Genomic DNA, 61,445 nt, shown 5'->3' with positions numbered 1-61,445 from the left:
AGCACTGCAGCTGTGATTAGAGAAGAAAACAAAATAAAGAAGGCTAAAGTGGTCCCCAAGAGCTCCGTGAAAGAGAGAAAGTTAAGGGTCTTAGGAAGGCAGTTATCTTTGTTCTTGTTTGAGAATTGACCTTCTGGGCATTGGAAACAGTTGTCCATATCTGAAAATGGGACAAAGTTTGTATCAATTGCTCAATAATCAAAGATGACAAACTCAGCATAGAACTGTCTGATTAAATAAGAGTAAATGGGAATACTTTCTGAAAGTTTCTTCCTCTACACTGGTGCCATTGCTCTTTTGGTCTCAGAACATCCAGCTGGGATTAAGCAAGCTAGATCATTTCAGCATTCATCTTTCACACTCACACACACACACACACACACACACATTATCAGAGTAGACATTTCTTGTTGTATTTTCACTTATATAAAAATATTTTGATATTTCTTAGGTAAACCAATAACAAGACTCTGCAACCATACATGTGGGAGGTGTATACATTGAGAAATCAATGTATAACTACACTGGTGGTGTGAATCACTATGGATGAAGCACAAATCTCTGTCTTCCAGAGATTTCAACTACACCCATGATATGAATGTTCTGTATCAAGATGTACACCAAAACACATTGGAAATCCCTTCTAGAAAAGCATGGCAATGGTGATGAAATCTTGCAGTATACCAAACACATTATCTGGATTTGATATAAAATGTTATGGATCTATGTCAGAACTATACAATTGTCATTCACATTCTGTTTTAGGGAACTATATTGACAGCAGAAAAAGGGGATTCAATGTGCAATCCATCATTTAGGTCACTATGTCTTCTACCATTCTGGTCTGAAATCTTTCCATCCGGACATGGAGTGCAATCATAGCAACAAAATGGCTCCCCCTCCTTCTTTTTTCTTCTGTAGCCTGGATGACAGTGATCATTACATCTGGCAAGTGGCACCACCTATCCATTAAAAATGAAGAGAAATAAATTGATGTACCTTTAGAAACACACACACACACACACACACACACACACACACACACAAACAAAATGCTGCTGTTGAGAACATTGGGTACCATGCTAAATGAGATTTAAGTGATTCAAAAGCATCAAATGCCACAAGAATTTTGTACATTAATGGTAGGTAGATAGAAAGGGAAAAGGGGGGAAATTGATTTTGCATGTGTGGCTTTCGGACAAATTGATTCAAGCTCATCATCGGCCAGTTGCTGATTTCTTCACAAGCTGTTTCTTCTACCTTTCAGTAAGATTAGAAATGAGAATGCAGGACCAGTGAAAAGAACAGAGCAAGGATACAGGACACTAGAAAGAACCAGCTTACATTTTTGATATCAAATTCTGTTCTTAATTCTGTTTGGTTGTGTCTAAGAAAACTCCTAACATAGAACTAAGAATGGCCAGGATATCGCATCAGGACTTTATTATACAAAAAAAATCTGCTCACTAGGAAAATGACCCTTGGAAGTTGATGCCTTGTTCATTTTTTTCATTTTGTCAAGATAATACAGTAGGGCAGCAGTTTTACATTTACCTTCTCTTGCACTGACTTACATTTATTTATTGCAATGTTTTAAAATTTGGATTGGCCTTTATACTTTTTAAATAATGAGGTGTTAATATATATGGGCAATATATAACTGAATTAATAAGAGAGAAAATAATCATTTAGTCAACCACTCTGCTATATGATTTAGTCACCCATATATGTTACTGAGAATAATATCTTCTTATCAGTGTAAGAAGAATTATCAAGGCTCATTGTTGGTACTCTTCCCATTTAGCACTTGCTCTTACGTTTTCTGTATACGTATGAATAAGTAGACAGATAGATTGACTCTCCTACTGAATGGAATCACCTGGCATGGTTCTTTATTGTGCCTCTTACTAATTTAAGTTTTATCTTATTTCTATATTTGGATCCCACCTGGTTAAATATTCTGTGCCATGTGATAGCCTCTTCATTCACTGTGAATTTCTGATCCGGTAAAGCCTGTGGATCCATCCCTCCTACTTTCACTCGTAAAAACGATTTGTTTGGAAAAAGTACCCAGTTTACAATATCAAATCCAGATACTAATTCACCATTCTCATCAAATGACACTCTGTCACCAGCACTGTTGTTAAAGGAGATACTTCGCAAGAACGAGTGAAGCTGGAATGAAAAAAAGTGCAAGCCAAATTTTTTAAAAAGAGGGACTTTTGGCGAGGCAAGATAGTGAGTGCCATAGCCGCACTGAACTCCTAAGGACCACCAGCACCAACCAAGCTGCTTGTCTTGTCCCCACACCACCTTCACCATCACAGCAATGAAAAGGGAGCTCAAAATGACAAGTGAAGTGGCAGCGCAGAGCCTCACACACCCATACCCCGACAATCTTGATCCCACCAGGACCAAGAGAGCCCCAATGAAATTCCTGGACTGGAGGCCTCCAACTTACTGCTGCTGCCATCACCAACACCACTGCCAAGTGAGAATGGCAGGAGGGGACTGAGAAAGTCAGGGATGCTGTGAGGAAATGTGCAGCCTAGCCCAGGCCTGACACCAAGCCAATATCCTTGGTAACTGGCGCAAAAGAGCAGACTGGGGCCCAGTGAGGAACCACATTCTGGGGACCACACTGGGGAAAGACAAATGCGGCACGGGCCCTCCCCTGTCAGCGGAGATGTGCAGACAGGCACAACCCCCCCCCCCCACATATTTTATTTTAATTTTTAATTTAATTTCATTTATGATCAATATTTTCAAAACCCTTTGTAGAAGTGTAATGGCGGTGCCCATGTAGGAGACCTGTTATATACACAAACCCCTGTTTATTTACCGTATTTTTTGCACCATAACACTCACTTTTTTCCTCCTAAAAAGTAAGGGGAAATGTCTGTGCGTGTTATGGAGGGAATGCCTACGGGTGGCATGCCTACGGATTTTCCTCCTCTAAAAACTACGTGCGTGTTATGGTCGGGTGCGTGTTATAGAGCAAAAAATACGGTAATTGATCTCATTAAAGAATTTATATGATTACAACACAATAAAAAAGGGAAGATGCAATAGGCTATGAAATTAATGCCACTCAGTAGACTAGAATGTGGTCTAAACCTCCCTTATCAGTGAAAAGAAAAGAACTCACTATGAAACTCACTTACAGATGGTACCGAACACTACAGAAACTGGCCCTGATACACCCAGGAACCTCACAAAATGCTGAAGAGGCTACACTTCCACAGGCATACACCTCCACATGTGGTGGGAATGCCCCCAAACCCAACTCTTCTGGACAACAGTCATACAAGAAATACTGTATGCACCTGATCATAAAATGCACCTACGTTTTAGAGGAGGAAAGGAGGAAAGCCCCAGTTTTTTGAGGATCAGCTCAAAGTTGTTGAGCTTACTTTGCAAAGGGAAAAAAACCCTGTTTTTATAGGGTTAAACTCACAGTTTTGCAGCTTCTTTAGGAAAGGAAAAGGAGTTGTTTCTACAGTTTCCAGACATATAATCTAATCAGCCAATCACATGTCGCTGGGGAAACAAACAGCCTCTGTCTGCAGAACATTCAACCATGGAGGCCTGGGCAAGGGGGCAGGGCCAGAAAGGAAGCCAGGGATCGACCACACATTCACTCCATAAGACGCACAGATACTTCCCCTTACTTTTTAGGAGGGAAAAAGTGTGTCTTATCGAGCGAAAAATACGGTAAGCAAAATGACTAAACAGGTACTAGAAGTTACCCTCGAACGGGCCCTACTGAACATCTTCCAAAATAACAATTCCCACCAGTGCACCAATGGGACTAATGGGGAGGGGTATTGGGGTGCTATTTTAATTTTGATTAAATATATTGTGGCTTTTATGTTGATCTTTTCTGTGAACCTTGGTGTATAGGGAAGTATATATGCCTTCCTTGTCTTCTGATGTAAATGGAGAGGAAATAGTGAAATAACTATTTCTTTTTGCAAAATTATTCAATTTGTGCATATAATTGCAACTTGTAGAGTTAAACACATCCAGCATATTTAAGCAGTAAAATATTATACTTAACAACACCAAATCATTATATGTAAAGTCAAAAAAAATAACAAAACATAAAAAAGAAAGATACTTGTGTGGGACTATTATAAAAAGAAAAACCAATGCTCCAAATCCATAGTAGGCTAATACTTTATTAGGCGATCATGTTTTGCAACATTTTAGTTGGCCTAATGAATATGTTGCCCTAATATGGATTATACAATATAATAATTATGTGTCTCTATAATAGGGTAGAAAAGTTTGTTTGTTCCAAATAAATAAACCAGCAGTTTTTTCCTGTTCTCTTTTAACTCTGGAATTCTAGCCACCTTTTGTATTATTAATAAAAAATTACAAGGAGAAAAGAAGTCACGTGAGTGGGCAAAGTATTCAAAGAACACAGGACATTGTTAGCAGATATCTGCATACAGCTTTCAAAGAAATTAACTTTGGATGAGAAACACTACCTGCCAAGGTTGTACTTTTACTGGACTCACTCCACCTCTGTTTGGCATGGCTCTGTGTTTCCGCCTGGCTGAGTACATCTTATGTAAACTATGTCCTATGGCATGAACTGCATTGTAGATGGTGTAGCTTTGGCCAGTCATACTCATCTCAAAGAGTGTCCCAGGGAGGCTCTCCAAATTCTCTTCACCACTACAGGCATTATTATTATTATTTTCCATGCCATCCATAGAATCAGAATACAAGCAGTTGAATGCCTTCTCCCAGAAGAGCAAAATAAACCCATCTTCATTTTTTGATTTAGGACGAAGAGTCTGCAGGAATTTTCTGAACCCCCTCACTTCATTTAGGTGTATTGCAAAAGTGAAGGCACCATCAAAGACTTGCATATCCATCTCCATCTGTGTTGTGTCTGCTGAGAAATCCCATTGGGCTGTCATGATCCATACTTTCCCTACAGCTAATGGTAGGATATCCTCCAGTGCTACATATGCATATATTTTAAATAACAAAAAAGAGATAGTAATAGTTTCTGCATTTACAACCAACACTTGAACACTGGCATTTGATAGATAAATAGCTTCTTCCAAGATGGAATCAAAGGAAGTAAGTGTATCTGCTGCTTGAGAGGTGGCTGGAATTTTCCCCTTGAGGGCTATACAGATTCCATGGTTCAAAAGCATTGGAATCAAGGTCTGGAAAAACTTGTCTCCATTATCATCGTCCATTGTGAGGATCCCAACCCACGTCCATTGAAAATGCAGAAGAAGCTGAGCTATCCCTTCATACTGATATTCTTCATTGGGCACCATCCGGTAGAATGAAGGGAAATGGGTTTTAACATCAGTCACTGGAGCAATTACACAATAGGCAATCTAAGTAAAAAGACATGTAAATTTCAGTAAAATGTTAGGAAAGTCTTTTTTTCAAGAGTTCATTGGGTGAGTGGGGGGTGACATAAGATACTCCTGAAAAGTCATAATGGAGAAAGCAAATGCCTTCAAACTATATAGCAGGGACTTGCCACTGACCATCATTTCATAAGATATGATATTCTTTGTCATTGTCCCATACAGAACAACGAAATTGAAAAAATCTACATCAGACATTCAAAAACCAGCAAGCCTGCTATCCCAGTTATCCCAGCTATCCCAGCCTGGTTAGCCCCCTAAAAACTCTGATTCCCCATAATTAAATACAATATACTCCCATAGAGACTACCTTACACTGCGTTTAAAACCAAAATTGCATTTGAATAGAAACCAGGACCCTCTGTTATGAGGATCCCATTTCTTTGTTTCCTAGTATTTTATTGTATATTTTATTTAAATGAACAATGAAGACTTCATTAATTAGATCATTTAGTCAGTTGCTAGGTTTCTTATTCTATCTCTGACTACCCATTCTATGCCAGAGACACTGAAATGAGGTGTCACAATTGCCAGTGGGGGATGCTCTGCAGGACTGCAGGACATAACCTTGATTGGTGGCAATTCCATTTTTAGTTGTTTTGGGGAGGTAGGAAGGGTTACCACTTGAGGCTTCCCATGAAGAATGGGATTAATTATTCACTTTTCCTCTTGCATGAATAGGGGGCCAATTACACAGTTGTGTTAACTACACATTCATTGTTTGCTGACTGACACTTTCTTTCCAAAAAGAACAAAAGAGAAACTGAAAAGGCCAATAGTAGAAAGGTAAATATTATCTCTAATAATAGTAGTAGTAGTAGTAGTAGTAGTAGTAGTAGTAGTAGTAGTTATTTATATACCACACAGCTGGCTGGGTTTCCAATCCAAATATTTTACCTGTGGAATCTTGTAGATGCCTAAAAGTGTAGCCATGTAAAGGGAGATTTCAGAGTCGAGTCCTCCAATAACGGCCATCAGATTCTTCTGCTTATTGCATTTGAAGTTGGGGACTACAGTTTTATGACTGCAAAGAAGTTTCAGGGTGTTCTGATGAGTCATCCTTGCATTTGTATAACTGTCATAAATGTGGAAGCCAAGGCTGATATTTGGTAGAAGTTCAGGGTTCTCATTTATCTCCTTGACAGCAAATGCCAAGGACAAGATATGCTGGTAGCTCTTTGTCCTTGAACTGAAGAAAGCGTTAATTAAGGCAAACATATAGCTCTTCATCAACCATCAGTTTTTCAAACATTTGTTAGATTACATATATATATACACACACACACACATATATATATACACACACATATATATATATAAACATATATATATATATATAAACATAAATACACACACACACACACACACACACACACACACTCTTTATATGACTTTGCAGTATTGGAGGAATAATAAATAAATAAATATCATGACTTAAGATGCACAATAGTAGTGCTTAAACATTTGTTGCTCTGAACCATAGATCTTAAGATTCCAAAGGGAAAGCATTAATAAATCCAAAATCATATTAGTTGTATATAAACTGTAGAATATGCCAAAACGCACGCGAGAAGGTACAAAATATTGTATTCTCAGTCTGTTTTGATTAGAAACTACAATGCTCTTATACATTTTCTAAAGATTCAACTCAACTACCCCCAAACACACACACACACACACATACCATGGCTAAGCACCTATGGAAGATTTGTAATGCCACATAGGAATCCTGGCTTCGCATGAAACCAGAGTGGGGTAGGGAAACAAAGTTGAAGGCAGGTTGCACAACAGCAGTGGCCCTGGCAAGGCAGCAAGAAGGGAGAAACACTGCAAGGGGGAAAGCGGTGGTTCAAACACTGGTGGAAGTTTCAATAAAGCAGGGTTGGGAGGAACTGCAAGGGAAATTGCCAAAGACATGGGTTTGAGTACTATGGAATATATGGGAAGTCCACATTAGTTATGTCTCACACAAGAAGCAGCTGAGGAATGAAAGACAGAGAAGTCTGAGTGTAATGAGAAGGGAACACAGAATAACTATGTGGTGGTTTTAAAAGAAAGCAGAGGTTTCAGTAGAGCGGCAGTTTAAAACAATATATGAGGGCAGTGAAAAGGCAGCTTGGCAAAGTTCTGTTGCGTTAGCTTTTCAGTCTTAGCTTCTGTGTTCTACTCATATCTGCTATTTCTCCTGGCGAAAAGTGGTTGCTTTGATTTATTTATTTATTAAAAATCCCTCGGTGTCCCCCCCTCCCACATTTTGTTTTAAAACTACCACTTTTTTCTCAGCCTCACTTCACCTCCATTTACTCAAACTTCTTTAGCTGAAAAAAGCAGCTTCTCCTCCCCTCACACACAAACCTGGTTTTGAAGACGAAGGTGAGAATCAGTGCAAAGTAGGGCTACATTACAGAAGATAGAAGTGGCTTCAGAAATGCAACTGGAAAGAGGAAATGAGAAGGGGAAACCCTGTGTGTTAACATGGAGGAGATAGCCGGGGTTTGTTGAGTAGATCAAGCAGGTGTGAAGCCTTACTTCTTGATATATGTGTACAACATACCCAGAATTCATTAAGGACATTTTTAAACCACTTTTTTCAAGGAGTAATAGTTATGACCTGGCATGAAGTACGCAGAGAAAACATACTCCTTACATAAGTTTTAGTTCTTCCAGAAACGCGTTTGTGGGATGTACCCTGAATGATAGTTCATCAGATAAGAAGCCATACTGAGTAACAATAAATCCAATCGTTAGGTCCCCTGACTGATAATATTGATGTGGGAAGTGGGGGGAATCAACCATGGTATGCATAACAGCATGTGAGTCACAATCAGTCTGAGGGAGTCGCGGAAACAAGAGAAGCAGAGGCAAAAGAAACAACCCCGTCTTCTTGAGCCACATATTCATGCAGAATGCCCAGCATCAATCCAAAATAAACGTCCAGCCTGTTCAGTGGCTCTGGACCCTTTCTGAGGAAGGCAATCTCACACAGATCAGTCTGACAGCTCTCACCCTGCCTCTGCACCACCCAACACCCCAGCACTGAGTATTCAATATCTACTTTCAGAGTTTGTTAATTATTGTGATCAGAGAAAATCCACATGGGATTTGGCAATATGCATGAGGACAACTAATAATTTGTGATAATCAAAGTTTCCAAAGATGTCTCCTCAGTGTATTGCATTGTGCAAAACATTACTTGTGGCTGAACAATAGAATAAAGTATTCTTATTTTTAATCTAACTTAATAGATAAGCCTATCTGATTGTTATGACAGCTGGATAGTTTTAGGATACTGACCATAACTTATGTTTTACTGGAGTTTCTGGATCACTCTGCATTCTAGGGCAATATTCCACTCTATTTCAAGAACTGTTATGGCAATTTTAGGATAGCATAACCCAACTTTGAGGTCATTTGAGTGGATGAATTATTAGCTAAAGAGCAAAGAACATAAGAACAGCCTGCTGGATAGCAGGGACATGTAATCAACGGCACATGTAATCCAGCATCCTGTTCTGACAGTAGCCAACCACATGCCTGGAAGAAACAAGCCAGTAGGATTCAGTTGGAAGTGCACTCTCCCTTTCTGTAGCTTCCAGCAACTGATATTTAGAATCATTACTCACTCTGCCCATGAATGCAGAGCATAGCCATTTTGATTAGCAGCCATTGATAGTCTTATCCTCCAAAAATTGTCCAATTCTCTTTTAAAGGCATCCAAATTGCTGCCTCCTAAGGTTGTATGTTCCAAAGTTCTAGATCGTTAATCTAGAGTTAGATAATTTATGTTAAAAAGCACAGATCCCAGTACTCATCCTTGGGGGACACCATTTTTTTACTTCTGTCTATTTGGTGAACTCTCAATTTATTCCTACTATTTGCTCGCTGTAACTTAAGCAATTTGTAATCCACAAGAGGACCATTCTTCTTATTCCTTGAAGTGTCCTTGACTTCTTTACACAACAGTTAATTCAGAGAACTGCCCATATTCATAAGATAATATAAAATTATCCTGCTGGGTCAGGCCAATGGCCCTTCTAGTCCAGCGTCCTGTTCCCACCGTGGCCTCCCAGATGCCTGAAGGAAACTCACAAGTGGGACTCAAGCACAAGCCCAGCCCACACCCTGCATGGTTTCAAGCAACAGGAGGAAGACAGTGATAGCCAGTAACTTGAATGGCTCTAAAAGTGGATTAAACAACTTCATGGAGAATTAGGTGATCAAAATGGCCACTCGTCATGTCTATACACAGCCTCCAAGGTTGGAGGAAGTAAGGCTTCTCCAAACCAATTGCTGAAAAATGAAGGATGGATGAAAGCTCTGCAGAAGAGGAGACTGAGTGGAGATATGATAGCCATCCTTCAATATCTAAAGAGCTGTCACACAGAAGATGGAACAAGCTTGCTTTCTCCTACTCTGGAGGGTAGGACAAAAATCAATGGCTTCAAGTTAAAAGAAAGGAGATTGCAACTAAGCATTACGAAGAACTTTCTGATGGTAAGAGATGTTTGACAGTGGGACAGACTGTGGTAACTGTGAATGTGCTGCTCAAGAAAGCCACATTGAACCCAACTTTCTGTAAAAACTATCAGCCAGTCACCAATACACTATTCCTAGTTGTGATGCATTCCAGTGCCCCCTAAGCTTGGTGCCCAGTGTGGTGGATCCAGTAGTACTAACCTAAATCCACGTCTGAAGTCACACTCCAATAGCAATGGATCTCTTTGAACAGCAAAATCAGAGATAGAGCTGAAATTACTATTAAAGAACATTTTTAAATCAATCAATATAAAGAAATAAATGTCATTTAAAATGTGGTCCATATAGCTGAATGGATATGAGCATTATGCAGTATAGAAAGAAATAGAAAGAAATGAACTCAAAGAGAAGATACAAAAAATAATAATACAGCTGGATTGGAAAGTATGGAAAGACTGAGAAGAGGGAGAAAAAAGTAAGTGATAAATTACCTGAAATAATAGGATAGCTCAGTCAGGTAGAGCATGAGACTCTTTATCTCATGGTCATGGGTTTGAGCCTCATGTTGGGCAAAAGATTCCTACATTGCAGGAGTTCCACGTGGTCCCTTCCAGCTCTAAAATACTATGATTCTATGATGTGACAAAGTGACATGTGGAATATAGAATCAGCATGATGAGGAGAAACGAAAAACAACAACATGCCAAACCAAGTCAAACCAAAAATAACAAGCACATATAAAGTGTAATACATAGGAGAAAGACTATATACATCTAGGGAGTCCTAGGCTCATTGCCTGTAACTGATTACCACTTCTTCAATGTTAGTTATGAGTAGGGAAATCTTTGAATTCTTGGTTCACTTTGATTGATAAATAAATAAGACATAAATATCAAAAGTAAATATTAGCCTAGAACAAGAAATAGTGCTTAAGCATGTTTTGTTACAAAGTTTAGATCTTAACAGTTGAGTAGCAAAGCATTCATAAGTCCAAAGTTTGATCAGTGATATTTAAGCTGAATAGCCAGCAAGTATAAGGCCAATTTTTTTGATGGTAGGAAGCTGTTTTTATGAGAACGTACTAGGCTTTTCTACAGTTTCCTCAGATTATAGCATTATATCATACTGTTCTTCATGCCTTCCTTAGAATTAAATTTGTACAAGTTACTCAAAAGTAATTATGAATTTGCTTTGGACCTACATATGTGTTTACAACAGGGGGAAGGAACCTATGGTTCTCTAGATGTGGATAATTATGAATTATACCTTAAGGGCATGTTTCTCTTAGATGTAAAAAGAAAGTTCAGCAATGCTGTTTTTCTTGTGTTTTCCCTCTGAAGTTAGCTTATTGTGGTTTCTTATTAAGCTGGTTGTGAAAAAGCTATCATCCCGTTAAGTAGCTGTTAGCTCCATATGTAGGCAGAACATCCCATTGATAAGCTTAATAGAGATTAGGGTTGATAGCGTGTGGGTCTTCTGCAATGCAATTGCCATGTCTAAATAAACATAGCCTTGGATAGACCTTTACTCTATTCAGAGGATGAAAACTTGTGTTTCTTCCACCAAAGCAGTATGTGCATCTGAAAATCTACATCAAGGAGTTTATACTAAAGGGAACCTGACCCTCAGATAAAAATATATCATACCCTTTCATTCAATGGGGAAATGAACAATATGGTGGCAATAAAATTAAACCACAGGTGGAAAGATAGAATTGTGTGTGAAAAATGATGATGATGTTGACGATAACAATAACGTTAATTTAATTCAGAATTTTTATTGCAACTTGAGGTTATAACAGAAAATTCATGGTAGATCTGGGGAATTTGTTATTTATGATAATAACTGTGTGAAAATTTGAATTTGTCCTTGGAAATAGATTACCATAGACGAAGAAACATAAAACGTAAGCATGCCTGTAAATCAACTTTCTCCCCATATTTCTTCTAAACACAAATACAACTTAGCATCACTGTTAATGCCCCCAACAGGACGCGGGTGGCGCTGTGCCGATCGTATGGTCGGCGGTTCAAATCCCCACGGCAGGGTGAGCTCCCGTTGTTCGGTCCCAGCTCCTGCCCATCTAGCAGTTCGAAAGCACCCCTAAGTGCAAGTAGATAAATAGGTACCGCTTTATAGCGGGAAGGTAAACGGTGTGTGATGGCCTGGGAATCTGATTCAGAGGCTGAACCGGAGGAATCCCAGCCTGCACAGGAGTCCCCGCCTCCAGGGCCGGCTGAACTGGGGCAGGGCCTTGATTCTGAAGCGCCTGCACCTGTGCTGGATCCTCAGGAGCAGGCACCAGGTGAATCCACTCTGGCTCCGGAGGTGGTTGAGGACACAGTGCCTACAGGTGCACCTCTCCCAGCCCTGTCAGGGGAAGGTGAGTGTCCCCCTGGGTACAGTAACCCTACGGCCTCTCCTGAGCTGCAGAGGCTCAGGGCAGAGAGGCGGAGGGAACTGGTTTCTCCCAGGAGGAGTGCTCGCCTTAAGGCCAGGAGAGGCGGGTCTCCTGGGGGCCAGGACTGTCCCTGGCCTCAGAGAAGATAAAGGCCAGTCAGCCCAGTCCCAGGTTGTGGGAGCAACGTCGTTGAAGAGCTGTTTCAGCCAGCATCCAGTCCTGTTCCCCTAGAGTTCCTGTCCTTGCCCGGCTCCTCGCTGTGGACCCCGCTTCACCCGTGGAGGACTGTCTGACGACCCTAGACTCACGTCCTGGACCTCGCCCCACGGAAACCTCCCCCCTGGACCAGCACACGGTGTTTCCATGCGCTGCGCTGGTGTTGGCTCGCCAGAACAGCTTCGTCACGCTGGCCACGGGACCCGGAAGTGTCTTCGGACAGCGCTGGCTCTCGACCTCTTAAGCGAGATGAGCACGCAACTCCAGTCGGTCACGACTGGCCTGTACTGGCAGGGGTACCTTTACCTTTACCTTAAATGCCCACAACAACAGTTCTTACTTTATGTTTATGAAACTAGCACTTTGATATGCCTAGTACTGGATTTTTTTTCAAATGGGAGGAAATGACTTGTTGCTGTATTATATTAACATATTGTCCAGTAAACTTCTCATGACCATAAATAATTGATATTGCTCTTATTGGCCTTTTAATGCTTCATCTCTTTTCCACCTCCTGCTGTATAGCCTAGAGGAGAACTTCTTCAAAAATGACCACTCCCCGCATAAAAACGGGGGTGGATCTGGAGCGGCTCCATCAGCATAGGCTTGGCGTCGCCTTCTCTCAGGTGGGACACCTGGAGGTCTCCGCCTACCTCAGTCAGTTGTCCAATCCTGCCTGGGGGAAGCGTTGCCAAGGAGACCAGGCCAGGTAGGGGAGGGACTTATCTGCCCACACAATAGAGGGAGGATCTTACCTGGGAATAATCACTTGGCTCCAGAGCTTCTTCGGGAAGGATGTCGCTGGACTTCCTTGCTCCAAAGGTAGGCTTGGGGCCTTTGGCCTCCCCCCCATGACAGGGCTCCCAAAGGATGGCGGGGGGCGTAATAGATCCCAGAATACCCCTTTTAAATGGGGGCCCCCTTTCCCTGGCGGACCTGGCTGCCCCGGGGTGTTGGGTGGTGGCACGGGGGCCCTCTTGCTGCCCGCCGTGCCTGTGGGAGCTTGGGGGCCGCGGGGGGGGGGAGCGACGCTGCATGTGGCCGAACCCCTTCCCCCGCCAGGCGGCCCCAGGGCTAGCAGGTGGTGTCGGGGGGATTCCCGGGTCACCCCCCAGGGCCTCGTAGAACTTCTTCGAAAATGCTGACTTAGTATTTTGCACAAATTACAGACAATAGTTTGCAACAGACAATGGCTAATGAATAGAGTCAGATTCATAACAAAGGGCAATTAACCACTATTTTAAACTGTAATTCACAGTTTGTACACAACAAGATGTGTAAATCTGTTACAGTTTTATCCTGATATTTTTTACAAAAGCACTCAATGGAGAAGACTTGAAAAGTTGAAGAAGTTAGTACATATATTTGGTTTGAAAAAATGGCTCAATTTAATATCTTTGTATGCATAAATATCCAAACAATTAATTTCCTAGATATTCCTCCTTATTAACTGGTCCTTTGTGTTCAAGGAAGGCCTCAAGATAATTATGTAGCATTTGGGGGCAAAGATGCAACCTAGTAACCCAGCACTAGAGGACAAAATGGAGAAGATCTCCACAGCCACCATGTATTTTCCTTTTGTGCTTAAATAAGAAGGAACAAAAGACAACCAAACACTGCAAAAGACCAACATGCTGAAAGTGATGAACTTGGCTTCATTGAAACTATTTGGCAACTTCCTGGCCTGAAAAGCCACAATGAAGCTGACAGAGGCCAGAAATCCTAAGTACCCCAGAACACAATAAAACAGAGTCACAGACCCTTCATTGCATTCCAGTATGATTTCTTCAGTCAGAGAATGCATATCAAAATGTGGAAATGGAGGAGCAGTACATAACCAAACAGCACATATAATGGCTTGAATAGTGGAGCAGCCAAGAAGAACAGAACTGGCCAATCTTTTCCCCACCCATTTTCTCATCCTAGATCCTGGCTTGGTGGCCATGAAAGCCAAAACCACAGTAATGGTTTTTGCTAAAATGCAGGAGACAGCCACTGAGAATATGATGCCAAAAGCTGTTTGTCTTAAATAGCAGGTCACTATGTTAGGTCGGCCAATGAATAGCAAGGAGCACAGGAAGCAAAGCAGTAGAGAGATGAGAAGAGAGTAGGTGATCTCCCGATTATTGGCTTTGACGATAGGGGTGTCCTTGTTCTTAATGAAAATCCCCAGCACTGCAGCTGTGATTAGAGAAGAAAACAAAATAAAGAAGGCTAAAGTGGCCCCCAAGAGCTCCGTGAAAGAGAGAAAGTTAAGGGTCTTAGGAAGGCAGTTATCTTTGTTCTTGTTTGAGAATTGACCTTCTAGGCATTGGAAACAGTTGTCCATATCTGAAAATGGGACAAAGTTTGTATCAATTGCTCAATAATCAAAGATGACAAACTCAGCATAGAACTGTCTGATTAAATAAGAGTAAATAGGAATACTTTCTGAAAGTTTCTTCCTCTACACTGGTGCCATTGCTCTTTTGGTCTCAGAACATCTAGCTGGGATTAAACAAACTAGATTATTTCAGCATTCATCTTTCTCTCTCATACACGCACTCTCTCTCTCTCTCTCTCTCTCTCTCTTTCTCTCTATCAGAGTAGACATTTCTTGTTGTATTTTCACTTATATAAAAATATTTTGATATTTCTTAGGTAAAACAATAACAAGACTGCAACCATACATGTGGGAGGTGTATACATCGAGAAATCAAAAACACATGCATAATTCGACTTGAAATAAGAGATGGAAATCCCTTCTAGAAAAGCATGGCAATGGTGATGAAATTTGGCAGTTTACCAAACACATTATCTGGACTTGATAGAAAATGTTACGGATCTATGTCAGAACTAGACAACTGTCATCCCCGTTCTGTTTTAGGGAACTAGATTGACAGCAGAAAAAGGGGATTCAATCCATCATTTAGGTCACTATGTCTTCTACCATTCTGGTCTGAAATCTTTCCATCTGGACATGGAGTGCAATCATAACAACAAAATGGCTCCCCCTCCTTCTTTTTTCTTCTGTAGCCTGGATGACAGTGATCATTACATCTGGCAAGTGGCACCACCTATCCATTAAAAATGAAGAGAAATAAATTGATGTACCTTTACAAACAGACACACACACAAACAAACACACACAAAATGCTCCTGTTGAGAACATTGGGTCCCATGGTAATGCAGGACCAGTGAAAAGAACAGAGCAAGGATACAGGACACTAGAAACAACCAGCTTACATTGTTGATATCAAATTCTGTTCCTAATTCTGTTTGGTTGTGTCTAAGAAAACTCCTAACATAGAACTAAGAATGGCCAGGATATCGCACCAGGACTTTATTATACAAAAAAATCTGCTCACTAGGAAAATGACCCTTGGAAGTTGATGCCTTGTTCATTTTTTTCATTTTGTCAAGATAATACAGTAGGGCAGCAGTTTTACATTTACCTTCTTTTACATTTATTTATTACAATGTTTTAAAATTTGGATTGGCCTTTATACTTTTTAAATAATGAGGTGTTAATATATGTGGGCAATATATAACTGAATTAATAAGAGAGAAAACAATCATTTAGTCAACCACTCTGCTATATGATTTAGTCCCACATATACGTTACTGAGAATAATATCTTCTTATCAGTGTAAGAAGAATTATCAAGGCTCATTGTTGGAACTCTTCCCATTTAGCACTTGCTCTTACGTTTTCTGTATATATATGAATAAGTAGACAGATAGATTGACTCTCCTACTGAATGGAATCACCTGGCATGGTTCTTTATTGTGCCTCTTACTAATTTAAGTTTTATCTTATTTCTATATTTGGATCCCACCTGGTTAAATATTCTGTGCCATGTGATAGCCTCTTCATTCACTGTGAATTTCTGATCCGGTAAAGCCTGTGGATCCATCCCTCCTACTTTCACTCGTAAAAACGATTTGTTTGGAAAAAGTACCCAGTTTACAATATCAAATCCAGATACTAATTCACTATTCTCATCAAATGACACTCTGTCACCAGCACTGTTGTTAAAGGAGATACTTCGCAAGAACGAGTGAAGCTGGAATGAAAAAAAGTGCAAGCCAAAAATGAGGGACTTTTGGTGAGGCAAAATAGTGAGTGCCATAGCCGCACTGAACTCCTAGGGACCACCAGCACCAACCAAGCTGCTTGTCTGGTCCCCACACCACCATCACAGCAATGAAAAGGGAGCCCAGGGAGCCCAAAATGACAAGTGAAGAGGCAGCGCAGAGCCTCACACACCCATACCCCGACAATCTTGATCCCACCAGGACCAAGAGAGCCCCAATGAAATTCCTGGACTGGAGGCCTCCAACTTACTGCTGCTGCCATCACCACCACCACCACTGCCAAGTGAGAATGGCAGGAGGGGACCGAGAAAGTCAGGGAGGCTGTGAGGGAATGTGCAGCCTAGCCCAGGCCTGACACCAAGCCAATATCCTTGGTAACTGGCGCAAAAGAGCAGACTGGGGCCCAGTGAGGAACCACATTCTGGGGACCACACTGGGGAAAGACAAATCCGGCACGGGCCCTCCCCTGTCAGCGGAGATGAGCAGACAGGCACAACCCCCCCCCATATTTTATATTAATTTTTAATTTTCAGTTCATTTATTATCAATATTTTCAAAACCCTTTGAAGAAGTGTAATGGTCTCCACGTAGGAGACCTGAACCTTTGGAGGCGTTTCCTGGAACTGCCGTCTCAGCTCCAATCTAGGGACCCAACACCAAGCCCTGGGGTCTCCACAACAGAATTAATACTGCCTCTTTTTCTTGTTCTCTTTCCCCCCTTCCCTGCTTTCTTTTTTCTTTTTTAGTTATATAGACAAGCCCCCTTTTATTTAATTAATCTCATTAAATAATTTATATGATTACAACACAATAAAAAAGCAATGGGAAGGTGGCATAGGCTATGAAATAAATGCCACCAAGTGATCTAGAATGTGGTCTAAACCTCCCTTGAAATCCATATCAGTGAAAAGAAAAGAACTCACTATGAAACTCACTTATAGATGGTACTGAACACCACAGAAACTGGCCCTGATACACCCAGGAACCTCACAAAAACATGGAGAGGCTACACTTCCACAGGCATAGACCTCCACATGTGGTGGGAATGCCCCCAAACCCAACTCTTCTGGACAACAGTCATACAAGAAATACTGTATTTTTCGCTCCATAAGATGCACCTGAACATAACACGCACCTAGTTTTTAGAGGAGGAAAGGGGGAAAGCCCATTTTTTGAGGATCAGCTACCAGTTGTGCAGCTTCTTTTGCAAAGGGGGAAAGCCCCAATTTTTTGAGGATCAGCTCAAAGTTGTTGAGCTTACTTTGCAAAGGGAAAAAATCCTGTTTTTATAGGGTTAAACTCACATTTCTGCAGTTTCTTTCGGAAAGGAAAGGGAGTTGTTTCTACAGTTTCCAGACATATAATCTAATCAGCCAATCACATGTCGCTGAGGAAACAAACAGCCTCCGTCTGCAGAACATTCAACAATGGAGGCCTGGGCAAGGGGGCAGGGCCAGAAAGGGAGCCAGGGATCGACCACACATTCACTCCATAATACGCACAGATATTTTCCCTTACTTTTTAGGAGGAAAAAAGTGTGTCTTATCGAGCGAAAAATACGGTAAGCAAAATGACTAAACAGGTACTAGAAGTTACCCCAGAACGGGCCCTACTGAGCATCTTCCAAAATAACAATTCCCACCAGTGCACCAATGGGACCAATGGGGAGGTGTTATTGGGGAGCTATTTTTATTTTGATTAAATATATTGTGGGTTTTATGCTGATCTTTTCTGTGAACCTCCGGGTATAGGGAGGTATATATGCCTTCCTTGTCTTCTGATGTGAATGGAGAGGAAATAGTGAGATAACTGTTTCTTTTTGCAAAATTTTTCATTTTCTGCATATAAGTGGCACTTGTAAAATTAATCACATCCAGAATATTTAAGCAGTAAAATATTATACTTAACAACACCAAATCATTCTATGTAAAATCATAAAAATAAAAAAAAGAAAGATACTTGTGTGGGACTATTATAAAAAGAAAAACCAATGCCCCACATCCATAGTAGGCTAATACTTTATTAGGCGATCATGTTTTGCAACATTTTAGTTGACCTAATGAATATGTTACCCTAATATGGATTATATAATATAATAATTATGTGTCTCCATAATAGGGTAGAAAAGTTTGTTTGTTCCAAATAAATAAACCAGCAGTTTTTTCCTGTTCTCTTTTAACTCTGGAATTCTATCCACCTTTTGTATTATTAATAAAAAATTACAAGGAGAAAAGAAGTCAGGTGAGTGGGCAAAGTATTCAAGGAACACAGGACATTCTTACCAGATATGTGCATACAGCTTTCAAAGAAATTAACTTTGGATGAGAAACACTACCTGCCAAGGTTGTACTTTTACTGGACTCACTCCACCTCTGTATGGCACAGCTCTGTGTTTCCGCCTGGCTGAGTACATCTTATGTAAACTATGTCCTATGGCATGAACTGCATTGTAGATGGTGTAGCTTTGGCCAGTCATACTCATCTCAAAGAGTGTCCCAGGGAGGCTCTCCAAATTCTCTTCACCACTACAGGCATTATTATTATTTTCCATGCCATCCATAGAATCAGAATATAAGCAGCTGAATGCCTTTTCCCAGAAGAGCAAAATAAACCCATCTTCATTTTTTGATTTAGGACGAACAGTCTGCAGGAATTTTCTGAACCCCCTCACTTCATTTAAGTGTATTGCAAAAGTGAAGGCACCATCAAAGACTTGCATATCCATATCCATCTCCATCTGTATTGTGTCTGCTGAGAAATCCCATTGGGCTGTCATGATCCACACTTTCCCCATAGCTAATGGTAGAATAGACTCCTGTGCTGCATATGCATATATTTTAATTAACAAAAAAGAGATAGTAATAGTTTCTGCATTTACAACCAACACTTGAACACTGGCATTCGATAGATAAATAGCTTCGTCTAAGATGGAATCAAAGGAAGTATGTGTATCTGCCGCTTGAGAGGTGGCTGGAATTCTTCCCTTCATTGCTATACAGATTCCATGTTTCAAAAGCATTGGAATAAAGGTCTGGAAAAATTTGTCTCCATTATCATCGTCCATTGTGAGGACCCCAACCCATGTCCATTGAAAATGCAGAAGAAGCTGAGCTATCCCTTCATACTGATATTCTTCATTGGGCACCATCCGGTAGAATGAAGGGAGATGGGTTTTAACATCAGTGACTGGAGCAATTACACAATAGGCAATCTAAGTAAAAAGACATGCAAATGTCAGTAAAATGTCAGGAAAGTCTTTTTTTCAAGAGTTCATTGGGTGAGTGGGGGATGACATAAGATACTCCTGAAAAGTCATAATGGAGAAAACAAATGTCTTCAAACTATATAGTCAAATGACCATCATTTGATACAATATGATAAGCTTTATTTTTTTATTTTTTTGGGGGGGGTAGCAATCTAGATATTGCCAGCAGGCACTGGCAGTGTTAATTTTTTTTTTATAAATTTTTTTATTGGTTTTACAAAATTTTTTAAAACAATACAAACATATAAAAAGACATACAAACACGTATAGTTTCATAACCTTTTTTTTCATAAACCTTGTTTCTCAGACTCCCCCATACCTCCCCTTTCTGCATCCCAATGTCCAAAAGTTTTTAGCAACTCTAAATATTTCTGTCAGTCCTCTGTCCTCTTAATCTTTCCTTCAGTCTAGTCTTATATCGCTGTAACCCTTTCTTACTCAAAACCTCGACATTCTAACATTCATCAAGTTTATAATAGTCCTTAAGGTAGATTTTAAATTTGTTCCATTCTTCTTCCGCCGTCTCCTTTCCCTGGTCACGGATTCTGCCAGTCATCTCGGCTAATGTCATATAGTCCATCACTTTCATCTGCCATTCTTCCAGGGTGGGTAGATCTTGTGTCTTCCAATACTTTGCGATGAGTATTCTTGCTGCTGTTGTAGCATACATAAAGAAAGTTCTGTCTTTCTTTGACACCAATTGGCCGACAATGCCCAAGAGAAAGGCCTCTGGTTTCTTAGGAAAAGTACATTTAAGTACCTTTTTCATTTCATTATATATCATTTCCCAGAAAGCCTTAATCTTCGGGCATGTCCACCAAAGGTGATAGAAAGTACCGTATTTTTCGCCCTATAAGACGCACTTTTTCCCCTCCAAAAATGAAGGGGAAATGTGGGTGCGTCTTATGGGGCGAATGCAGGCTTTCGCTGAAGCCTGGAGAGCGAGAGCGGTAGGTGCGCACCGACCCCTCTCGCTCTCCAGGCTTCGCGGACCTCTCCTCAAGCAGCGGGAACGTTCCCACTGCTTGGGGAGAGTTGCCGGCATCCCGAAGCCTGCAAGCGCTGATCCCAGCACGTGCAGGCTTCGCGGACCTCTCCCCAAGCAGCGGGAACGTTCCCACTGCTTGGGGAGAGTTGCCGGCATCCCGAAGCCTGCAAGCGCTGATCCCAGCACGTGCAGGCTTCGCGGATCTCTCCCCAAGCAGCGGGAACGTTCCCGCTGCTTGGGGAGAGTTGCAGGCATCCCGAAGCCTGCAAGCGCTGATCCCAGCACGCGCAGGCTTCGCGGATCTCTCCCCAAGCAGCGGGAACGTTCCCGCTGCTTGGGGAGAGTTGCCGGCATCCCGAAGCCTGCAAGCGCTGATCCCAGCACGTGCAGGCTTCGCGGATCTCTCCCCAAGCAGTGGGAACGTTCCCGCTGCTTGGGGGGAGTTGCAGGCATCCCGAAGCTTGCGCGCGCTGATCCCAGCACGCGCAGGCTTCGCGGATCTCTCCCCAAGCAGCGGGAACGTTCCCGCTGCTTGGGGAGAGTTGCAGGCATCCCGAAGCCTGCGCGCGCTGATCCCAGCACGCGCAGGCTTCGCGGATCTCTCCCCAAGCAGCGGGAACGTTCCCACTGCTTGGGGGGAGTTGCAGGCATCCCGAAGCCTGCGCGCGCTGATCCCAGCACGCGCAGGCTTCGCGGATCTCTCCCCAAGCAGCGGGAACGTTCCCACTGCTTGGGGAGAGTTGCAGGCATCCCGAAGCCTGCGCGCGCTGATCCCAGCACGCGCAGGCTTCGCGGATCTCTCCCCAAGCAGCGGGAACGTTCCCACTGCTTGGGGAGAGTTGCAGGCATCCCGAAGCCTGCGCGCGCTGATCCCAGCACGCGCAGGCTTCGCGGATCTCTCCCCAAGCAGTGGGAACGTTCCCACTGCTTGGGGAGAGTTGCAGGCATCCCGAAGCCTGCGCGCGCTGATCCCAGCACGCGCAGGCTTCGCGGATCTCTCCCCAAGCAGCGGGAACGTTCCCACTGCTTGGGGAGAGTTGCCGGCATCCCGAAGCCTGCAAGCGCTGATCCCAGCACGTGCAGGCTTCGCGGACCTCTCCCCAAGCAGCGGGAACGTTCCCACTGCTTGGGGAGAGTTGCCGGCATCCCGAAGCCTGCAAGCGCTGATCCCAGCACGTGCAGGCTTCGCGGATCTCTCCCCAAGCAGCGGGAACGTTCCCGCTGCTTGGGGAGAGTTGCAGGCATCCCGAAGCCTGCAAGCGCTGATCCCAGCACGCGCAGGCTTCGCGGATCTCTCCCCAAGCAGCGGGAACGTTCCCGCTGCTTGGGGAGAGTTGCCGGCATCCCGAAGCCTGCAAGCGCTGATCCCAGCACGTGCAGGCTTCGCGGATCTCTCCCCAAGCAGCGGGAACGTTCCCGCTGCTTGGGGGGAGTTGCAGGCATCCCGAAGCTTGCGCGCGCTGATCCCAGCACGCGCAGGCTTCGCGGATCTCTCCCCAAGCAGCGGGAACGTTCCCACTGCTTGGGGAGAGTTGCAGGCATCCCGAAGCCTGCGCGCGCTGATCCCAGCACGCGCAGGCTTCGCGGATCTCTCCCCAAGCAGCGGGAACGTTCCCACTGCTTGGGGAGAGTTGCAGGCATCCCGAAGCCTGCAAGCGCTGATCCCAGCACGTGCAGGCTTCGCGGATCTCTCCTCAAGCAGCGGGAACCACTGCTGGGCTCCCACGGCTTGCAGAGAGCTGCCTGTTTGGGGGCTGGGGTCGGGGGAAGCTCGGGGTGCCCCAGCCCCGCGCCTGGGGGGGAAATAATTTTTTCCCTTTATTTCCCCCCCAAAAAACTAGGTGCGTCTTATGGGCCGGAGCGTCTTATGGGGCGCAAAATACGGTACCTTCAGTTTCTTTACATTTCCAACACTTATTATCAGGCAAATGGTAGATTTTTGCTAGCTTGACTGGGGTCATGTACCACCTGTAAATCATTTTCATAATATTTTCCTTTAAGGCATTACATGCCGTGAATTTAATACCGGTGTTCCACAACCATTCCCAGTCAGCAAACATAATGTTATGGCCAATGTCCTGTGCCCACTTAATCATAACCGATTTAACTGTTTCATCTTGTGTATTCCATTTCAGCAGCAAATTATACATTCTTGACAAGTTCTTAGTATTGGGTTCTAACAGTTCAGTCTCTAATTTTGATTTTTCCACCTGAAAGCCAATTTTCCTGTCCTGTTTATAAATCTCCATTATTTGGTAATATTGAAGCCAGTCTTGTACTTTAGGTTTCAATTTCTCATGACTTTGTAATTTCAATTTATCTCCCTCCTGTTCCAAAATTTCCCAATACTTTGGCCATCCGACCTCCATATTGAGTTTCTTCAATTCCTTAGCCTCCGAGGGTGACAATATGATAACCTTTATTGTCATTGTCCCATACAGAACAATGAAATTGAAAAAATCTACATCAGACATTCAAAAACCAACAAGCCTGCTATCCCAGCTATCCCAGCTATCCCAGCTATTACCAAGTTGCAACTTACTGCTTGTACCATTTGCGTCTTGAGGCCCCAAGACCCACACCCAAAATAAATACACACGGACACTTATATTAGTTTAAGTTTTTGGGCAAAGTTTTGGCCACAACTTTATTGAAATACAATCATGTGAGCGGTATTGGCTTAGGCATTGACTCCCCACTATAACTGATTCCACCTCTCAGGGTGATCATCCAATGGGGTAAACCAAACGAGGGAGCTAGGTCGATGAGGACCAACCTAAGCTCACCCCGAGGTTTCTGTGGTCCGGGCATGGCCCTAGCCCCTCAAGCGGACTTCGGATGAGATCGAGGATGCCCAGATTTTTTAATGGAATACACAGTTCCTGTAGGGGCAGGTGATGGCTGCACCTCCCCTCCCCACAATCCAACCGAGCCAATGCCTAACCGCCACCTTACAAGTTGTGACGATTTGCCAAGGGTAGGCGAAAACCAAATGGCTAAAGCCAATCTGCCAAATGAAAAAATTCCTACCCAGCCCCTGTTCCAAAACAGGCGACCCAAACCAAAGTAAGGCCAAGCAACTGTACCTAAACTAGGGAGGGTGGGCGGGTGTTCAACAGTGTGAAGCAAGTGCCCCTCCTTGCATCACACTGCTGTTTTTAAATCCCCTGGGATCACGCCACTCACTGGCTATTGGCTAAAATCGTCTGGTGTGATCCCAGGGGGATGGCCAGGACCTCTTACTCCCCCCCTATTTGAACCCTATCAGGTGAGCTCTTGGGTCCCGCGCGCAACCAGGACCCTCTGTTATGAGGATCCCATTTCTTTGGTTGCTAGTATTTTGTTGTATATTTTATTTAAATGAACAAGGAAGACTTCATTAATTAGATCATTTAGTCAGTTGCTAGGTTTCTTATTCTATCTCTGACTACCCATTCTATGCCAGAGACACTGGAATGAGGCGTCACAATTGCCAGAGGGAGATGCTCTGACCCAGCTGCAAGACATACCCTTGAGTGGTGGCAATTCCATTTGTAGTTGGTTTTGGGGAGGGAGAGTAGGTTACCACTTGTGCCTTTGTGGAATTAATTGTTCGCTTTTCTTCTTGCATGAATAGGGGGCCAATTACACAGTTGTGTTAACTACACATTCATTGTTTGCAGACTGACACTTTCTTTCCAAAAAGAACAAAAGAAAAACTGAAAAGGCCAACAGTAGAAAAGTAAATATTATCTATAATAATAATAATAATAATAATAATAATAATAATAATAATAGTAGTAGTAGTAGTAGTAGTAGTAGTAGGTATTATTTATATCCCATCCCACCCATCTGGCTGGGTTTCCATGTGGGAAAGCTGCATAGCCAATCCAAATATTTTACCTGTGGAATCTTGTAGATGCCTAAAAGAGTAGCCATGTAAAGGGAGATTTCAGAGTCGAGTCCTCCAATGACGGCCATCAGATTCTTCTGCTTATTGCATTTGAAGTTGGGGACTACAGTTTTATGACTGCAAAGAAGTTTCAGGGTGTTCTGATGAGTCATCCTTGCACTTGTATAACTGTCATAAATGTGGAAGCCAAGGCTGACATTTGGTAGAAGTTCAGGGTTCTCATTTATCTCCTTGACAGCAAATGCCAAGGACAAGATATGCTGGTAGTTCTTTGTCCTTGAACTGAATAAAGAGTTAATTAAGGCAGATATATAGCTCTTCATCAGCCATCAGTTTTTCAAACATTTGTTAGATTACATCTAATTGGAAGGAATATTAGGAAAGAATCCTGCCTGCTTTGTAAGTTAGGATTTAATAACATATTTACTAACAGCAGCTAGCACGGTAGTTGGAAAAGTACCAGATGTTGGAAAACTTTGCAATTAATAAAGATTGATCACTTGTATAATATCTATGGATCCATTTACCCTTTTTATTAATTGAAATATACTTGGAGTTGAGAGTGGATTTCATGCTCTTTATTCAGGTCATAGTGGTGAAGAGGAATGGAAGTTTCCCCACAATATCTGCTTTATATACATTATTTACACAATTGGCTGCACGTGATTGGCTAATTCCGGGATTCTCCTGTAGGCTAATCAGATTGTGGATTCACTTCCACTTGGAGCTGGATTGGGTGTCTCCTGAGGACCAATCATACTGCTGCATTGTTCTAGGACCAATCAGACTGCTGTATTCTGAATCCTATTGTTCTAGGAGCAATCAGACTGCTGCATTTTGGATCCTATTCAACTCAGTACATAACACACACACACACACACACACCACTGTTCAGCCCCTATGGAAGATTTGTAATGCCACATAGGAAACCTGGCTTCGTATGAAACCAGAGTTGGATAGGGAAACAAAGCTGAAGGCAGGTTGCACAACAGCAGTGGCCCTGGCAAGGCAGCCAGAAGGGAGAAACACTGCAAGAGGGAAAGCGGTGGTTTACACACTGGTAGAAGTTTCAATAAAGCAGGGTTGGGACGAACTGCGAGGGAAATTGCCAAAGACATAGGTTTGAGTACTATAGAATATGTGGGAGGTCCACATTAGTTATGTCTCAGACAAGAAGCAGCTGAGGAATGAAAGACAGAGAAGTCTGAGTGCAATGAGAACGGAACACAGAAATAACTATCTAGTGATTTTAAAAGAAAGCAGAGGTTTCAGTAGACCGAACAGGGTTCAACATGGGAGGGGGGGAGTGGCAGTTTAAAACAAAATGAGTCCAATGAGAAGACAGCTTGGAAAAGTTCGGTTGCATTAGATTTTCAGTCTTAGCTTCTGTGTTCTACTCATATCTGCTATTTCTCCTGGCGAAAAGTGGTTGCTTTGATTGACTGACTGACTGATTGATTGATTGATTGATTAAAAAACCCTCGGTGTCCCCCCTCCCCATATTTTGTATTAAAACTACCACTTTTTTCTCAGCCTCACTTCACCTCCATTTACTCAGACTTCTTTAGCTGAGAAAAGCAGCTTCTCCTCCCCTCACACACAAACCTGGTTTTGAAGACGAAGGTGAGAATCAGTGCAAAGTAGGGGTACATTACAGAAGATAGAAGTGGCTTCAGAAATGCAACTGGAAAGGGGAAATGAGAAGGGGAAACCCTGTGTGTTAATATGGAGGGGATAATATAATAATATAATAATAATTTATTATTTATACCGCGCCCATCTGGCTGGGCTTCCCCAGCCACTCTGGGCGGCTTCCAAAAGAATATTAAAATACTATAATACATCAAACATTAAAAGCTTCCCGAAACAGGGCTGCCTTCAGATGTCTTCTAAAAGCCTGGTAGTTGTTGTTCTCTTTGACATCTGGTGGGAGGGTGTTCCACAGGGAAGGCGCCACTACCGAGAAGGCCCTCTGCCTGGTTCCCTGTAACTTGGCTTCTCACAGTGAGGGAACTGCCAGAAGGCCCTCGGTGCTGGACCTCAGTGTCCGGGTAGAACGATGGGGGGGGGGGAGAGACGCTCCTTCAGATATACTGGACCAAGGCCGTTTAGGGCTTTAAAGGTCAGCACCAACACTTTGAATTGTGCTCGGAAACGTACTGGGAGCCAATGTAGGTCTTTCAAGACCTGTGTTATGTGGTCTCTGCGGCCGCTCCCAGTCACCAGTCTAGCTGCCGCATTCTGGATTAGTTGTAGTTTCCGGGTCACCTTCAAAGGTAGCCCCACGTAGAGCGCATTGCAGTAATCTAAGTGGGAGATAACCAGAGCATGCACCACTCTGGTGAGGCAATCCGCAGGCAGATAGGGTCTCAGCCTGCGTACCAGATGGAGCTGGTAAACAGCTGCCCTGGATACAGATTTGACCTGTGCCTCCATGGACAGCTGTGAGTCCAAAATGACTCCCAGGCTGCGCACCTGGTCCTTCAGGGGCACAATTACCCCATTCAGGACCAGGGAATCCTCCACACCTCCCTGCCTCCTGTCCCCCAAAAACAGTACTTCTGTCTTGTCAGGATTCAACCTCAATCTGTTAGCCGCCATCCAACCTCCAACCGCCTCCAGGCACTCACAAAGGACCTTCACTGCCTTCACTGGTTCTGATTTGAAAGAGAGGTAGAGCTGGGTATCATCCGCATACTGATGAACTCCCAGCCCAAATCCCCTGATTATCTCTCCCAGCGGCTTCATGTAGATGTTGAAAAGCATGGGGGACACTCATCTCCCCCCACCACTTTCTGAACACGGCCCAGGAGGAAGGAGCGGAACCACTGTATAACAGTGCCCCCAGCTCCCAGCCCCTCAAGACGGTCCAGAAGGATGTTATGGTCGATGGTATCAAACGCCGCTGAGAGATCCAGCAGAACTAGGAAACAGCTCTCACCTTTGTCCCTAGCTCGCCGGAGATCATCAACCAGTGCAACCAAGGCAGTTTCAGTCCCATGATGAGGCCTGAATCCCGACTGGAAGGGATCCAAATGATCCGCTTCTTCCAGGCGTGCCTGGAGTTGTTCAGCAACCACTCGCTCAATCACCTTGCCCAAGAATGGAAGATTTGAGACTGGGCGATAGTTGGCTATCGTGGCCGCATCTAAAGATGGTTTTTTAAGAAGCGGTTTAATAACCACCTCTTTCAGCGAGTCTGGGAAGGCTCCCTCACGGAGAGAGGCATTCACCACCCCACGAAGCCAATCGCCCAGTCCTTCCCGGCTAGCTTTTATAAGCCAGGATGGGCAAGGATCAAGGAGACAAGTGGTTGGTTTCACTCGTCCAAGCAGCCTGTCCACATCCTCGGGGGTAACAGATTGGAATTGATCCCACACAACTTGACTAGACAGGACTCTAGCACTCTCCTGCCCCGGCCCTGCTCCCACGGTGGAGTCTACCTCTTCTCGAATCTGAGCGACTTTATCTGCAAAAAACTTTGCAAAGTCATTGCAGGAGATCATGTTGCCCCTACTGGGCCCTGATGGAGCAGGTGGTTCCGCTAAATTGCGAACCACCTGAAAGAGTCTCCTGCTGCTGTTTTCCGCAGATGCAATAGAGGCGGTGAAGAAAATCCCGTGTCCGGTCAGATTCAGAATGGGTTATCCGCCACCGGCGCTCTAGCCGTCTCAACGATTGTTTCATTGCCCTCAGATCCGTGGAAAACCACGTGGCTGTCCGGGCGTCCATGCAATCGGAGAGGGCACTTTGGAGCCAAACAGTCAATAGCCCTGGTTAACTCCACATTCCAGCGGGCCACCAGGGAATCAGCTGAAAGGCCATCAACATGGGAGAAAACATCCCCTACCACTCTCTGGAAACCATTTGGATCCATTAAGTGGCGGGGGCAGACCATCTGAATCAGTCCCGCCTCCCTGCAGAGGGGAAGGGTCGTGGAGAAGTCCAGTTGCACCAGGAAGTGATCTGACCATGGCACTTCTTTGGTTTCGCTTTTACTTATTGTCAGATCACCAACATCCATAGAGGTGAACACCAGGTCTAAGGCATGCCCGTGGCTATGAGTTGGGCCAGACTCATTCAGGGACAGCCCCATGGAGGCCATGCTTTCCACGAAGTCCCGAGCGGCCCCTTGTAAGGTCGTGTCGGCATGGATGTTAAAATCCCCTAGGACAACCAAACTAGCATGGGTTTGTTGAGTAGATCAAGCAGGTGTGAAGCCTTACTTCTTGATATATGTGTATAACATACCCATAATTCATTAAGGACATTTTTAAACCACTTTTTTCAAGGAGTAATAGTTGTTACCTGGCCTGAAGTACGCAGAGAAAACATACTCCTTACATAAGTTTTAGTTCTTCCAGAAACACGTTTGTGGGATGTACACTGAATGATAGTTCATCAGATAAGAAGCCATACTGAGTAACAATAAATCCAATCGTTAGGTCCCCTGACTGATAATATTGGTGTGGGAAGTGGGGGGAATCAACCATGGTATGCATAACAGCATGTGACTCACAGTCAGTCTGAGGGAGTCACGGAAACAAGAGAAGCAGAGGCAAAAGAAACAACCCTGTCATCTTGAGCCACATATTCATGCAGAATGCCCAGCATCAATCCAAAATAAACATCCAGCCTGTTCAGTGGCTCTGGACCCTTTCTGATGAAGGCAATCTCACACAGATCAGTCTGACAGCTGTCAACCTGCCTCTACACCACCCAACATCCCAGCACTGAGTATTCAATATCTACTTTCAGAGTTTCAGAGACTGTGGTAACTGTGAATGTGCTGCTGAAGAAAGCCACATTGAACCCAACTTTCTGTAAAATCTATCAGCCAGTCATCAATACACTATTTCTAGTTGTGATGCATTCCAATGCCCCCTAAGCTTGCTGCCCAGTGTGGTGGATCCAGTAGTACTAACCTAAATCCACGTCTGAAGTCACACTCCAATAGCAATGGATCTCTTTGAACAGCAAAATCAGAGATAGAGCTGAAATTACTATTAAAGAACATTTTTAAATCAATCAATATAAAGAAATAAATGTCATTTAAAATGTGGCCCATATAATTGAATGGATATGAGCATTATGCAGTATGTTTCTTTGGTTGAGAAAAATAATGGGGAGAAATCTTAGGTGTTGTGTGGAATAAAATAGAGATAGAAAGAAATGAACTTGAAGGGAAGATACAAAAACAAATAATACGTCTGGATTGGAAAGTATGGAAAGACTGAGAGGAGGGAGAAAAAAGTAAGTGATAAATTACCTGAAATAATAGGATAGCTCAGTCAGGTAGAGCATGAGACTCTTTATCTCAGGGTCAGGGGTTTGAGCCTCATGTTGGGCAAAAGATTCCTACATTGCCCTTCCAGCTCTAAAATACTATGATTCTATGATGTGACAAAGTGACATGTGGAATGTAGAATCAGCATGATGAGGAGAAACGAAAAACAACAACATGCCAAACCAAGTCAAACCAAAATAATAAGCAAATATAAAGTGTAATACATAGAAGAAAGACTATATACATCTAGGGAGTCCTAGGCTCATTGCCTGTAACTGATTACCACTTCTTCAATGTTAGTTATGAGTAGGGAAATCTTTGAATTCTTGGTTCACTTTGACTGATAAATAAATAAGACATAAATATCAAAAGTAAATATTAGCCTAGAACAAGAAATAGGGCTTAAGCATGTTTTGTTACAAAGTTTAGATCTTAACAGTTGAGTAGCAAAGCATTCATAAGTCCAAAGTTTGATCAGTGATATTTAAGCTGAATAGCCAGCAAGTATAAGGCAAATTGTTTTTGATGGTAGGAAGCTGTTTTGATTAGAATATACTAGGCTTTAAACGGTTTCCTAAGATTATAGCATTATATCATACTGTTCTTCATGGCTTCCTAAGAATTAAATTTGTACAAGTTACTCAAAGGTAATTATGAATTTGCTTTCGACCTACATATGTGTTTACAACAGGGAGAAAGAACCTATGATTCTCTAGATGTGTATTGGCTCAAACTCCCATCAGCTCCAGACAGTTTGTCAGTCATCAGGGACTATGGGAATTGTAGTCTGGAGGGCCACAAATTCGCTCCCCATCCCTAGTCTACAACCACTACAATATGATACGATATGATACGATACAATATCTTTATTGTCATTGTCCCATATAGAACAATGAAACTGAAAATCTATGTAAGACATTCAAAAACCCCTAAAAACTCTGAAACCCCATTTTAAAATACAATATAATATAGAGACTCCTTATGCTGCGTTTAGAACCAGAATTGCATTTGCGTAGAAACTGTTTCTCAGGTGGCTAGTCCTGGTCTGTATAACCCTATACCTTCTTCCAGAAGGCAGAAGCTGAAAGAGATCATTTCCAGGGTGCGTACTAATCTGCGCTATCTCTGTAGCTTTCTTATGGCACCTGACAGCATAGATTTGATCTAAGGTGGTTAGAGTGCACCCAATTATTCTCTCTGCATTCTTTACAACCCTGGACAGCATTGTTTTTTCCCTGGCCGTGCAGCTCCCAAACCACACACACACAGAACATAAATTAATACACTCTCCACAGTACAATGGTAAAATGCCATCAACAAGTCCTTTGAGAGATTGTTTTTACAGAGGATTCTCAGAAAATATAACCACTGCTGTGCTCTCTTCATCAGGTCTTTGCTGTTTTCTCCCCAGGTTAGGTCATCTCTCAACTCCATTCCCAGAAATCGAAACACCAAGACCTGTTCCACGCACTTCCCCTCAATAATAAATGGCTGAATATTCAATTTACATTTCCTAAAGGCCACAATAATCTCTTTTGTTTTCTTTAAGTTAAGGAGTAAGTTGTTTTTCCTGCACCACTCCCCCAACTGCTCAATTTCCTTCCTATAGGCCGCCTCCCCCTCTCCAGTTGTGATTAAACCAACCACCATTGTATCATCTGCATTCCCTTCCATTACCTTTTCCTTAGTATTATGATCTGACACAACACATGCAGAGGGAAAAAACATCCTTACGCAAATTCTTTCAGTTCATCTAGAAATTTTGTTGTAGGGTGTTCACTAAATGATATTTCTCCAAATATGCAGCCATACTGAGTAACAATTGCTCCAATGATTAGCTCACCTATCTCATAATATTGATATGGGAGCTGGAAACGATCTACCACAGCGCACATAACAGCATGTGGCTCACACTCAGTTTGAGGTACATGCAGTAACAATATGAGAAGAGGCAAAAGAAATACCACAATCATTGTGAGATACTTTGTTATACAGAATGCCTAGGTTCAATCTGTTATACACCACAAACCTTTTCAAAGGCTATAAAAAATTTGATAAAGGGAAACCCACAGACACTTAATATTAGCTTTCAGAGTGTTAATTATTGTGCTTGTGATTTCATATAAATCCATGTGGGAATTGGCAAGATGAATGATGACATTTAGCAATTTGTGATAATGAAAGTGTTCAAAGTTATCACCCACAAGTATTGCACTTTGTAAGACATCACTCATTGGCAGAAAATGGAAGGATTTTTTTTTTAAAAAAAGTAAATTTAAGGGAAATATTGTAATCTGGTTTTGGATGGTTTTATGATGTTTTATGTCTGTTATTGTTATTTATTGTTTGTAAACAACTTATGGATTCATTTTGTCTCCAGCATCCCTGTCCAAAAATTTTGTAGTATCCTGGTGTGATGCTTTGTTGTTTGCTTCTTGACCTTGCCAAGGAATCACTGTATTTGGGACCAGGAAGGAATTTTATCTCCTGACAGATTGACCGGTCTTGTGGTTTTTGACTCCTTCACAGCTTTCATCACAACTTCAATGGTTAGGCATTAGGTAGAATTCATGATATTTAATTGGAAGAATTGTATGGTTGTGCCTTCCCCTTCCAGGAATTGGGGATTTTCATTAAAAGGATCCATGGAAAAGTGTTTTGTCCATAAGCCCCAAAACAGTGGTTTCGGTGGGCTGCTACTATTTGATATAATTCCTAGGGCAATTCTGTCCCAGAAGTGACCCCCCTGAGAAGCAGTCAGCAGACGTGCTATGTAGATAATCAACCAATGCCTGAGTCAAAACCACTTACACAAGTAACCAATAAAGATTTCACCTGTTTTGATTCAATAATGTAGTCCTATGTATTCAATAAAAACACTGGGAGGCAATGATAGGAAGCCTTACTGTATCTGAAAATGCAATATATGCCACAAAACTCTACATTCATACCTATGGACAAGAGAAAACATGACCCTCAGAGAAAAATGTTCACCCCACTCTTCCATTTAATGGGAGTAGGCAGATTTGGAATATCAGACTAAATAAGAAAAGAAATATAGAATATTGAGGGTCACAGAAGCATATTTCTTGAAAAGGCCAAGTTATTTAACATGTTTTCAGGGGTACTTTTGAATAGTCATTTCAATGGAATAATACATAAAAAGCAAAACAATTTAATTCCTAGGTATTTCTAAGCATAAGCTGCTCTCTGCTGTTCAAGTCAGGCCTCAGGATAATTATGTAGCATTTTGGGGCAAAGATGCAACCCATTAACCCAGCACTGGAGGCCAAGATGGAGAAGATCTCCACAGCCACCATGTATTTTCCCTTTGAGCTCAGGTAAGAAGGAACAAAGGACAACCAAACACTGCAAAACACCAACATGCTGAAAGTGATGAACTTGGCTTCATTGAAGCTATCTGGCAACTTTCTGGCCTGAAAAGCGACTGCGAAGCTAACACTAGCCAGAAATCCCAAGTATCCCAGAACACAAGAAAACACAATGACTGATCCTTCACTGCATTCCACTATGATTTCTTCCGTGAGAGAATACATGTCCAAATGTGGGAATGGAGGAGCAGTGCATAGCCACACAACACAAATGATAGCTTCAATAATGGAGCAGCTAAATACAACAGAATTGGCCAGACTTTTCCCCACCCATTTCCTCATCCTCGATCCTGGCTTGGTGGCCATGAAAGCCAGGACCACAGTGACAGTTTTTGCCAAAACACAAGAAACAGCCACTGAGAAGATGATGCCAAAGGCAGTTTGTCGTAAACAGCAGGTCACTGTTTGAGGGCAGCCAATGAATAGCAAAGAGCAGAGGAAAGAGAGCAAGAGGGAGATGAGTAGAGTGTAGGTGAGATTCCGATTGTTGGCTTTGACAATGGGAGTGTCCCTGTGCTTGATGAAAATTTCTAGCACCAAAGCTGTGATTACAGAAGAAGACAAAATCAAAAAGGTTAAAGTGATTCCCAAAGGTTCTGTGAAAGACAGGAAGTTTAGGACTTTAGGAAGACATTGATCTCTGTTGCTGTTTGGAAATTGGCCTTCGAGGCATTGGAAACAGTAATCCATATCTGAAAAATGAAGCAAATTTTCTGTTAGTTCCTCACTATTTTTCATTTTTGAAACATCTACTGTCAAATGCTACATAAAAGTACAATACAAGGAAGTGGGGAGCAGAGGGGGTGTAGTTATATGACTCAGAGATCTACGTTTCAGCCATGGAATGACTTTTCCAGAATTCAGAATTTCCTTAGACAATACCATGTCATAGCCTTGCTAAGTGTTCTCTTTCCACAAGAGATAACAAAGATTATCATAGCTTGTGCTTTATAAAAGCAGGTTTATGGAGTTATGTCTATCTGGTGTAACATGTATGGAATCTGCCTCGTAACTTGATGATCATAATCTGTTTTCTGTTTTGTAGAGCTGAAAGTAAATCTATTGAAAGATGCAGTGCATTACTTACCGTATTTTTCGCTCTATAACACGCACCAGACCATAACACGCACGTAGTTTTTAGAGGAGGAAAACAAGAAAAAAATATCCTAAACAAAACAGTGGATGTATGATTTTTGTGGTTCATGCTGTGGCCACAGACATGTGATCTGACGGTGAGTTTGGGGTAGCCCAATGCAAAAATCCTGAGGATCCATGTGGATCCATGCTAAAGTCACCCTAAAGTCGCAGGGGCGCTGGGGGAGTGAACGGGAAGCAAGAGAAGGAGAACGATGACTCTCACACACAGAGAGACACACAGAGTATCAATCCTAAAGTCGCAGGAGAGGCAGGGGCGCTGGGAGTGGGAAGCAAGAGAAGGAGAACGATCCCCCCTCTCTCTCTCACACACACAGTATCAATCCTATGGTCGCAGGAGAGCGTAGGGACTGGGAGTGGGAAGCAAGAGAAGGAGAACGATCCCACACACACACACACACACACACACACACACACACAGAGTATCAATCCTAAAGTCGCAGGAGAGCGCAGGGGCGCTGGGAGAGTGAACAGGAAGCAGGAGGAGGAGAATGATAGCTCAAGCACACACACAGAGTATCAATCCTAAAGTCACAGGAGAGTGCAGGGGCGCTGGGAGAGTGAACAGGAAGCAAGAGAAGGAGAACGATGCCTCACACACACACAGACACACAGAGTATCAATCCTAAAGTCGCAGGGGCACTGGAAGTCGCAGGGGCGCTGGGGGAGTGAACGGGAAGCAAGAGAAAGAGAACGATGCCTCTCACACACAGAGACACACAGAGTATCAATCCTAAAATCGCAGGGGCGCTGGGAGAGCGCAGGGGCGCTGGGAGAGTGAACGGGAGGCAGGAGGAGGAGAACGATAGCTCAAGCACACACACACACACAGCCCCTACAGTGGCTAATCCAAAATCGGACAACAAAAAACTGCAGGCAGGGACAGAGAGCACGGGGTTGTTTTAAAGCAGCCAACCCCGCTCTGCTTCTCTCCCTCCTCCCCAGCTCGGCTCGCTGACAGGAGCCGCTTACACCCGCTTTGCAGTTTCAAAGAGAGCCACGGACTGCTCACAACTGCAGCGGATTCCCCTGCCATCCATAGGCATTCGCTCCATAACATGCACAGACATTTCCCCTTACTTTCTAGGAGGAAAAAACTGCGTGTTATGGAGCGAAAATTACGGTATACCATTAGACATTGTGTGCCCTTACCCATTTGGTTTGAAATCTTCCCATATGGGCACAGAGTACAATCATAGCAACAAAATGGCTGCCCTTCCTTCTTTTTTCTGCTGTATCCTGGATAGCAGTAGTCATTACACACAGCAAGCGGCTGTGCCTTTTGATAAGAAGAGGAGAAAAACAAATTGCTGTTGTATTCAAGTACTCTATGGTGGTGTAAATAAATTTGTTTATAATAGAAGTGAGGTTTCTAAGGCTGCCATTCTATACACATTTAATTCTTTTACAGCACTTCACTGTAAGTCAATGGAAAGTTTCTAACCTTGCTAATTATTGAAAAAAAGAACTCACGAAAAGGCTTCCGGTTGCAAAGGCATCTTGTCATAAATAACTTTCATATTTAGTGAGATTTCAATCATGGCTAGAATGGCTGTCTAGCATGAGAAAAGTTGTTTTAACCCATTTTAACTCATATTTCAAGAAAATATAGAAAAATATAATTTAATTTTTAGACAAAGGAAAGCAGAATGGTAGGGAATAGCTAGAATCAATGATAGACAGTCTATCAAACCCATATCCCTGCTGGACTCCTGTCAGCTAGTCAGAAGGTACGGGGACAACATTTAGTTTTGTTTTTCGTTGGTATTCCATAAGCTTTTTCTTGTCTGCTGTTTTGATTTCCCCTCTCATTGATCACCACCATAGGGAAAAGTTTAAATATTGAACTCTTTCCCTGTTGACATTTTCTGCAATAACTATGTTTGAATCCCACCTGATTAAATGTGTTGTGCCATGTGATAGCCTTATCATTGATTGTGAAGTCTTGATCTGTTACAGCCTCTGGATCCATCATTCCTACTTTCACACTTGCAAACGATTGGTTTGGGAAAGCAACCCAGTTTATTATGTCAAATCCAGCTGCTAATTCACCCTTCTCATTCAAAGACACTTTATCACCAGCACTATTGTTAAATATGATGCTTCTGAGGAAAGGATGAATCTTGAATGAAAACAATCAAAGGCAGATTTTACAAAATAATAAAAAAGGAACAAGATCATTCTAATATATCATTCTAATTTTAATAAGCTCCAGTGCCTGACTATACAGCTAGTGACCAGTTTAGGCATGTCTGAGATGTGCATGGCCACATGTGTGTGCATCACACCAATCCCAGAAATAACCTGAAAATGTCATGAAAATATCACAAAAGGGGGCAGAATGGAGTGGAATGGGATGTCCTTATATTCGCTGCCTGTAAACATGGTCATTCCTGAAATCATTAGGTGTCAATGACAATAACAATAACAGAGTATAAGAGTATTATATTTGATCATAATAATTCACAGAGTAAAATCTATGAACAACGGATTAGGTCCAGAGTAAGACCTTTTGTAGGGTAGATCAGCATTACAGAAACCAAGGTAGATGCAAAAAAGAGGAAGAATGATTCTATGAGATCACTTGCTGAATAGATGCAGAATCTATGACCCTTCTGATTTTTTTTTTTTTTGAGCTATGACTCTCATCATTTGTGACCATTCATCTTGCTTTCTTGGGCTGAGGAGAGTTAGAGTCAAGTAACCTCTGGACGGCTCTAAATCAGCCATTGTTAACTGTGAATCCGTGTTCAAGAAAAAACAAACATTTCTTAGGTATGCTCTGAATTGTGTACCATCATACACTAAACTGGCTATTAGAAGAGTACTCTTTATTTGAAACATTACCTGCCAAGATTGCAGATTTGAAACATCCAATCTAGCTCTGTCCTGCATTGCTCTGTGTTTTGACCTGGATGAGTACATCTTATGTAAACTATGTGCTATGGCATGGACTGCATTGTAGATGCTGTAGCTTTGGCCAGTCATACTCATCTCAAAGAGTGTCTCAGGGAGGCTATCCAGCTTCTCTTCACCAGTGCAACTATCAGACGTTTGCTTGACCTCCTTAGAACCAGAAAACGAGCAACTGAAAGCCTGTTCCCAGAAGATCCTAATAAAATCATCTCCTTTTACTGAGTTTGGTTGTAGGTGATGAAGGAATTTTCTGAACCCTGGCACTGCATTTGAATGTATTGCAAAACTCAAGGTACCATCAAAAACTTGTATATCAATAGCCCTGAGCATTATATCCAATGAGAAATCCCACTGAGCTGTAATAAGCCATACTTTGCCTACTGATGTCTCTGTAATGCTTTTCAATGTAACATATAAATATATTGTCCATGTCAAACATGTTATGGTGGGATTTTCTGCATTTACGATCAGTACTTTGATCTTAGAGTTGGATAGATAACAAGCCCTTTTCAGAATGGAATCAAATGAAAGCTTCTCTATAGCCTGAGATACAGGTGGAGTTTTTTCATTGAGGGCTATGCAGATTCCATGCTGCAAAAGCATTGGCATCAATGTCTTTACAAACTGGTCTCCATTATCGTCATCCATTGTAAGGATCCCAACCCATGTCCATTGGAAATGCAGAAGAAGCTGGACAATCCCTGTATACTGATATTCTTCACTCGGCACCATTCAATAGAATGAAGGCAGCTGGTTTTTAACATCCATCACTGGAGCAATTATACAATAGGCAAGCTAAGTGAAAGGAGGAAAATCTTTAAAAATCATCACAATAGTAAAATTACATAAATAAGGTCATGTGAAATGGCAACCCAGCATAAAACCCTATGTTAAAGTCTTGATTTCCCTCTGCCAGCAGCTGGAACAGCTCAATGGGGTTTGGATCTACTGCAACCTTACACCAGCTTAATCTACACAGGCTTCCTTTAAACCAGCTTTTTTGTAATGTATAATATGGTTCTGTGGTGTACTTGAGCGCTGTAGAAAGTACTTTATATACCTTTAACATTGTGTCTCAGTTCCCACACTACTGAATGGAATAAGTATTAATCATGCCACTTACAGAAATATTTTAAACTAGGAAAATATCCAGGTCTTCAAGTCTCTAAATGACTCCATTATTTTTGGATGAAGATATCACATTTCCCTGTTAAGAAAGTATTGTAAACATAGAGAACCTGTAGCCTTCAAGGTGTTGTAGGATTCTAGCCCTAGACGCCTAAGGCAAGTCTTGGGACTTCATTTCTCACCCCTTAACCGTTTTTCTGATTGTAATCTGATTTGGTGAATTCCCACACCTGCCCACCCAAATCTGACCATTTTATTTGGCAGGTGATTTCAAAATATCTCACTATTTACATCTAAATGTACAATAGATTAAAAAACACAATTATCTATTTCTCTCACGGGCTTATAGTTGCTTACAAAAAAGAAAACAAATGGAGACAACAGACATTGAGTTTTAAGCTAAATAGTAAAAGAATAAATATTACATTACACTAGGTTAAGGTGTATGACACATGCATGTTACCTGTGGAATCTTGTAGATGCCTAACAGAGTAGCCATGTAAAGGGATATTTCAGAGTCAAGTCCCCCAATGACAGCTATCAAATTCTTTTGCTTATCACATTTGAAGTTTGGGATAATCTTTTCCTGGCTGGAAAGAAGCTTCAGGGTGTTCTGATGAGTCATCCTTGCATTGATATAACTGTCGTATATGTGGAAGCCAAAGGTTGCATTCGGTAAGATTTGGGAGTTTTCATTGATCTCCTTGATGGCGAACACTGAGGACAGAACATGCTGGTAATACTTAGGCCTTGCTCTAAAGGAAGAGTTATGTTATGTTTAAGACATATATTGAGCCATCCACTATCAGTTCATTTCAGTACATTCAAAAATACACGAAATGCATACTATATAACATCTTACTCTCTTTATTTCAGAGGGAACATAAAGGACATGGCACTTATTTCTGCATTAAATTAATCATTCCAAGTAGCCTTTAAATTTGGTTGGTTTGATTCATCTTGATTTATAACTGCATGTACAAAAATCCAGGGACCCTGTCAAATCAGGTAGTAAACCCATATATGAAGCCTTTCTGATTAAAAAAAACATGGAAAATTATAAAGACTGCTAAAATACAATGCAAATTAACAAAACACAGCATAATCCAGCAGAATGACAAAAACAGACCATGGATTAATTTTAGGAGTGTGCAGCCACACAAATATGGGGTGGCTGTATCCCTACACAGTTTGAGCTGCAATGCCAACAAAGTAACCCAAGTTGGATAAGGTACTGCAGTTGTACTGCTGTGTCACTGTGGTTTTCTGTGCAATATATCGGTATGCCTGTGTCCCTTTACTCTATGTCCTTGGACCCTTGGACCCTTCCTATTAGTTTAAAAATAAGAGGGGGCAGCAGAGTTTTTCTTTTTTTTTCTTTGTAAAAAGTAAAAGGACTTTGCAAGCAGCATTAAGTAGAGTATCACTGAGAAAATGCCTAATGAAGGATCTTTCCTCCCCAAATAAGCAAGTGATTCGAAAGCTAAGCTGGCTAATATTTCCTCTTCTTCTACTACTTCCATCACTACTTCTTAATGTATAAACAAGAATACACACCACTCAGAGTGAGCTGGGAGGGTGGGAGTATATTGAAGAAATGCTAAGCAAATAACGTAGAAGAGAGTATGCTGGGTTGTAGGAAACCTGCTAATTATCATCTGCACTTAGCTTTTTGATCATGACAGTGGTTATAGTATAATCAGTGCTTTTTTCTCTATAAACATTGGTGCCGCTACTCACCACAAAGTTGTTACAGTAAGTGCCATACCTTTTAACAATAAAAAAGAGGTGCTGGTACTGCATACCATTGAGTACCCCCTGGGAGGGGGAAGCACTGCATATAATCTGCATGTTGCTGTTCTGATCTGTTCTAACACATGTAGAAGGAAAGAAAATTCCCTTACATAAGTCGATCAATATCCTTTATTGTGGGGATTTTTTTGAAACCTATTTCTTCGAATATGAAGGCATACTGAGTTGCAATTGTTCCAATGGTAAAGTCACCAGTCTGATAATACTGATGTGAGAGCTGGAAGGGTTCACTCAAGCTACACATAGCAGCGTATACCTTGCACACCTTTTGAGGGAACCACAAACTGAGCCCAAGCAAAAGAAATATCCTTGTCATCTTTGACCACTTCTTGGCAAGGAATATCCAGCTTTTATCAATAATCCAGAAGCAGCTTGGTGCAAACACCTTTTGTCTAGAGTTCTAAATACTTATGATACATGGAATTTCCTGCAGCCCTTCTTATTTTCTAGGGTATTTTACAACAGCCTTCAGTCTGGGCTGTTAATTCACACGGGGTTTGGCAAAATGGCTGAAACCAAGTGAATAGTTATAATTAAAGGGTCTGTCTCCCAAGAGAATTGCATTGTTCAAGATACCTTTTGCAGCAAAAGAACCAAAGAAAACATGTTTATTGAATTTCAGCATAGTTTACAGACAATCTTATATTGCAATTATGACAACTGAGTTTTAATTCCAGCCGGAATTTTGCATTATGTGCCAATGTATTTCCAGTAATATCTTAAACTAATGTTGTGACGTTATAATTCAACTAGAGAACTCAAGAAGGGGAAGGGGAAAATGTGGATAACTGAAAGGCAATGTTGTGGGATAATTATCATAAGGACAGAGAATAATCTGTGTAAAGCCCTGTTCATGCATTCTGAAGAAATTACATTTACAATGTTACATGTTGTAATAAAATAAAACCAAGAGTTACTAGGAAAAGATATTCTTGTTTTATATAAATTTGGATGGATGACAGCTCTTCTGTATTAGCTGGGAGATTACAGGTCTGTGAATGTGGGCCTGCACAGAAATTTTTGATGAAGAATTATATATGTTTTACTAAATAAATTAAGTGCACAATGCATTAGTTAGCTAATGTAACTTCAAACTGATACAATTAATTTCATTAATCCAGGAATGGTGGATGGGAGGCATCGGTTACAGACACATTTTCATTGATATGACAAAAGCATCTCTGTCCATGCCACTTCAATGTACTAAAAACCTTAATAAAATGTTCCTCCCAAGTTTCCCAGTACTTCCCCTTCATTGATCAGTTCCTCTCTATTGGTGAGGACCAGCGCCAAGATAAATGATTGCCTTGTTGCTGCTTCTACCATTTGGGAAATAAAATTGTCAGTGAGCCAATGGAGGAATTGGTTAGACCTTATATTCTTGGCAGAGTTTGAGTTTCAACAGATATGAGGGTAGTTAATATCTCCCGTAACCACTATCTCTCTCCTTTTCAAATGTTTCATAATCTGCTTTAAGAAGACATCATCCAAGTCTTCAGTCTAACTTGGCACTCTATAACAGACACCCATAGTAAGTTACAGGTAGGTAGCCGTGTTGGTCTGCCATTGTCGAAACAAACAAACAAAAAATTCCTTCCAGTAGCTCCTTAGAGACCAACTAAATTTGTTATTGGTATGAGCTATCATGTGCATGCACACTTCTTCAGATACACTGAAGTACACTGTGTATCTGAAGAAGTGTGCATGCACACAAAAGCTCATACCAATAACAAATTTAGTTGGTCTCTAAGGTGCTACTGGAAGGATTTTTTGTTTGTTTGTTTCGACCCACAGTAAGGTCACTGTTGTTTCTTTCTCCTACAATTTTTACCCATATACTCTCAATCTGCCTTGCATGATCCAGGTCATGCATCTCTTCATAATTGTATATCTCATTTGCATATAATGCTACTCTTCCTTCCTGTTTGGTCTGTTCCTTTTGAAGAGGTTATGCCCTCAGTTCCAACATCCCAGTCATCAATCTCATCCCACCAGGTTTCAGTAATGTCTACCAGGTCATACTTGCCATATTTGTTTATTTCCCATACTCTGTGCAAGAAGACAACAGAAACCATGAGTCAGTCCCTCCAGCTGCTTCTTTCATGTAGTTTCTTGCTCTTTAGCGGTTTCTGGAGCACCACATCAGTTTCCTTCTTTTCTCTGTAATTTGTCTCCTTCCCTCCTCCCTCTAGTTTAAAACTCTCCAAAACAGGTTTGTGAGACTCTTAGCAAGCACATTGTTGCCAAATGCTGTGAGGTGCAGGCCATCTCTTGCCAAAAGTCTTTCCTCAAGGAAGCTGAGACCATGGTCCAAGAACTTCTTGGTGCAGCCAGTGGTTACTTCCAGTATTTTTGACTCTCTTCCTGTAAAATCCACCTGTACCCTAAGTCCCTTCAGCTTCCAGCCCAGAGTGTCATAGTCCTGAGTTATATGTTGATGGCCTTGTCTGGAAGTATATTTGTAGAGTCAACATAGTAAACTGTGATCGTACCTGTTTTGGGATAGAAGTATTGTACCACTTCACCCTGCCCCAATATCTGACTAAGAATTCCACCCAATGCCTTATCCACCATTCAAGACAGCTCCTTTGCCATCTCGCCGCCAAACCAGCCTACAGCTGCAACCAATTTTGATGCCTCTACATAGGTCATTCAGCCAACACTCATTTTCTGCAAGAGAAAAGATTGACTGATTTTCAGACCAATGGGTGGCAGGATATCCCAGCCACCTCTACAGCTGGCTGGGGATTTCCCCCGGTTTCTGGCCTTGTGATGAGGAGGCCTTTGTACTGTGAGGCTGGTGGTCTGACATGATGAGCCGCAACTAGTGCCCACCCGGATGCTGGGTAAGCAGCCAATATGAGAGAGCCAGAAGCAGATTATAGGTAAGGAAAATAAATCTAAAATGAGGAAAATGCAACCAATACACAATGATATGTATTCAGTATGTAATTCTAATCAGTCTAAATGCAACTTTAAAAAATGTCAGAAGCTGACAGTTTTTATCAAAAATATATAGTTCTAATGACCTAATTTAGTGCATGTTATGCAGAGAACAAAATATCTCCTTACATAAGTTCAGCTGCAAACTTTCTTCCGGGATGTGAGTTGAAAGGTATTTCATCAAATACACAGCCAAACTGTGAAGCAATCACTCCAATAATGAAGTCCCCTGTTTGATAATACCTGTGTGGGATATGGAGCAAATCAGTCATGGTACACATAACAGAATGTACAGTATACACAGCCTGAGACAACTTTAGCCACAGTGAAAGCAGCAGCAGCAGCAGAAATATCCATGCCATCTTGGGGTAATGTTTGTCATATAAGCGCCAGTTTCTACCTGAAATTCACAATCAGCCAGGTTAAAAGGCCCTCCAATTCAATGGCTCTGGGTTTTGCTTTTGTTTTGGTAAAGAGATCCTGCTGAAATTCAAATTGGGGCAGCCCTGCTTGTTTGGAGCTTCTCACCCCCTTCTGAATAGCACAGAGATACCTTATGTAAATTTTCTGACTGCACTATTGATATCTGTTGCCTCAGATAATCCACATAGGATTTGAAAGGAGGAGGGATAAATCCTAGCAATCTGAGATGATTACAGGGTTCAAAATCTTAGCCTTGATCATTGTTATGTGCAAAATAACAGAGCAAAATGATTATATGTGTTTGTCAGATTTCACTGGAACTGAGTGGGCTGTGTTTGTTGTGTAGAGATTATTCAGGCCCATAGTAAAAATGGTAGACAAATATTAAAGCTTTGGGTTTAACTTTTACTTTAATATAATCACACAAATAAAAGTTAGTTACATTGATGTCTTATATTGTGTCTTTTTGTTTGCAATTTTAACCAGATCTGTTAATGAATTTCAGTAATGCTGTATATTCATATTCAGTTGGATCTCATACATTCAACAGCTTTAGTTGTTCTGTTAATATTTATTACTTCATTCCGATTATCAGGCAGCAGTCTACTTCTTTCAGTACACTTATTTCTTGATAGAAGTAGGAACATATCAACATCTCTTACCCCCATATTTAGCCAGGAAACAGCAGTAACATTGGGTTGAAACACTATTGCTGGTTGTTATTTTTTACAGATCGAGAGAGAGAGAGAATTTCAAGCCAAATCTTCCCCCAGTAGTCAAAATATATCTGTGCTCATGTTATCTGTTTTGCATTGAGCTTATGGCAGTTCCACTGATGGCAGGACCTCACTCCACTCTCCTACATATGTTTTATAAGACTGACATAGGTGCTGTACTTTGAATGGAATTCAGATTTTTTTAAAAAAAAATTGTTGATGTGGTATAGAGCTTAAGTAATTTTGGAAAGCCACTCAATGTTGCTTGTGTGGAAGTTATATTAGCATATGCATATTTTTGTTATCTTTTTTCAAAAACAAATGCAAAGTCAATTATAAGGATCTCAATTATTAGTAAATGCATTCTAATTTCTCTTAATTAGATTATTTTTGCTGTTCAAATCAGACCTCAGGATAATTATGTAGCATTTAGGGGTAAAAATGCAACCCACTAACCCAGCACTGAAGGCCAAGATAGAGAAGATCTCTACAGCCACCATGTGCTTCCCTTTGATGCTTGTGCCTTAGGTATATAATGAAGGCACCAGGAGAGCCCTCCTGGGGAGAGCATTCCACAAACATGAAGCCACCACACCTCCCTCCAGCTCATGACTTGCTAATCATGTTGCATAACTCCCAACTACCATTCTAAATGTTCCCTTCCCTAAACACAGATACTGTCTTTTAAACTATAATCCCAGCTGGGGAAGGAGGAAACCAACATATGATTTTATGACTCTATAATTTGCAAATGAGATTTGCTATTTTTCAAAAGTCTGAAGTACATTATTCCAAAAGGCAAAATTAATTAGAAAGTGATGTAATATCAAAAGTTCATTGAACAGGAAAAGAAGTGCTTGTTTATGTATTTCTTCCAGGAAGCATCATAATTTAGATTCATAAAAATTATGTAATAAAAATTAATTGGCAAAAAAATAATAATCTGAAATTAGTAGATCATTACCAATTCCTCCTAAATAAGTGGTCTTTTATGTTCAAGTTAGGTTTCAGGATAATTATGTAACATTTAGGGGCAAAGATGCAACCCAGTAATCCAGCACTGGAGGCCAAGATGGAGAAGATCTCTACAGCCACCATGTGCTTCCCCTTTGTGCTCAAGTAAGAGGGCACAAAGGACAACCAAACACTGCAGAACACCAACATGCTGAAAGTGATGAACTTGGCTTCATTAAAACTGCCTGGCAACTTCCTGGCATGGAAAGCCATGGTGAAGCTCACAAAGGCCAGGAGACCCAGGTAACCAAGGACACAATAAAACATTGTGGCAGACCCCTCATTGCATTCAACTACAATTTCTTCAGTCAGAGAGTGAAAGTCAAAATCTGGGAATGGTGGAGCTGTGCATATCCATACAGCACAAATACTCATTTGAATAAAGGAGGAACCAAGAAGAATGAAATATGTAAATCTTTTCCCCACCCATCTTCTCATTGTGGAACCTGGCTTGGTGGCCACGAAAGCCAGAATCACAGTGATTGTTTTGGCCAATATGCATGAAACAGCCACTGAAAATATGATACCGAAAGCAGCTTGTCGTAAGTAGCATGTCACTGTGTGCGGCCACCCAATGAATAGGAAGGAGCAGAGGAAGCAGAGCAGTAAGGAAATGAGGAGAGAGTAGGTGAGTTCCCGATTGTTTGCTTTGACGATGGGAGTGTCTTGATGCTTAGTAAAGATTCCAAGTATGAAAGCTGTGATCAGAGAAAAACACAGAGCCAAGAAAGCTAAAGTGAGCCCTAAGGGTTCTGAGAAAGAAAGGAAATTGAAGGCCTTTTGAATGCATTGATCTTGGTCTTTGTTTGGAAATTGATTTTCTGGGCATTTGAAACAATTGTCCATATCTGAAAAAATGAAATAAAAGAGGCATTAATAGTCACAAGCATTTGCCATTTTTTCTTCTTCTTTTGACATTTATTGCCCAAGTGCAAAATGAAGTGAATGCATCCATTTCCAATTTCTGCTCTGTTGTTCAGATCTGTCTTTGTTTGTTTGTTTCAGTTAGTCAAGACACATACATGAACTATAGGAAAGCAGAATATATATATATTATGTAAGTGAAAATCAGTTAAATACCCTAGACATTTTATAAAATAAACTAAAAAAACGTAGTGGGTATCTGTAATGTAGAATGCAATTTTGAGACAAAGACCAAGGACACAACCCTATACTCACTTACTTTGGAGTAGGTTCCTTTGAGTAAACATGTCTAGGATTACATCCCCAAAAGCTTGAGATTGGAGTTTGGGCTTTGTAAGCTAACACCACTTTGGGTTACTGACTGCTATTCTCTGCAGACCTGCTATGGGGCAATTAATATTGCTGTGAATAAATTGCTTTCACTAATGCACAACTTGTATATTTTCTGTGTTCTACAATAGCAACACTGAGACTAATTGGACATGGACAACCAGTGCTCCTACCCCGTGGACTAGAAGTAAGTTAGAAGGCAAGCAGGTGGGGGCTGACTAAGGGCAAACTGAGGTTGGTAGGGTAGTACCCTATTGATTGTAATTTACCAGCCTCCACTATTTTCAAAGTTGAAAAGAGGTGTTTGAAAGTGGCTGCAGAGTGCGGAACAAATGTTCAGTAAAAATAAAAACACATCCATTATCCAAACCTAGCTCACAGTGAAAAAGTAAATTAAATGCTGGAGCCACCAACATTCTGAATGATAGTCAAGGAAAATGGAAAGTACCCTGACAATGTGAAAGAAAAACTTGAACCTATTTTACATGGGAATATATGAAATATAAGATGGAGTATCTTATACCACTGCACATGATGTCTCCTACCCTTTTGGTTTGAAATCATCCCATCTGGACATGGAGCACAGTCATAGCAACAAAATGGCTTCCCCTCCTTCTTTTCTCTCACATAGCCCAGATGGCAGCGGTCATTACACAAAGCAAAGGGTGGCACCTATTCATAAAAAGATGATAATGTGTGTTTTTAGCTTTTAAACAAAGCAGTCAACAACAATGTTTCTGGCCTTGAGAAGCGGTATTGGGACTGATGGGAAGAAATCATGAATTAGACAGTAGGCAAATGGGCAGAATCCTGGAAAATGATTGATTGGAAAAGTAACTAATACTAAAAATGGTGGTGTCATTTTGGGTGAAAGTGTGTGGAATTTCCCCCCTAGATTCCCCAGAAAAGGGAGGCAGAGGACTTGCAAGTATTCAAGTTTCCTTTAGGCTACATATTTACATTGTTTACAACAAGGCCAAAATTATAAATATTTCATTGTATTCATAGTATAAATGGAAACTGGTGTTCCAATTATCATAACATTTGTTAAGATCTAACCAAGTGATAGCAAAGAGTCCTGATTTGGGATGATGAATAAATTTAATTTGTATTGAAAATTAAATTCACTTCTCATACAGCAATCCTTAGAAATTTGCACTTCTCTGAATTTTGCAGTGCAGTTTCACAGGCCATAACGTATGTACAAAAAGACATATACCAATGTAAATTCTGCATATAAATGCAACATTAGTGAAGATAACATTAAAGTGCATGGCATTTGGGAAATTTGTTTCCAAAATATTTCTACTGGCAAGAATGCACATATGCATATTAATACAAATTTGTTTATAAACTCTTTTCCTGAGAAAATTTTTAAAGCAAACTGAATGAAAATGAGGAGAATTGAACTCAAGATTGGAGATATGAGATATTGAGGGGAAACAAAATTGCCATATTTCTTCATCCCTATTCCTAATTCAGGATGTATTCCAAAGGTGTGATGGGGAGCACCAAAGTTCAAGATGCACAAACAGGAAGATTCAATCCCCACTGAGATGGCTCTCAGGCAGAAAAAACTGGGTAAGATATATTCCTGTGACCTTCAAAGACTACTTCCAGTTAAACCAGATAGCCTGACTCAATATTCAACAGAGTTGTGTTACTATGTAGCAATAGTAACTATTCTGGATGAATTTGGCACTCAAATGCACCACTCCTACAGTTTGTATTGTGTAAAAAGTTTAGAGGGTCAAGGAAGTGTATAAGCTTTGAAACTTTAAATATATTTATAATTTTAACAGGATAAAAGGCTGTAGAATATTTTTGAAGCATAGTGATATAGTCATCAAAAGACCAAGACAGCAGCTGTGAGGCTGATTAGCTTGTTAGGGTAATTTACAATCCTGACCTCATAACATTTTACAATGTTGCTTGCTAGGGGTTATCAGAGCATATAAATAACTTTGCCCTCTGCAGAAAAGAGAAAAACTGGTCAGCAGTTAGCCCCTGTGTTGGTTTCTGGTCACATCACAAGTCAATGGTTTAAGCCATGATTGCTTAAAGTGGTATGATACTATTCTAAATGTATAGTGCAGATGAGATCTCAGTTCAAGGAAACTAACTCCTGGATTGCAGCTTTATTTCACAGAGTGCTTACTTTTTTAGTTTTTAGTTTTTAGTAAACGTACAAATACTTGGAACTTATATTTGTGTAGAACCAAGCAATTTTCAAATTCTACTTCATAATAAACATTTGGTGGCATAATCGTCTGCTAGCTTCGAGTCCTATGGAATGGAGTTTGTTTTTCAGTGTAGCAAAATTTTGGAATGCTTTACTATACAATATTGTATCTTAGAATCCACATTTTTTAAATACATGTCCCTCTTTTAAAATAAATTGGTAGTCCAGTCTCACCTGATTAAGAGCACTGTTCCACATGATGTCCTCCTTATTCAATGTAAATTCTTGGTTTTGTGATGCCTGTGGATTCACTCTTCCTACTTTCAGTTGCAAGAAGGATTGGTTTGGGAAAGTAACCCAGTTCATAATATCAAATCCAGCTGCTAGTTCACGATTCTCATCAAATGAAACTGTATCACCAACACTGTTGTTAAATGAGATGCTCCTCAGGAAATAGTGAAGCTATGCAGAATGAGGAAAAAGCAGACTTTACTGAATGACAAAAATGGACAACACAAGAATACATTTTTCTTGCTATGGTGGGGAAGAGGACTATAAAGATCACTCAATGGAATTTTCACAGTAAATAAATACATAATGGTGCATCTGTGGCCACTGCTAGCAAGGCAAGAAAAGAAAAGAAAAGAAAAATGGCCATAGATGCGCTATTATGGGGATAATGAAATTTCTTCTTTAAACTAGGTTTCAGAAAAGGGGTGTGTCTACACTACAATTTTCAGAAACATATAGGTAATAGATATTTATATATTTATTATTAAAGTATTTTTATGCTAGCTTTCAAGGAAAACATAATTGATAAATACACAAACACAAAACAGTAGTTAAAATAAAATAGGCTCAAGAAAACGAAAACAAGCAAGCTGGAAGAGGTAGCAGTTTAAAACAGAGGTGAAAATTGTGTGCTGGTTTTATTCTGTTGATGTATTCCAACCAACCAAGTGGTTGTTCTGGGTGTGAAATCTCACCCGCCAAGACTTAAGATTTTTATGATCTAGTTTACTTCTCTTTGCCATGGCTCTGTGTTTTGACATGGATGAGTACATCCTATGCAAAGAATGTGCTATGGCATGAACTGCATTGTAGATGCTGTAGCTTTGGCCAGTCATGCTAATTTCAAACAGGGTCCCAGGGAGGCTTTCCAGCTTCTCCAGGCCAGTGCAGCTGTCCATCCTTTCCTCATGCTCATTAGAAGCAGAAAAGAAGCAGTTGAAAGCCTGCTCCCAGAAGATCTTGATAAAACCATCTTCATTGGCAGTGTTAGGATTCAGTGTCTTCAGGAAGCTTGTGAAACTCTGCATTTCATTTGAGTGGATTGCAAAAGACAATGTGCCATCAAAGACCTGTATATCAAAATCTTTGTGCAGTTTTTCTGGCGAAAAATTCCATTGTGCTGTCATAATCCACACCTTTCCTATAGAAGTCTCTCTAATACCTTCTAATAAGCAAAATAAATATATAATCCATATCAAAGCTGCAATGGTCTTAGGTTCTGCACATACAATCAGTACTTTGACTTCTGAAGTGATGAAGCGAACAGATGTGGTCCGAATGATGTCTAATGAACTGAAATTCTCTATAGCTTGAGATAAGGATGGCATTTTTTGATAGAAGGCTGTACAGATTCCATGCTGAGAGAGCAATGGGATCAAGATCTCCATAAATGTTTCTCCACTCTCATCATCTGTTGCAATAATCCCCACCCATATCCACTGGAAATGGAGAAGTAGCTGTGCAATTCCTTTGTATTGATAGATTTCTTTGGGAACCATTCGGTAGAGGGAAGGAAGCTGGGCTTTAATACTCCTCACTGGAGCTAGTACGCAGTAGGCCACCTAAGGGGAAATAGGATTAATTTCAACATGATGCTCAGAAGTCAAACTAAACTGCCAAGATTTATTCAAATTTTCCAAAATAGAAATATTCTTCGGTATTTATATTTGTTCTCATAATATAAGAAGTGAAAATATAAAAAGCTTTGTTCCAATTTTTTGCATACTGATATACTTTTGCCATTACTAAAGTCCATCTTCTTTTTATTTTATCAAAATATCAGATAGGAAATATTTATTTTGAATTATGTTGATCTCTTTGCAACCTGTGCAAAATGTATGTTGCCTTACTTTGTGTGTGTTTTGATAATCACTATTTTTTGTTATTTTATTAGTACCCCGCCCATCTGACCGGGTTGCCCCTGCCACTCAGACATTTCCCCAAGCGACAAAATAAATTTCGGATTATCCCTTCATTAATATTTATATTTTTTCTCTTATTGGCCTGGAGAACTACAACACCAAAAGTTATATGAGACCCTCCATTAGATATTTTATATTTGGAGGAAGGTTGCAGATACATAATTAAATGTTGATCACTTCTCTCCACATAATTCCTTCATACCTTGGACAAAATATGTATGGCTTGAGGCATCCATATTAGAAACATGCATACAGCAAATCAATTGGTTATAATCATCATCATAAGATCAAACATCTTAGAAATTATTTCCACTGCTGAATATGCTGCTGCTATCAAAATGAAAGAAAAGTATAGCTCCTTGCTCAACATATACGTACACAATGAAAAGAAGAATAAATGATTTTTATTTTCTACTCCATGGATGCTGTGATAAAATATAAGCAAAGAATTGGGCTTTGGAATTAATTATACATTTTGCCCATGCAATATTTTTCTCACTCATAAAAGAAGAGTGTAATAGAAATAAAGTTTAGGAAATGCCAGGGAAGGCCTATTATATTAGATTCCAAAAAGCTTGATTGCACACACACTCATCCTACCTGTGCAATCTTGTAGATGTCTAAGATAGTAGCCATGTGAAGGGTAATGTCAGAGTCTTGTCCCCCAATAACAGCCATCGTATTCTTTTTCCTGTCACATATGAAGTTAGGGACAATTCTATCTGTGCTGGACAGAAGCTTCAAGGTGTTCTGATGAGTCATCCTTTCATTTGTGTAGCTATCATAAGTGTGGAACCCCAGGGTGACATTTGGTAGGATCTTTGGATTCTCGTTGATCTCTTTCACAGCAAATGCCGAGGATAGGACATGCTGATAGTTCTTCGGTGTAGCACTAAATTAAAAATTGCATCTTGCGTAAGACAGATATCTAACCCTCAACCCTTCATGTTATCACCTGCCTGTGAGGATTACCTTCCTTATATCATTTTTGCAGCAAACATAATTAGGTCTTAAGTTGCCATATTTTCAAATCTACAAGAAAAATAAGTATTTATTGATAATGTAGATGAACCTTCTGGAAGTTGTCATTATGATATGGCATAAGTTCTACTTACATCTGATACAAAATGTGCAGTTGAACAATTTATCTAATACTGGAACATGCTGCCAAGGCATCTGCTATGGCAAGAAAACATGCATCAGTGGAGCAAACAAAATGAGGCAATCATGGGTGGGTCAGAGAGGAACAACAACTTTAAGCCAAACCTGGAGTCCATAGAAGTAATGTCCTTCACACAGAACTCAGAGAGCTTTTTTTAAAAAAAGCTGTTCTAGCAATGATGATTGAGTATATAATATGTTCAGTACCCAGGCACTACTAGTATATAAATACAGAACATAGAGTGTGTGCTGCAGATGACAAGATGATGAGGAAAAACAATATTGCGGTATGTCATACTGGCCACAGGTTGCTCACATTAAGTAGCCAATTCCCAGACTTTATTGGTGCAAAAATGTGAGTCCTGGCTGCCAGTTGAAACCTTTGTTACTAAAAAAGGGGTGGGGGGAGAGAATGGTTAAAGAACCCAGATCCTCCACTGTGTGCTGCTCTGAGGCAATGTGCAGCAAAAGTGCTTTCCACTCATATGTGGAAAAGCAAACTGGTGCAAATTAATACCAATAATATAGTGTAGATGGGATATCATATACACCTTTGAATAATCCATTCATATTAACTGCAGGTACTTGTATGGCTTCTTTAGATTGTATATGACCTAATCTTGTGTCTATTTGGGCAGGTGGATGGGGGAGAGTCCTTACAGAAGCTGATCTGCAAACTTTGTTTTAGGGTGTTCACTAAAAGATATTTCATCCATCATACAGCCAAGCTGAGAAGTCATCTCTCCAATAAGTACATCCCCTTTCTGATAATATTCATAGGGGAGCAGGAAGAGATCAGTTGTGATACACATAACAGTGTCTTCCTTTCCATCAGCTGAGGGCAGCTGCAGCCACAGAAAGAGGAATAGTAACCACATAGACATTCTTTTCTCTTAGGGTAAATATCGACCAAGAATTGTGTTTTCTGTCTGCTATGAACCTTCCACTATGTTGTCACAGTCTTTCTTCTGTGGCTCCAGATTCTTTTGATAAGGTGAACTTGTCAATTAGACTGGCATTGTTCTTCCTGTCATCGAGCTCTGTACAAAGTTATACTCTATATGGGTTTCAGATTGTTTTTAATTAACACTGTAGCTTGACAAATCCATGGGGAGTTTGCAAAAGTACAGGAGGAGTCATAGTATTTAGTATAAATTACAGGGTCCAATGTAATTTTTCCAGAGTACTTTCCTATACAAACATAATTTTCAGGAACAGAAGACAAGTTATCACATCTCAGTGTACCATATGTGGGACAAATGTTGCATGTGCACTCAGTAGGGATATGAGACAAAAGTGACAAGAGATGACTAGGGCCCATGGGATGGAAGTAGGGCAGGGTACTGTCTATTTAGGATATAAATTTCCCCAAAGGAGTGCAGGCATTCTCCTGGGGTTTGTGCTCCTTTGGACAATTGAAGATGTGGCAGAGACTGTCATAACTTTCAGAAATATAATTTATTCAGATATTTACACCTTCAATCTGCATGGAGTCTTAATTTTACAGCATGGTAGTTTCAAGAGGAACTTGTTCCCCACAGCAGTGCATCATTGGAGTGCAAGGTATCTCTCCCATCTAACCTTCAGGCACCTTGCCCAAGATGGATCTCCCCCTTTGGTCTCCCCTTCTTCTTCCCAGTACACTATGAGGTTGAGATAAAACTGCTGTTGGTTTCAAGCCAAATGAAAAACTTAAACTAGTATGAGAACATCAATGATACTTGAGATCGTTATTAATTTTCCTGTAAAGGCTTATTCAGTATTCAGTCTTGCAGTGAGCATATGATCAATGTGACCAATTGGTGTTCAGGGTGTGTCACAAAGTGTAAAGGTCAAATCTGAAATTAGGGGGTTTGAACATATGAATGATAGTTACGGATTTAATTATAACAAAAACAATTCTTCAACATTCTTACCACAATCAAGTAGGTCATTCTACATGAGCATCTATAGAGCTTTAGCATCTGAGATGTACAATAGGGGGCCAGGGATGGAGAAAAGATTATTGTTAATTGAGAAATGCCTAGAAAAAGAAAGTTTTTCCAGAAATTTCAAGTAGTTGGTGGGGGGCAGAGATGACATTCTGTGCTATCTGAAGATCGAATAAAGCAACGCAAAGTATGTAGAGTAAGAGAGATGTAAAATGTTTTCCATGCCTGGAAAATAATATCAGATCTCACTTTAAGTTAGTGAGACAAGTAACATGAGCTCTCAAAAGAGCTCAGAGAGAGAAGTGCAAAAGCATAGAGGAACTCCAGCAGAGAGGCAAAGAGCCTGCTTATTTGGAATAGAAGTTTCATGTATATTGATGCATTGTAGTAATCAGGCACAAATAAACAAATAAATATTTTTGTATTCATTACATTTACAAACTAACATAACTTTTAAAAATTACAAAAACTCTCTTGCATTGCATATCCTTAACACAATATTTTATTATAAAAGATAGAAACTGTGTCACAGTACATTCACTTTCTGACAGGTTCACTATCATTCACTATACTCATGGCAAAGGTAGGTCCTTCCAAAATGATTTTTGGCCATGTGGCAGTCCCATATTCTGACCCTCATGTTTTGCAAATACAATACAAAGCCATCACATTTCTACAAAATTAAACTATCATAGGTAGTTGAGGGGACACATGAGGTTTTGCCTCAGTGGAAGTCACATAAATGACTAATCAATGGGGGAACATCTACACCCATCATAGATAAACTTTTCATGACAGATACAGTTTCAGAAGCCCAAATAAACAGGAGAATGAAGAAAGCACTGAATCATAGAAGTAAAGAGTTTTGCACCACATTCTAAACACTTAGCCCCAGCTTAGTGTGCGGAAAATAGTATTTGGGAAAAACAAAGGAGTAAATTATATATTTTAGCAATATTATTCTTTAATAAATACCACCATTTTAAGATCATATAAAATTTAAAAATGATTAGATTCTTAATATTTTCTCCAGGTTAATTGGTCCTTAGTGTTCAAATGAGGCCTCAGAATTATTATGTAGCATTTAGGGGCAAATATGCAACCCAGTAGCCCAGCACTGGAGGCCAAGATAGAGAAGATCTCCACAGCCACCATGTATTTCCCCTTTGTGCTCAGGTAAGAGGGCACAAAGGACAACCAAATGCTACAAAACACCAACATGCTGAAAGTGATGAACTTGGCCTCATTGAAGCTGTCCGGCAACTTCCTGGCCAAAAATGCCACAGTGAAGCTGACCGTGGCCAGAAATCCCAAGTACCCCAAGACACAATAGAACATAAAAACTGACCCTTCATTGCATTCTGCTATTATTTCTTCTGCCATGCAGTGCATATCAAAATTTGGGAAGGGAGGAGCAGTACTTAGCCATACAGTACAAATACAGATTTGAACAAAGGAGCAACCAAAAAGAATGAAGTGGGAAATTTGTTTCCCAACCCATTTCAACATCCTGGATCCTGGTTTGGTGACTGCAAATGCTAAAACCACAGTGACAGTTTTTGCCAATATGCTTGAAAGAGCCACAGTGAAGATGACTCCAAAAACTGTTTGTCTTAAATAGCAGGTCACTGTGTGAGGCCAGCCAAGGAATAGGAAGCAGCAGAGGAAGCAGAACAATAGGCAGATGAGCAGAGCATAGGTGAGGCCCCGATTGTTGGCCTTGACAATGGGAGTGTCTTGATACTTAGTGAACACTCTGAGCACAAAAGCAGTGATCAAAGAAAAAGACAGAGCCAAGAGAGATAAAGTGATACCGAAAGGTTCTGAGAAAGAGAGGAAATTCAGGAGCCTAGGGATGCATTGATCTTGTTCCTTGTTTGGAAAGCGATCTTCTGGGCACTTGAAGCAAGTAATCATGTCTGAAATAAACAAGCAAATAAATTAAACTAATTTTTGGTGTTATGCAATATGTGTTGGTGAACTGAGTTGCTGCTGTAGAAAATAGTGGCAATACATCTCCTACCATTTTTGTCTGAAATCATCCCTTCTGGACATGGAGCACAATCATAGCAACAAAATGGCTTCCCCTCTTTCTTTTTTCTGCTGTAGCCAGGATGGCAGTGGTCATTACACCTGGCAAGGGGAAGCACCTATTCATAAAAAAGAGAATTATTTTGTCTCATTTGTCCTGTAAATTATTTTACTAATTTGTTTCGTAAAGAAAACAGCCAAGGATGTCCCATAGATCACAAGAGGGCTATGCATAGATTCCCGCTTTGAAAACATTTTCCCATGTTGTTAAATGAAGAAGGGGGGGTCAGTATGAAAGCAAAACTAGGAGTCAAATGAATCATTCCCTTGATTGTAATCTAAATGCTTAAGGTGTCTTTAGCAACAAGTTCAAAACTGGTATTCTTCTACTGGGGAAATGGGGATGGACAGACTGTTGAATGGTGGGTTTATTTTGAAATTTAAGGGGCTGTTTCTGGTTCCATGCGTAATAACACAGATCTCTGCTCCACACCCTCCCTTCATACACTAGGATAAGCATCTGAGATTATGGGTCACAGCTTCTATACATGAGCACCCAAGTTTCTCGGAACTAGTGGAGTGTAGACATTTATATGTAGGTATGTATGCATATAATCCCACCTGATTAAATGCACTGTTCCATGTGATGGCCTTCTCGTTCACTCTGAATTCTTGGCCTGGTGATGCCCATGGGTCCATCATTCCTACTTTCACCTTGAAAAAGGAGTGATTTGGGAAAATCACCCAATTTACAATATCGTATCCAGATGCTAATTCACCATACTCATCAAAAGAAACGGTATCACCCCCACTGTTGTTAAATGAGATGCTTTTCAAGAAAAGGTTAAGCTAAATTGGAAGAATTAAACATAAGTTTTGCAAAAAGATGAAAGTGGAAAACATATTTTCCTATTTTGAAAGAGGAAAACAATCATTTCATAATGATCACAGTAAAGAAGAGTCAAAAACAATACAAACAGCAGAGTACTGTATTTTTCGCTCTATAGGGAGCACCGGACCATAGGGTGCACCTAGTTTTTTTTTGGGGGGGGGAATAAAGAAAAAAAAAATATTTCCCCCTCTCAGCCCCAAAGAGCAAAGAAGCCAAGACAGCCAGCGGGATCCATCTTTAGCCACGCACAACCTCTCCAGCCGGGAGAGGCTGCACGCGGCTTTGGCAGAAGCCAAGACAGCTAGCAGGATGGATCCCGCTAGCTGTCTTGGCTTCCTTTTCAGCTGCGGGGCTGGAGCTTCCCCCGACCCCAGCCACCAGAATGGCTCAGAAGGCTTGTGGATAGCAGCAAGCTCCGGGAGCGAAGGTGAGGTTCCGCGCAACCTCGCCTTCACTCCCGGAGCTTGCCAGGCTGGGGGTTGGGGAAGCCAGAGCTTCCCCCGACCCCAGCCCCAGAAAGGGTCCGGGAGTGGGGGCGAGGTTGCGCGCAAAAGCCTGCGAAAGCCTGCATTCGCTCCATAGGACGCACACACATTTCCCCTTCATTTTTGGCAGGGGAAAAGTGTGTCCTATAGAGCAAAAAATACGGTATTTTGTTTACAATAAAAAGTGGCCACCGCTAGGAAGAAAATTATGTTGCAGTTACAGTAGAAAATATGTTTCTTCTATGGTGCAGAAACTGATGTACCAAAGTTCGGCAGTAGACTGTAAGGATGCGGTACGAGAAGCACACAAAGTGCAGAGCATTGTATATAACTACTAACTTCTGGCTATCCAATCTTTGTCTTAGCAGAAAATCCTCTGAGTACTACCCTCTAGGAATAGTCAAAGAAACATGAAAAGAAAGAAACATAGACAGCTTTAGGTGATTTTTAGATAAATCTATGGGCTGTCATTGGCTTTTATTCACTATGGCTGAATATTGCAAGAATGCTGCTGTTGAGTGTCAGCACCTTGGTTAGCAAATAGAAGAGTGTTATGTCCTGCTTAAGTCCTGCTTGTTGGCTTCTCATAGGTATCTGCCCGCTATTTCAACAGAACACTAGGCTAGATGGCTCTTGGTTCCAACCCATGAGAATCTATGGCCTTTTAAACTGTGGGAGGGATATTTCATTTGTTTGTTACTATGCTGTGTATTTTTGTCTGACATGAAGGTGGCTTTGAATGTCCACTCTTACCTGCCAAGGTTGTAAATTTTGAGGATCTAGTCTTCCATTGACCATTGCTCCATGTTTTATCCTGAATAGATTTAACCTGTGTAAGGTATATGCTATGGCCTGGGCTGCATTATAGATGCTGTAACTTTGGCCTGTCATGCTCATTTCAAACAAAGTTCCAGGGAGGCTCTTGAGACTCTCTTGTCCAGTACAAGAATCAGCCTCTTCCCTGTGCTCATTAGAATCAGGAAATAAACAGTTGAATGCCTGTTGCCAGAAGATTCTGATAAAACCATCTCCTTTGGCAGAATTAGGATGTAGGTTCTGCAGGAATTGTGTAAACCCCAGAACTTCCTTGGAGTATATTACAAAAGACAAGGCACCATTAAAGACTTGGATATCTGAAGCCCTGTGCATAGTTTCTAATGAGAAATCCCAGTGGGCAGTCATAATCCACACTTTACCCATAGAAGTTTCAGTGGCACCTTCTAATAATGAAAAGAAATATATCATCCATATTAAAGCTGTCATGGTCTGTGGTTCTGCACATACAACCAAAACTTTGATTTTTGAGATGGTCATAGAAAAGGACTTGGCCCGGAATAGTCCTAATGAACCCAAGTTCTCTGCGGTTTGAGATATGGAGGGTGTTTTTTCAGTGAAGGCTGTACAGATACCATGTTGGGAAAGTATTGGCATCAAGGTTTGCACAAAAATTTCCCCATTGTCATCACCTGATGCAACAAGCCCTACCCAAATCCAGTGGAAATGCAGAAGTAGGTAGACAATCCCTTTATATTGATATGCTTCATTGGGGACCATCCAGTAGAAAGAAGGGAACTGGGGTCCAAGTCTCATCACTGGAGCTAATACACAACTGGCAATCTGAGAGTAGGGGAAAACAGCAGTTCATAATTAATTCCAAATAGCATTTATTTATATTTTATTCTAAGTAGACCACCTAATATTCAGGGGGGGGGGAATTATTTTATTTTATTTTATTTCAGAAAAGTTATACACCACTTGACTGTAAACACAAATATTCAAAGTGGTTTATAAGAAAGATAAAACAATTAAGGTATTGACAAAATGAATTAACATCAATAAATTAAACCACCATAAACTAAAAATGGAATAAACCATACACCAACATTCTAGAATCATAGAATCATAGAGTTGGAAGAGACCACAAGGGCCATCGAGTCCAACCCCCTGTCAAGCAGGAAACACCATCAGAGCACTCCTGACATATGGTTGTCAAGCCTCTGCTTAAAGACCTCCAAAGAAGGAGACTCCACCACACTCCTTGGCAGCAAATTCCACTGTCGAACAGCTCTTACTGTCAGGAAGTTCTTCCTAATGTTTAGGTGGAATCTTCTTTCTTGTAGTTTGGATCCATTGCTCCGTGTCCGCTTCTCTGGAGCAGCAGAAAACAACCTTTCTCCCTCCTCTATGTGACATCCTTTTATATATTTGAACATGGCTATCATATCACCCCTTAACCTCCTCTTCTCCAGGCTAAACATGCCCAGCTCCCTTAACCATTCCTCATAAGGCATCGTTTATTGTGTATGCGGGTCTAAGGCGATCTTACCCCAGAGGGTGTTGTCTGCTGCCCTGTTCACCTTGCTAACAGTGAGGAGGACAGATTTGTAGGCTGTTCAGGCCTAAAGAAGAAGTATGCATGTGATACTCCTGTATCACATGCATGCTTGTGCATTAGGTGGTCTGCCCTAGCTAATGGTTCTTCTTCTGTCAGGAGCACCTCCCCCTCCCCCCATCTCTGTTGGGTTTGTTGGTTGCTTTGCAGGCAAGTAGGAAATTTGGGATGACCCACCTTGTTTGTAGGTTATTTTTTCCCCACCTACACCTGAGCTGCTCTTGTAGCCTTGTTCCCTTTTCAGAACCAAGGATCCAGGTTCCCCCTCAACAGCAGAGGTACAGATTGGACTTTCTATGAAACTGCCTATAGGTGCGTAGACCAGGACAACTTTTGTAGAAAAGGTTAGGATTAGTCCAGTTTTAGAGCCACAGTGCTGTGGTTTATTTCCCTGTGGGTTTAATTTGACTGCTGAGATGCCTGTGATTGCCAGTCTCAGGGTTTAAGAACCTCTGTGTGCCCAGATGCTTGACAGTCAGTTTACTGGAACTGTTTAGGACTGGAGTGGTAAGTGACCAGCACACTCTTCGGATGTCTTGGAGAGACTCAGAGAGAGTGTGAGCTGCTTCAACACTCTGAGTAACTCATAAGGGAAGCTCAAAAAGGAATTCCTTTAGTGACTCCCAGGTCCCCTCCCATCTCGGCTGTAGGAGTAAGTGGGAGACTGGTGACAGTAACTACTGGAGGTTAAGACTCATTTGCAGCACTGCAATGTTGTGTTGCAGTTGGACTATGAAGGGAGTGTGAGAGGTTCTCTTAGGTAACCTTCCTGTACCACACAGGGTGTAAAGCTTGCTCATAGCATCGGTCTGTGTTTGTGATCTGTGATTGTAATTTGTTTTACACTGTTTTTAAAATTGTGTTTTAATGTTACAATCTTATCAATGTTAGAATTGATAAGTGGGGTGCCTTGCTGCACGGATTCTGTCCTGCACCCTGATAGAAAACATACCTGATGTGAATTGTGTTTTTTCAGTCATATCAGACTCTTGGGCATGTGTGCTGAATTTGACCTTATGCATAGATTATCATACTGAGGTGGGCACCTAAACAACATAACCCTATGCATTATCCACATGGAGGTTTATGCATACTCTTGCATCAACTTTGCAGATCATAAAGAGGAGCAAAACACTTTAGAGAATATTGCCATTTTCAAACATCATACTGACCTCAAGATAAAACAATGCATAGTGCCTTGTTCTATGTGCATATCACGCAGAGAAGTGTTAAAAGTGAATTATTGTCACCAACATGGATAGCTTTTTGACAAATTAGTAAAACCTAACATTTCATTTTTGGTCACTTTCAGACAGAGAGAACAAAAAAGAAACAATATTCTGAGGGAATAGAATGATTTTCAGCATTGTAGTCATAAAAACTTCATGAACTACACTCT

The 61,445-nt window shown here is 41.2% G+C and overlaps 3 protein-coding genes across 3 annotated transcripts; all 3 read right to left on the bottom strand.

The window, feature by feature from the left end:
• Positions 1 to 4,869: 4,869 nt before the first annotated feature.
• Positions 4,870 to 10,476, bottom strand: LOC308570689 (vomeronasal type-2 receptor 26-like; the record flags this gene model as incomplete). Its single annotated transcript, XM_081165603.1, has 4 exons — positions 10,373 to 10,476; positions 6,303 to 6,594; positions 5,044 to 5,369; positions 4,870 to 4,978 (listed from the first exon to the last, which is right to left on the bottom strand). Exons 1-4 carry the CDS (start codon positions 10,405 to 10,407, stop codon positions 4,870 to 4,872), a joined length of 762 nt encoding a protein of 253 aa, XP_081021729.1. The 5' UTR covers positions 10,408 to 10,476.
• A 4,892-nt stretch (positions 10,477 to 15,368) lies between these two features.
• Positions 15,369 to 30,051, bottom strand: LOC308571793 (vomeronasal type-2 receptor 26-like; the record flags this gene model as incomplete). Its single annotated transcript, XM_081167417.1, has 4 exons — positions 29,989 to 30,051; positions 24,710 to 25,001; positions 18,910 to 19,785; positions 15,369 to 15,554 (listed from the first exon to the last, which is right to left on the bottom strand). Exons 1-4 carry the CDS (start codon positions 30,021 to 30,023, stop codon positions 15,369 to 15,371), a joined length of 1,389 nt encoding a protein of 462 aa, XP_081023543.1. The 5' UTR covers positions 30,024 to 30,051.
• A 3,137-nt stretch (positions 30,052 to 33,188) lies between these two features.
• On the bottom strand, positions 33,189 to 34,136 carry LOC308571792 (vomeronasal type-2 receptor 26-like; the record flags this gene model as incomplete). Its single annotated transcript, XM_081167416.1, has 1 exon — positions 33,189 to 34,136. One exon carries the CDS (start codon positions 34,134 to 34,136, stop codon positions 33,189 to 33,191), a length of 948 nt encoding a protein of 315 aa, XP_081023542.1.
• Between the last annotated feature and the right edge of the window lie 27,309 nt (positions 34,137 to 61,445).

This window comes from Podarcis bocagei, assembly GCF_964188305.1.
Source record: "Podarcis bocagei genome assembly, chromosome: 13".
Classification (NCBI taxonomy): Eukaryota; Metazoa; Chordata; class Lepidosauria; order Squamata; family Lacertidae; genus Podarcis; species Podarcis bocagei.
The sequence above is the reverse complement of the archived record's forward strand: the minus strand, read 5'-3'. Positions and strand labels throughout refer to the sequence as shown.